Source organism: Pristiophorus japonicus, chromosome 11 (genome assembly GCF_044704955.1).
Source record: "Pristiophorus japonicus isolate sPriJap1 chromosome 11, sPriJap1.hap1, whole genome shotgun sequence".
Taxonomy (NCBI): domain Eukaryota; kingdom Metazoa; phylum Chordata; class Chondrichthyes; family Pristiophoridae; genus Pristiophorus; species Pristiophorus japonicus.
Genome location: NC_091987.1, coordinates 52844928 through 52917016, shown reverse-complemented (window position 1 = coordinate 52917016; position 72089 = coordinate 52844928). Strand labels below are relative to the sequence as shown.

General features: G+C 46.0%; 1 protein-coding gene across 1 annotated transcript; it reads left to right on the top strand.

Annotated features, from left to right (window-relative positions):
- The first annotated feature begins 17231 nt into the window (after positions 1-17231).
- On the top strand, positions 17232-55945 carry LOC139275526 (nectin 1a-like). The gene is made up of 6 exons (XM_070892696.1): positions 17232-17337; positions 21316-21636; positions 39804-40073; positions 44225-44275; positions 47740-47835; positions 55779-55945. Exons 1-6 carry the CDS (start codon positions 17232-17234, stop codon positions 55847-55849), a joined length of 915 nt encoding a protein of 304 aa, XP_070748797.1. The 3' UTR covers positions 55850-55945.
- Positions 55946-72089: the final 16144 nt, after the last annotated feature.

Here is a 72089-nt window from a genome sequence, read left to right as displayed (position 1 = left end):
CTAATGTAACGCCTCTGTTTAAAAAAGGGGGCAGGCAAAAGGCAGGTAACTATAGGCCGGTTAGTTTAACATCTGTAGTGGGGAAAATGCTTGAAACGATCATTACGGAAAAAATAGCGGGACATCTAGATAGGAATAGTGCAATCAAGCAGACGCAGCATGGATTCATGAAAGGGAAATCATGTTTAACTAACTTACTGGAATTCTTTGAGGATATAACGAGCATGGTGGATAGAGGTGTACCGATGGATGTGGTGTATTTAGATTTCCAAAAGGCAATCGATAAGGTGCCACACAAAAGGTTACTGCAGAAGATACAGGTACGCGGAGTCAGTGGAAATGTATTAGCATGGATAGAGAATTGGCTGGCGAACAGAAAGCAGAGAGTCGGGATAAATGGGTCCTTTCCGGTTGGAAATCAGTGGTGTGCCACAGGGATCAGTGCTGGGACCACAACTGTTTACAATATACATAGATGACCTAGAAGAGGGGACAGAGTGTAGTGCAACAAAATTTGCAGATGATACTTAGATTAGTGGGAAAGCGGGTTGTGTCCAGGACTCAGAGAGGCTGCAAGGAGATTTGGATAGGTTAAGCGAATGGGCTAAGGTTTAGCAGATGGAATCCAATGTCGGAAAGTGTGAGGTCATCCACCTTGGGAAAAAAAACAGTAAAAGGGAATATTATTTGAATGGGGAGAAATTACAACATGCTGCGGTGCAGAGGGACCTGGGGGTCCTTGTGCATGAATCCCAAAAGGTTAGTTTGCAGGTGCAGCAGGTAATCAGGAAGGCGAATGGAATGTTGGCCTTCATTGCGAGAGGGATGGAGTACAAAAGCAGGGAGGTCTTGCTGCAACTGTATAAGGTATTGGTAAGGCCGCACCTGGAGTACTGCGTGCAGTTTTGGTCACCTTACTTAAGGAAGGATATACTAGCTTTGGAAGGGGTACAGAGACGATTCACTAGGGTGATTCCAGAAATGAGGGGGTTACCTTATGATGATAGATTGAGTAGACTGGGTCTTTGCTCCTTGGAGTTCAGAAGGATGAGGGGTAATCTTATAGAAACATTTAAAATCATGAAAGGGATAGACAGGATAGAGGCAGAGAGGTTGTTTCCACTGGTAGGGGAGACTCGAACTAGGGGGCACAGCCTCAAAATACGGAGGAGCCAATTTAAAACCAAGTTGAGAAAGAATTTCTTCTCCCAGAGGGTTGTGAATCTGTGGAATTCTCTGCCCAAGGAAGCAGTTGAGGCTAGCTCATTGAATGTTTTCAAGTCACAGATAGATAGATTTTTAACCAATAAGGGAATTAAGGGTTACGGGAAGAGGGCGGGTAAGTAGAGCTGAGTCCACGACCAGATCAGCAATGATCTTATTGAATGGCGGAGCAGGCTCGAGGGGCTAGATGGCCTACTCCTGTTCAAAATTCTTATGTTCTTATGTTCTTATTAAAAACTAGATAATGGTTACTGTTATGCTCATAATAAAGTAATGTAACTGAGTACTGTAGACATGAGTAAGTGTGACCTTAGCTCCTTTGTTCAACCTCTGGAGTGTTGGTACAGCATGGGAGGCCTGCTTATATACAGTGCTCCCAAGGGATGCTGGGATCCCTTGGGACTCCAACAGTTATGCCCTCTGGTGGCGGTATGATACAGGTTACCGAGGGTTGCATACATAACATCACTCCCTCCCAAAGTCAATAGTACACTTACATAGAAACATAGAAAATAGGTGCAGGAGTAGGCCATTCGGCCCTTCGAGTCTGCACCGCCATTCAATGAATTCATGGCTGAACATGCAACTTCAGTACCCCATTCCTGCTTTCTCGCCATACCCCTTGATCCCCCGAGTAGTAAGGACCACATCTAACTCCTTTTTGAATATATTTAGTGAATTAGCCTCAACTACTTTCTGTGGTAGAGAATTCCACAGGTTCACCACGGTCTGGGTGAAGAAGTTTCCCCTCATCTCGGTCCTAAATGGCTTATCCCTTATCCTTATACTGTGATCCCTGGTTCTGGACTTCCCCAACATTGGGAACATTCTTCCTGCATCTAACCTGTCATAACCCATCAGAATTTTAAACGTTTCTATGAGATCCCCTCTCATTCTTTTGAACTCCAGTGAATACAAGCCCAGGTGATCCAGTCTTTCTTGATATGTCAGTCCCGCCATCCCGGGAATCAGTCTGGTGAACCTTCGCTGCACTCCCTCAATCGCAAGAATGTCCTTCCTCAAGTTAGGAGACCAAAACTGTACACAATACTCCAGGTGTGGCCTCACCAAGGCCCTGTACAACTGTATTAACACCTCCCTACCCCTGTATTCAAATCCCCTCGCTATGAAGGCCAACATGCCATTTGCTTTCTTAACCGTCTGCTGTACCTGCATGCCAACCTTCAATGACTGATGTACCATGACACCCAGGTCTCGTTGCACCTTCCCTTTTCCTAATCTGTCACCATTCAGATAATAGTCTGTCACTCTGTTTTTACAACCAAAGTGGATAATCTCACATTTATCCACATTATACTTCATCTGCCATGCATTTGCCCACTCACCTAACCTATCCAAGTCACTCTGCAGCCTCATAGCATCCTCCTCGCAGCTCACACTGCCACCCAACTTAGTGTCTTCCACAAATTTGGAGATACTACATTTAATCCCCTCGTCTAAATCATTAGTGTACAATGTAAACAGCTGGGGCCCCAGCACAGAACCTTGCGGTACTCCACTAGTCACTGCCTGCCATTCTGAAAAGTATTCATTTACTTCTACTCTTTGTTTCCTGTCTGCCAACCAGTTCTCAATCCACATCAGCACACTACCCCTAATCCCATGTGCTTTAACTTTGCACATTAATCTCTTGTGTGGGACCTTGTCGAAAGCCTTCTGAAAGTCCAAATACACCACATCAACTGGTTCTCCCTTGTCCACTCTACTGGAAACATCCTCAAAAAATTCCAGAAGATTTGCCAAGCATGATTTCCCTTTCACAAATCCATGCTGACTTGGACCTATCATGTCACCTCTTTCCAAATGCGCTGCTATGACATCCTTAATAATTGATTCCAGCATTTTACCCACCACCAATGTCAGGCTGACCGGTCTATAATTCCCTGTTTTCTCTCTCCCTCCTTTTTTAAAAAGTGGGGTTACATTGGTTACCCTCCACTCCATAGGAACTGATCCAGAGTCTATGGAATGTTGGAAAATGACTGTCAATGCATCCGCTATTTCCAAGGCCACCTCCTTAAGTACTCTGGGATGCAGACCATCAGGCCCTGGGGATTTATCGGCTTTCAATCCCATCAATTTCCCCATCACAATTTCCCGACTAATAAGGATTTCCCTCAGTTCCTCCTTCTTACTAGACCCTCTGAACCCTTTTATATCCAGAAGGTTGTTTGTGTCCTCCTTAGTGAATACCGAACCAAAGTACTTGTTCAATTGGTCTGCCATTTCTTTGTTCCCCATTATGACTTGCCCTGATTCTGACTGCAGGGGGCCTATATTTGTCTTTACTAACCTTTTTCTCTTTACATATCTATAGAAGCTTTTGCAGTCCGTTTTAATGTTCCCTGCAAGCTTCCTCTCGTACTTCTATTTTCCCTGCCCTAATCAAACCCTTTGTCCTCCTCTGCTGAGTTCTAAATTTCTCCCAGTCCCCGGTTTCATTGCTATTTCTGGCCAATTTGTATTAAAATTCTGACGGGTTTAGACAGGTTAGATGCACGAAGAATGTTCCCCATGTTGGGGAAGTCCAGAACCAGGGGTCACAGTCTAAGGATAAGGGGTAAGCCATTTACTACTTTTGAGGTCCTACTTTTTAATTTAGCTCCTAGCTCCTTAAATTCATCTCGTAGGACCTCATCCCGTTTTTTACCTATACTTATTTACAGGGTGAGACGATCTGGGGCTTTTCACTCCTTTGTCGAGCGTCTTGGTACAAATACAGGTGTGGGTGAGTTGGTTGGTTCTTCGCTGGGCTGCTAGGCAGCTGGCCTTGCTGGGCTGCTGGGGATGGTGAGTTCAGCTTCATGGTCAACCGTGATGTTGGTTGCCACTTTTGTGTGTGTTGAAGGGTCGAAGTTGGTGGTGTCCTCTTTGGATTGCTCGTGGCTGTTTGTGAATTGCAGTTTGGTTTGGTCCAAATGCTTTCTGCAAGTTAGTCCATTGGCAAGTTTGACCTGAAACACCCTACTCTCTTCTTTGGCTATGATGGTGCCAGCAAGCCATTTGGAACCATGTCCATAGTTGAGTACAAATACAGGGTCATTGACTTCAATGTCACGTAACTAGTTTGCGCGATCATGGTACATACTTTGTTGATGCCGCCTGCCCTCGACATGACCATGGAGATCAGGGTGGACAAGAGAGAGCCTTGTTTTGAGTGCCCTTTTCATGAGCATCTCGGCTGGGGGAACCCTGGTGAGCGAGTGGGGTCTGGTGCGGTAGTTGAGCAGGACTCGGGACAGGTGGGTCTGCAGCTAGCCTTCCGACACACGTTTCAAGCTTTGCTTGATGGTTTGGACTGCCCGTTCTGCCTGGCCATTCGATGCAGGCTTGAACGGGGCAGATGTGATGTGCTTGATCCCATTGCGGGTCATGAATTCCTTGAATTCAGCGCTAGTGAAGCATGGCCCATTGTTGCTGACAAGGACATCAGGCAGGCCGTGCATGGCAAACATGGCTCATAGGCTTTTGATGGTGGCAGTGGACGTGCTTACAGACATTATTACACAGTCAATCCATTTTGAATAAGCATCCACAACAACCAAAAACATTTGGCCTAGAAACGAGCCCGCAAAGTTAACGTGGATCCTATACCACGGTTTGGAGGGCCATGACACAAACTTAGTGGTGCCTCTCTGGGTGCATTGCTCAGTTGAGAGCAAGTGTTGCATTGGCCACGTATGACTCCAAATCTGAGTCGATGCCGGGCCACCAGACATGGGATATGGCTATAGCTTTCATCATTACTATGCTTGGATCGGACTGGCCTACTCGTTGAACTCCACCGGTGCGATGATGCCTTCTCACTGCAGCCTGTCCAGCTCAATTTCCACTTTCTCTCGCTTCATATATGGCACTGTCCGTGCCTTGTGGTGGATGGGTCATGTACCGGGAACCAAATGGATCTGCACCTTTGCCCCCGAGAAACTTCCGATGGGCTCAAACAACGATGGGAACGTATTCAGAACCTGGGTACATGAGGCGTCGTCACAGACAAAAGCGCTCGGATGTCGTCCCGGTTCCAACGGATTTTTTCCAGCCAGCTTCTCCTGAACAGTTTGGGGCTATCTCTTGGTACAATCCATAGTGGGAGTTTGCGCATTGCTCCATCATAGGAGACTTTTACTGCTGCGCTGCCAATGACAGGGATCAGCTCTTTCATGTAAGTTCTTAGCTTGGTATGAATGGGGCTAAGCTTGGGCCTTGTTGCACCGCAGCCTGTCGAAGGCCTTTTTGCTCATGATAGACTGACTCGCACCCGTGTCCATTTCCATTGATACTGGAATTCTGTCCAATTCGACTTTTAGCAGGATCGGTGGACATTTTGTGGTGAAGGTGTGTACCCAGTACACTTCTGCCTCCTCGGTTCGGGTTTCTAGTTCAGCCTGATCCGCCATGCATCGATCCTGCTCTGCAACGTGGTGGTTTGCAGGATTTGCAGCTCGTCTACACATTCGCTGGAGGTGTCCCATTGTTCCACAGCCTTTTCACACATAGTGTTTGAAGCGGCATTGATGGGCTCGATGATCATCTCTGCAGTGCCAACAAGGTGTTAACTGCCTCGCATTAACTTTTGATGGCGGATGGTGTACATTCTGCCATATGCATTCCTGCCTGAAATCGACGTTAATTTGTGTACAGTTCTGGCCGAAACCTCTTTATGCTATGAAATTTGTTTGGTGTTATCGCTGGTGGACATAAATGCCTGGGCTAGCGTTATGGCTTTGCTCAGGTTCGGTGTTTCAACAGTCAATAGTTTGTGAAGGATAACCTCATGGCCAATGACAAGCATAAAGAAGTCTCTTAGCATTTGCTCAAGGAATCCATCGAATTCGCAATGTCCTGCAAGGCACCTTAGTTTGGCGACGTAGCTTGCCATTTCCTGGCCTTCAGACCGTTGACACATATAAAGTCGATACCTTGCCATCAGAACGCTTTCCTTCAGATTTAGGTGCTCCCGGACCGGTGTACACAGTTCTTCATACGATTGATGGTTTACCGGAGCTAGAAGATTCTTCATGAGGCCATAGGTTGTTGCCCCGCAGACAGTGAGGAGGATCACCCTTTGTTTGACAGCATTCTCGTCCCCTTCCAGCTCATTGGCCACGAAGTATTGGTCGAGTTGCTCCATGAAGGCCTCCCAATCGTCCCCTTCTGAGAATTTCTCCAGGATACCAACAGTTCTCTGCATTTTCGCGTATTTGTTCGTTATCTCATCGCCAGATGTTATGCTCGTAATAAAGTAATGTAACTGAATACTGTAGACATGAGTAAGTGTGACCTTAGCTCCTTTATTCAAACTCCAGAGTGTTGGTACAGCATGGGATCCCTTGGGACTCCAACAGGTATGCCCTCTGGTAGCGGTATGATACAGGTTACCTAGGGTTGCATACATAACATCTATGACACCATATCAGCAATTGAGGTCTCGTGGAATGTGTATCTGCTTGCCACAAATGCAATGCACCTGTATAAATAAAATAAGGCCTATATTTTTCACATTTATAGCTTTGGATACCGCAGTTATAAAATTTTAATGTTAATTTTGTATTTACATTGCCAGAAATGGAATCTGCTTTTGATAGACCAGCACAAAATGTGCTCATTATTGCAGTTTAGTGCCATACTAAAAAGCATAATTTAGAAATGATGAAGGGTGGAGAAGAATAATGTTGTGTAAGTAGATGTTTAAATCATTGTTAATGTGCAACCTGTGTAATCTGGCATTCAGACAAAAAACTGGAAAAGATTCTAAAACCGAAAATGATCTAATCTGAAACGCAACGTTGTATTTCTCTGAATCTGACTTGTTTTTATTGAACCAACACAACCAAATTTAATCTGCGTATGATATTTTGGCCTTTAATGACACACACACAGATAATGGGGCAAAAATTCCGGCCTCACTGAGAAGGACATCCGCGCGAGAGAGATTGGGCTATTTGCGCAACTCATGCCCAGCAAATGTCCTTCAAACTTTTACCCCTGGTAAAAGCAGGCGCATAGCTTACTTTTACCAGTGTAACACTTTTAAAACATATAAAAATTAAATTTAAACACTCATTTTTATATTAAACAATAAAATTTGTTTTTATAACTTAATTTTAAAATGAATTTGTGTACTTTAAAACTCTTATGACTGTAAAAGTAGGCTATGTGCCTGCTTTTATCAAGCACAAGAGTTTTTAGGACATTTGCTGGGCAAGATATGCGTAAATCCCGCAATCTTGCCCTTGCAAATGTCCTCCCTCACTCCCGATATGCGCGAGATCTGTCAAGCCAGAAACTTGACAGATCGGAAAAGCCGGTTTTCAGCGCATGCGCATTGTGTACTGAAATCTGGCTTTTCTGATGCCTTCCCGGGTCCGTAGAAACTCCATATGGACTCGGGGAGGCCGGGATTTCCAGGCCACTAAAAAAAATTCCCCAAAATATATACTTTTTCTAAAACATTTAATTACATTTAATTTCAATTAATTTTAAATATTTGAGATGTTTTATTTATTATGCTGTGTTTTGGTGTTTTCGAGGTTTTCTCATTAATAGTAATGTGAACTCGTACAAACAGAGTTCCCATTTTTATCAATGAGAATAATGAATAGTGATTGGTGGTCCAGGCCCATGTGACTCCAGCATGTACGTACGGATGTGAAAGATATCTCCCCATGCGCGAATCTAGGCCTCCAATCAGAATTCTACATTCCACTGGGACCACCAGATACTTCCATAGATTTTTTTCAGGTCGGCGGCATTCGTACGAAGGAAGCTTCCGACCGCAATTTTCCCCCCAATGGATTATTGTCGTACTGACTGACACCTTGCCTACACTTTTAAAAAAAGCTAAATCTTGGCAAAAGAACACAATTTGCAGTGGAGGTAGTTCAATTTAATTTCTTACAATTGATATGGAGATTATTGTGAGAAAAAAGGATGTAATCGCACTCCAGTGTGGTGCAACATTTCAAACCTCATGCTAACATTGCATCTGGGACTATTTTTCTGCTTTCAAGAGCAAAGAAAAAGTATAGCACACAACTGCTGCAGCTCACACTGTCTTCGAAGTATTATCACCAATTATACCTCACACGCTGAAAACCGGCTTTTCCGATCTGTCAAGCTGGAGCTCACATGCATCTTGGGAGTGAGAACATTTGCAAGGACAAGATTGCGGGATTTACCCATATCTTGCCCAGAAAATGTCCTCAAAACTCTTGCGCCTGATAAAATATAATTAAACTAAATTAAAAAAACACATTTTATTGTTAAAAAACCCTGCCCACTAAGGTAAGTTTATTTTTAACCCTAATTACAAAACTTTTTTAAAAATCGGAAAATATATTTTTTTTTCCAAGGCTTTAATTTTAATTTCAATTAATTTTTAATTATGTGAGGTGTGTTTGTTTTTTTTTTCTCATTAATAGCAATGAGAAGATACTCGTAGATACGGAGTTCTTATTGCTATTAATACGAAAGTTGTGGGATACTTGATTGGTGAGCAGTCACACGTGACTGCACCTTCTGCGTGGGAACCTGGAGAATGGGAGCGCGCTTCGCAGCGCGGGAAGAGAAGGCCTCCCCACCAGAATCCCACACTCCTCCTGGACTACCAGGTACTTTCGTAGAAATGTTTCAGGTCGTAGGTAAGTCTCCGACCAGAATTTCTGGGCTACTATTTATCCAACAGGTGGATTCAACATAACATTCTCCCATATTTTCTCCCACATTATTTATTTGAGTCTATTTGTTGGATAAAAAGTGTACCTTACAGGGTGCTGATATATTCTCTTCTGTAGCATAAATAAATGTCACATTTTGAACCAATATTATTGAAACATTCTAATAATGTCCAATACAACCCTCTTTTACATTTAGTTACTTTGGACTCAAATTTGGCCAGGAATTGCTCTGCTTTTTTTGGAGCAACTTGATTTTTCTGGTGTATCTTAAAAATTCCCATTTTGCACATTCAATTTACACCAGTGTAAGTGAATTAGTTACGATTTTTTTAGTTTTTCTCAAAAGGGGACGTTAGCAGCCACCTACGCCAGTTTTGGCCACTTAGGCCACTTTGACCAGCTAATAATTACTCCAAATCTACTTAGGCCAGCGTATGTGGCCACTTCAGAAAACCCTTGCAGAGAGTTAAGAAATCAGCACAGGTAGTGCGATGTATGTAGCACACAAATCACTGACTCCACATGGTCTGGTATTGGTCTAACTGCTGTGACCTTAGTCCTTTATTGAACAGCTCCAGATTGCTCCACAGGTGTGGTGGGCAGCCTTTTATACTGCCTCGTGCAGGTACTTTCAGGTCTCCCACCACAGCGCCCTCTGTGGTGCACCATTGTACTTATCATACATTTAATGTACCAGAGCAATACACAACATCACTGTCCCCCCCACCCCCAGTTCAAAAAGCCATTGCTAGAATCCCCTAAATCGGAAAACGCATTAGCCCATTGGTAATGTTGGTCACGGATCCACGTCCCTGAATTTAAGCATAGTGACAGTGACCGTTTAGCATTGAAATATTAACTCTTGTCATAATTTTCAATTCATGTCCATTATTTTAAACACAGTGACCACCCAGCATTATAATATTATTTCTTGTCATAAATCCATCATCCTACATTCACATGGCACACTTAGGCTTGCTCTAGCCTTACAAAAGTCCAAAAGTCTTTATGTGGGTACAGCAGTGGTGTGAAGTCCTTTTAAGACGCCATCTTGTGGCTCCCACCAGGCTTCCGTTGGGCGCTGCCATCTTAGGTGTTCAGCTGGCCTAGAAAGAAGAAGAAGAAACACGGAAGGAGGGAAAGGGAAACACAGAAGGTGGGGAGAGGGAATTGGGGAAAGGTTTCAGTCATTTATCCACAATCCTCTTCCTCTGGCGCTGATGCTGGACTTACTCGATGCTGGCGCTCTCAAACTCGGCGCGTCATTTCGTTACTGCTCCCGCCGTGGCCGCCTCTCCTGCTGCCGCCATGGTCGCCTCTCCTGCTGCCTCCGTGGTCGCCTCTCCTGCGGCCTCCGTGGTCACCTCTCCTGCGGCCTCCGTGGTCACCTCTCCTGCTGCCTCCGTGGTCACCTCTCCTGCGGCCTCCGTGGTCACCTCTCCTGCGGCCTCCGTGGTCACCTCTCCTGCGGCCTCCGTGGTCACCTCTCCTGCGGCCTCCGTGGTCACCTCTCCTGCGGCCTCCGTGGTCACCTCTCCTGCTGCCTCCGTGGCTGCCCCTCCTGCTGCCTCCGTGGTCACCTCTCCTGCTGCCTCCGTGGCCACCTCTCCTGCTGCCTCCGTGGCTGCCCCTCCTGCGGCCTCCGTGGTCACCTCTCCTGCTGCCTCCGTGGCTGCCCCTCCTGCTGCCTCCGTGGCCACCTCTCCTGCTGCCTCCGTGGCTGCCCCTCCTGCGGCCTCCGTGGTCACCTCTCCTGCTGCCGCCGTGGCTGCCCCTCCTGCGGCCTCCGTGGTCACCTCTCCTGCTGCCTCCGTGGCTGCCCCTCCTGCGGCCTCCATGGCTGCCCCTCCTGCGGCCTCCATGGCTGCCCCTCCTGCTGCCTCCGTGGCTGCCCCTCCTGCGGCCTCCGTGGTCACCTCTCCTGCTGCCTCCGTGGCTGCCCCTCCTGCGGCCTCCATGGCTGCCCCTCCTGCGGCCTCCATGGCTGCCCCTCCTGCTGCCTCCGTGGCTGCCCCTCCTGCGGCCTCCGTGGTCACCTCTCCTGCTGCCTCCGTGGCCGCCTCTCTTGCTGCCTCCGTGGCCACCTCTCCTGCGGCCTCCGTGGTCACCTCTCCTGCGGCCTCCGTGGTCACCTCTCCTGCTGCCTCCGTGGTCACCTCTCCTGCGGCCTCCGTGGTCACCTCTCCTGCGGCCTCCGTGGTCACCTCTCCTGCGGCCTCCGTGGTCACCTCTCCTGCGGCCTCCGTGGTCACCTCTCCTGCGGCCTCCGTGGTCACCTCTCCTGCTGCCTCCGTGGCTGCCCCTCCTGCTGCCTCCGTGGTCACCTCTCCTGCTGCCTCCGTGGCCACCTCTCCTGCTGCCTCCGTGGCTGCCCCTCCTGCGGCCTCCGTGGTCACCCCTCCTGCTGCCTCCGTGGCTGCCCCTCCTGCGGCCTCCGTGGTCACCTCTCCTGCTGCCGCCGTGGCTGCCCCTCCTGCGGCCTCCGTGGTCACCTCTCCTGCTGCCTCCGTGGCTGCCCCTCCTGCTGCCTCCGTGGCCACCTCTCCTGCTGCCTCCGTGGCTGCCCCTCCTGCGGCCTCCGTGGTCACCTCTCCTGCTGCCGCCGTGGCTGCCCCTCCTGCGGCCTCCGTGGTCACCTCTCCTGCTGCCTCCGTGGCTGCCCCTCCTGCGGCCTCCATGGCTGCCCCTCCTGCGGCCTCCATGGCTGCCCCTCCTGCTGCCTCCGTGGCTGCCCCTCCTGCGGCCTCCGTGGTCACCTCTCCTGCTGCCTCCGTGGCTGCCCCTCCTGCGGCCTCCATGGCTGCCCCTCCTGCGGCCTCCATGGCTGCCCCTCCTGCTGCCTCCGTGGCTGCCCCTCCTGCGGCCTCCGTGGTCACCTCTCCTGCTGCCTCCGTGGCCGCCTCTCTTGCTGCCTCCGTGGCTGCCCCTCCTGCGGCCTCCATGGCTGCCCCTCCTGCGGCCTCCATGGCTGCCCCTCCTGCGGCCTCCATGGCTGCCCCTCCTGCGGCCTCCGTGGCCACCTCTCCTGCGGCCTCCGTGGTCACCTCTCCTGCTGCCTCCGTGGCTGCCCCTCCTGCTGCCGCCGTGGTTGCCTCTCCTGCTGCCTCCGTGGCCGCCTCTCTTGCTGCATCCGTGGCTGCCCCTCCTGTTGCCGCCGTGGCTGCCCCTCCTGCTGCCTCCGTGGCCGCCACCATCACAGCCGCTGCTGCCGCCCGCTTGTTCCACTGCGTGGGTCCCCCGACCACCGATGGACCGCAGCGCCCCGCCGGCCCGCACCCCAGCAATGGGTCCGCACCTGTAGCCTTGAGTGGAGGCTGAGGCTGCAGGGTTGCTTGGGGCCAGGAGTTCTGGGCTGCTGCTGCAGCTCCAGCTGGTTGCCGCTGCCCTTTGGAAACCCGGGGAGCAGCAGTCTGTGGGGGAGTGAAGAAGTCTTCCCAGCTCCCACGGACTTTTCCCATCCATCTTCTGCCGAGGAGCGTCGGCCCATCGCCTGCAATGACCCATAAAGGTATGACCCCCGTGAGATACCTGTACATCCGCTCTGCCGAGAACAGGTATCAGTTCCTTGGTGTAAGTACGCAGCTTTGCCGTGACCTGGACCAGCTTAGGTCGTGCAGCCATGTTACCCCACAGTTTATCAAAAGTTCTCTGACTCATTAACGAGTCCACTGCCATACTCACTGGGACTCCGTCAATTTTTACTTCCATTATCACTGGGGGCGAATCGTCGGTGCACGTATACAGTCCCAACACCTCATCTTCTTCTGCCTGCTCCTCACTGAACAGTGGATCATCCCCCATCTCCTCAGACACATGGTGAGTCCGATTTCTTTTACACATACGCTGAAGGTGGCCTTTCAGGTGGCAGGTATTGCACGTGTACTCCACAAACCTGCACCAGTGAGCCCCATGGCTTCCTCCGCAGCGCCAGCATGGTGCTGCTTGATTGGCCCCCTCAGCGGACTCTGAGTTCCAGGTGAGGTGAGTGGGCAAATGCATGGCAGATGAAGTATAATGTGGATAAATGTGAGGTTATCCACTTTGGTGGTAAAAACAGAGAGACAGACTATTATCTGAATGGTGACAGATTAGGAAAAGGGGAGGTGCAACGAGACCTGGGTGTCATGGTACATCAGTCATTGAAGGTTGGCATGCAGGTACAGCAGGCAGTTAAGAAAGCAAATGGCATGTTGGCCTTCATAGCGAGGGGATTTGAGTACAGGGGCAGGGAGGTGTTGCTACAGTTGTACAGGGCCTTGGTGAGGCCACACTGGAGTATTGTGTACAGTTTTGGTCTCCTAACTTGAGGAAGGACATTCTTGCTATTGAGGGAGTGCAGCGAAGATTCACCAGACTGATTCCCAGGATGGCGGGACTGACATATCAAGAAAGACTGGATCAACTGGGCTTGTATTCACTGGAGTTCAGAAGAATGAGAGGAGATCTCATAGAAACGTTTAAAATTCTGACGAGTTTAGACAAGTTAGATGCAGGAAGAATGTTCCCAATGTTGGGGAAGTCCAGAACCAAGGGTCACAGTCTAAGGATAAGGGGTAAGCCATTTAGGACTGAGAACCGAGAAACTTCTTCAGTGGTGAGAGTGGTGAACCTGTGGAATTCTCCAGCACAGAAAGTTGTTGAGGCCAATTCACTAAATATATTCAAAAAGGAGTTAGATATAGTCCTTACTACTCGGGGGATCAAGGGGTATGGCGAGAAAGCAGGAATGGGGTACTGAAGTTGCATGTTCAGCCATGAACTCATTGAATGGCGGTGCAGGCTCGAAGGGCCGAATGGCCTACTCCTGCACCTATCTTCTATGTTTCTATGTTTCTATGTTTCTATGTTTCTGTGACCCCGAGGTCCGTGCTCTCTGCCCCGGGCAGAGCCACATTCTGCAGTTTTGTCCATGGTGGCCGCTATCCTGTGGACAGTGCCTGCCGGGTTCGAGACTGTGTGGATCATTTGCTTGGTGCTGCACGTCAAGGTCATATATGCCCGGCTGATGGTGATGGCCTTTGTCAGAGTGACTGTGGATTCCGTGGCTGGCAGCTTGTGAAGGAGGCCCTCATGGCTAATCCCCATGACGAAAACGTCCCGCAAAGCCTCGTCAAGGTGTGCCCCAAAATCACATGGCGCCGCGAGTCTCCTGAGGTCCGCAGCATATTTGGTGACATCCTGGCCCTCAGGTCTGTAGTGATGGTAACATTTGTGTCTGGCCGTGAGGATGTTCTCCTTCGGTTTCAACTGGTCACGAATGAGTTCAGTCAGCTCCTCATGTGACTTGTCCCTGGTGCTCCCGGGTGCCAGCAAATCCCTGACGAGACAGTAAACCTCATCGCCACAACTGGAGAGCAATATCGCCTTACGCTTCTCTCTCAGTGCGTTCGTGTCCTCCGTCAGATCGTTTGCTGTGAAGTAGTACTCGAGCCTTTCCGTAAAGGTCTCCCAATCATTGCCCATGGTAAAACCCTTTAGCGAGCCCAGAGTGGCCATGGTTGCATGGGATTCGTCCGCTTCCTTGTCGCCAATGTGACGTATGTAGCACACAAATCACTGACTCCACACGGTCTGGTGTTGGTCTAACTGCTGTGACCTTAGTCCTTTATTGAACAGCTCCAGAGTGCTCCACAGGTGTGGTGGGCAGCCTTTTATACTGCCTCATGCAGGTACTTTCAGGTCTCCCACCACAGCGACCTCTGTGGTGCACCATTGTACTTATCATACATTTAATGTACCAGAGCAATACACAACAGGTAGGTACATCAGAGGCCATTCAGCCTGGGATAGGAGTGGGAAGGGAAGCAGAGAGGACCTGCAGCTAAAGCACCAAGACTTACAAAGCACTAAACAAAGCACAAAAAGTAATAAGCATTCTATAACAAATAAAAAATAGAAGTCCTACCTTCATCTGAAAACTGGGCCCGGGAAGGCAGCAGGCCAGCTGGTGTGGGAGGTCACTCGGCCTGGGATAGGGGCGGGACGACAACACACCAGGAGACCACTCGGCCTGGGATAGGTGCGGGACGACAATGCACCAGGAGACCACTCGGCCAGGGATAGGGGCGGGAACTGCCGACATCGGAACACACACAGGTTGCAAGAAGAAAACTCACCGGACAGGCTGCAACAGACTGCACCAAGTAAACGGCAAAACACAAGCAGCTACTTCAACAGCGGGCCGGCAGTGCAGGAGGCCAGTCGGCCTGGGATGGCGCAAGACGACCGGGAGACCACTCGGCCAGGGATAGGGGCTGGAACTATCAACATCGGAGCGCACACAGGATGCAGAAAGCAAACTCACCGACAGGCTGCAACAGGCTGCAGCAAGCAAACAGCAAAACACAAGCAGCTACGATTCCTTTTAAAAATGGACGATTGCCAAATTTCGGCGCTACTGCGCACGCGTGGACATCGTGACCCGACTCCAATGCGCATGTGCAGACGTCCCGGCCTGTTTTCAGGGCAGGATGATGGCTCCGCCTCCGACTCAACTGGCCACGATGCGCGACGACCGGGAAGAGGCCGGACAAAGTGGGAGGAATTTTTTTGGCGCACTTTGGAATGGAGAAAAGCTGCGCTTCTCCAGTAAGTGCGCCAAAAAAGGGGTGGGCCAAAATTGAGCCCATTGTTACTATTTTAACAAGTTATCAATTAAATTGAGATATCCCACTTCCTTTGTTATCTAAACTGAAAGCTTCAGGGGCTAGACTTTTGCAGATCATCGCCCATTTAATGTCCATTTAGAACCCATATACGAACTGAGATTCAGGCTATCGCCCATATTTGATGTAAAATGGAAACTAGAGGCCGATTATTGCCCATTTATCGCCGGCGCAACTTTCGACATACAGGAATGAGCTGCATTGCCTGGCCTAGTTTTTTTTTTAAATGACATCATTCTCGTGCAAGGCCTAGAATACTGTTTAGAATGGAAACTAGCACCCGATTATCGCCCACATGATCGCCGAGTGCTACTTTTGGCATTTCGCCCATAATTTTCCCAAAGGATCGCTCGCCCAAAAAGACGCTTGAGAAAAGCTGCAATCGCCTGACCTTGACTCGGCAGTATGGACGCCATTTTGTAACTCGGAGGATCTTTAATAAAAGGCTGCTTGAAGTGGTTGGGAGGAGAAGTAATTTGTGAGTGATTTTAAAGGCATTTTTGAATCTTGCCAATCATCTAATCACATTGTATTTGTTGAGGACAATTTAAGAAAACAGATTAGGGCATTTATAGTGATTTATAGAGATGCAGCCTCTAATTTCTCAACCAGTATTGATAATTATTCACATGCTGCAGAATAGAGATGGGAGAAGGTTTATTGAAGAGCATTATATGCCCAATCAAAGAGGTGGCAGACTGCTGAAGAGGAGGAGACGATACACCCAATGCATTTACAGAGATAAGCGATCATACCTGGACTTGTCCGATGACACGTGTGTTAGAAGGCTATGATTCCAAATTGAGGTCATCAGTGAGATATGCCCCCTAATTAAGAAAGATCTGCAGCCTTCCAGCACCATCAGGACCACACTGCCTGTTGAGGTTAAGGTTACGGCGGCACTTTCCTTCTACGCATCGGGCTCCTTTCAGGCCTCAGCTGATGACATTTGTGGTATCTCTCAGCATGCCACACATTTCTGCATTCGACAAGTGACTGAAGTCCTTTATGCATGCAGGGTGGACTTAATAAACTTCGCTATGACCAAGGAGACACAGAGTGAGAGGGCTTTGGGGTTCTCGAGAATAGCAAACTTCCCCAAGGTGCAGGGAGCAATAGACTGAACGCACATCACCCTGAGAGCAGCTTTACAGGACGCAGAGGTGTTTCAGAACTGAAAGGGATTCCACTCTCTGGATGTGCAGCTCGTTGTCGACCACAAGCAAATAATCATGACAGTAAATGTAAATTTTCCAGGGAGCATCCATGATGCACATATCTTGCATGAGAGCACTGTCTCTGACCTGTTTAAGACTCAACCACAAGGTCACAGTTGGGTGCTGGGGGATAAAGGATATGGCCTTGCCAGCTGGCTCATGACCCCGCCCCCCTGCGTAAGCCCCCGACAGAAGCTGAAAACCGCTACAATGAAAGCCATATAGCTACACACAATATCATCGAAAAGACAATTGGAGTTCTGAAGCAGTGCTCTGGATGCCTGGACCACTCACGAGGCAACCTCCAATGCCACCCTGAGCAGGTCGCTGAGTTCATTGTGGTGTGCTACATGTTGCATAACCTAAATATCAGGAGAGGACAACAATTGTCAGATGGAACTGCTGGTCCACCTCAGGAGAGAGGGGAGATGGAAGAGGAGGACGAGGAGGAGGACGAGGACCTCGGGGAGGACAATCAGTTTGGCGGTGAACCCATGCCCCCTCCCCCTGCCACACCATTGGAAAAGCCCCATGGTAATTACGCAGCTGCAAAACTGTTGCATCAGCAGTTCATAAATGAACGCTTTGCGTGAAGTTACATTGGTGACCGCTCCAGTTGCATTATGGTTCATCCTTGCCTGGTATGGCCTGGCCTGACCATTGCTTGCAACCTTTGTATTGATGTTTTACCGTATGTTATTAGAAGACACTTCACAACAATTGTAAAGTTCAATAAAAAATGTTAATAATTTAACAAGTGATGTAAAATATTTTTTAACAAAATATAACACACCGCCCCCAACCCCTAACAGTCAACAAAGTTTTTTCAATAACAATAACAATAATTTTTAAATAACGATAACACCCTCCCACCACCCCCAACATTCAACATTTAACACATTTTTTAACATAATAATATAACAATAATATATGCCCCACCCCCACCACCTGCGGCCACGCTTCCCTCCTCTAACTTGAACCCCCCTCGTTGTAACCCCCAGTTTCCCATGTAACGGGACCAAGACATCTTGCAGCAGAGCACCTTGAGGGCTGCTGCTGGTGGGGGCAGTGACATTGGCAGAATGACTTCAGTGGATCAAGGAGAAGGCATTTGTGAAGAAATGTCTTCCGAGTCAGAAGGAAATTCTTCCTCCTGCCTCGCATCTGTCGTGCTGGATGGTGGTACGGCACCTTGGGGTGCAGTTCCATATCCCAAAACTATCGCGTGCCGCAACCATCTGCCCCATGCCCTCCGATATTCCGGCAGATAGTGTGGCAATGTTGCCGGTCAACCCACCAATTGCCTGGAGGAGCTCTCGACCTATAGCGACACTCGCCATCGACAGTGACACCATGCCCTCGTTGACATCTGCCCGTCGCAGCACGTGCCTACCTTGCCGACTCAACCTCCGCGGGGTCGGCGTGGGCATTGGATGACTCGGAGTGCCCTCCTGCAAGTCGCTTGGCCCTGCTTCTTCATCTGTTGAGGATGACGTGGCTGCAGGTACTGCTGATGACCCTTCAGGCTCATCATCCTCCTCCTCAGTCGTATCTTGTTCCTGTTCTTCCTCCATGGTGAGCACGACCTGCAGCGGTAGGGGTGATGCTCCAGGGGCCTCCCTGGGGATCTGGAAAACTTAATTGAGGTTAGTAGAAGAGAAGAGGAAATATGAGAATGCTTGCGCTGCACAGACATATGTACGAGGAGCAACACTACTGCAATAAATGTGAATGAGAGACGTTACATATGATTAACATGAGAGTACAGAAGAGTAGAGAAGCTGCATGCATAACATTACATTATTCATAATAATCAAATGGCATTAAATTACTTTAAATTACCACTGGTTTTTCCTGCAGCGGCCCAGCCCGGAAATCATTGTGGTCCCGGCCTGCAAGACCATCAGCAGGCCAAGGCCATTAGAGAGGGCAGTGTGCGGTGGCATGCTACTGCAGGGAGCCATGCGTGCTGCTGCAGGAGGGCGACGGCTGCGAAGCCAGGTCGCTGATTGCATTGTGGGCAGACTCAGCAGGAGGGGCGAAGGTGCGGCAAGAGTTTGTAGAGGGAAGTGACCGGGGCCCAGGAGAGGCGTGAGTTTGGGACCCAGAAGAGGCGAGGGCCCAGGGGCAGCACGGGCCAGCCCATACTGCGAAATGTGTGCGTGCTAGGTCTGTGCAGCAGAGCTGGTCTCCAGTCGTCTTGGGTAATCCTTGCCACTGGACCAAGACCTCACTCTATCAAACCCGTGTGGTGGCTGGTGTGCAACGGCCACCATACGTTAAAAGAATCCACCCTTCAAGATGTAGTTCAGGATCTGGAGCATTAGATCATTCATTGAAACACCTGTGAACTCATCCCTTTTTGGTATCGAAGCAAGTCATCCTTGCTTCGAGGGGTGCCTATGATGATGGATTGTATCCAATGGATGCTTGGTTAGAACATCTACGTTCAGAGAAAATATTTAATAAGATCTTGTTTAGGAACTAATGCTTGACACCAAACATCTCGCATACAATCTCCAGGAAAGGCCCCATCCATGGGCCGTGCCATTCGGCGCCTGAGGGGAGGGAGGCGGTTTATTGGAATCAATAGAGGTCCTCGAGGGGCGGGAATCAGGACCGCTGTTGAGTTGGTGAGCTCGACAATGACAGGACAATGAGGGGAGGGGGCACTGTGTCCCTGGGCTGTGCTCGGAATCCTCCATGTGGCCGGATCTCATGTCCCAAAGTGTCTCAGGGCATACAGTGAGACAGGGCAGCTTTCCCCCAGTCCAGGCTGGGTCACTGTGTGACTGACAGTAGCCAGAGAGACTCATAGTCTGGGCAAAGCTGACCGGACCCCTCAGTGCTCAGTCGTGCCCCATCCACCAAACCTAACCAAAAAGGAGACGGTGCCCAAGTTAAAGAGTTGCTCACAGCACATAAGCAGCAATATAATTTAATAATTCTCCTTCGACACTAAAGTGGTAGAAATGCCGAGTGTTTGCAGTCTGTCTGTTTCCAGCCGTTCCTTTGGCTCCAATTTTCGATCAAAGCGTTTAAATAATATTAATACTGTCAATTAAGTTTAAGGCATCTCAGCAACATGAGAGTAAAAGGGCACAGGTTCCGACCCCAGTCTAAATCTTAACAGGAAGCTACCCAAGATTACCCAACTTAATTACAATCCGGCAGATTTACATTCTAATTAATGAGCCAGTGCATCATTGCAATTATAAATTTAATAATTTAATACTTACTCTTTCGGATGGAACAAGACTGTTCCAGCGCTTGCGGCACTGGTCTGCCCCTCGTCTATCATGGGCCACCGATGACACTATCACGGCGATATTCACCCATATTCGCTGGTATATTCGGGGGGGAGGTTTCCCACACTCACCTCCGGTTAATTGGCCCCACCGAAACTCTACCTCGTGGACTAAGGCCTCATTCGCCACTTTGGAGAAGGCTTTCACCCTCCTTTTCCCTGCAATCTCCCCAACACTCTCTCCCGACTCCTCATGCTCCATCTCCATCTTATCTGATTAACAATTCCTTCAAATGTGACTCCACTCAAACCTTCCTTCTCTCTCTCCCTTCCTTTGCCTTCTGAGCAAGCGCAGATGACTCTTGACCTCCCGAATCGCAGGAAAAATTCATTGCCTGAAAAAAAACACACATGCACAGAATGGCCATTGCGGTGGATGCCAACCTTGCATGACTGAATACATCGCTATCTCCCATTTGACATCGCTAAGGCTATTTCCCAAATTAAAAAGGTGAAACTAGCGTTTTTTTAAATGGCTGATATTCCAGTGATCATGAAAAATAAAAAAAGCACTAATGCCGGAAATATCGCCCATTTTTGGGCGATAGCGATCATAGTGGAAAGTCTAGCCCGATCATATCTCTGCAATGAGAACATGAATTTTTGACTGCCAGACTGCTAGTGAAAGCAGATGTGATTATAAATATTTGCTAAAGCCATGGGTTCCTGATATCTGGAAGATTGCATTTACAATAATGGATGATAATGAGTTTAAGAGGGTACTGATGATGAATTCGTACTGTAAGTGGTTTATAATGCTTTCTAAAAGCTCACATACAAATGATATGTATCTTTGTTTGAAACTATTCCTGCTCACTTACTTGTATCAATGTGGCTTTCCTCCTGCTATTTACTATTTGTTATATGCTTAAGAGTCCCATAACAACATAAGAGTATTCTTTAAGCCTGTTCCTTTGAACAAACTGCCTACAATTTGTATTATCTTGATGTAGGTTATTGTACGTTTCATAGTCACTAAATAAACCTCAGCTGTGATATTAACTATGTTGGTGAATATTTTATCGAAAATAAACAATCATATTTTAAATAATAATAAATGAAAACGATTGGTATAAAAATCTCAACTTTAGCACTTGTTGATTTTTTTGGCGTAATCTAAAATAAAAAATCACTTGCCTCTGAATATTTTGACATTTGCAAGTATTGCACTATTTTCATGCATAACTTCTGCTTTGTCTTTGCAGAAAATGGAGTATATGCTGCACATATGACCACCATCATGGGCGACAAGATCAATTTAAACTGCACAACTAATCAGTCCCCTAAAGAAATTACACTGGTCAAATGGAGTCGATCAATATTGGCAGCATCCCAAGACATCGCAGCCTACAATGCTGATCATGGGTTGTTTAAATTCCTCAAAGATGACAGACTAACAGTTTCATCTTGCAATGGAACTTGTCTTCAGATACAGCCTGTAAACCTGACTGATGAAGGAAATTATACATGTGAAATTACAGCTTTCAGGGGAATTTTTCAAGTCCACTTTTCTTTGTCCGTATTAGGTAAGATTACTATCAAATTCTCCAGGCAACTAGTGCAATCCTCTTGCTGGCAAACATTAAACTATCACTTTATAATCGCTAGAGTGCTGTATGTCAATTTAAATAAAAATTAAACTTACTTATGCATATGAAGCACATTACCCATGATGTGATTTGAGATTGAGACTAAGGAGAAATTGGCCTCCTTGCATGTCTGGCTTGCGCCTCCTGTTAGAGCCTCCAGGGGGCGATAGTGAGGCGCTACCAGCTCTGCAAATGGGCGCGGCGAGAGCACCAATGCTGGCGAACTTGCCGTGGAGGTTTGCGGCGGCGGTAACCCGTAGCACCATGATCTTCTGCGTCCCGGAGATCGTGATGTCATCTGGTGCACAGCAACCTGGTAGTGCACCGGATGCAAACTTCGGTTCTGCCCCCCTGCAGCTACAGGAGGCGTTGTAAAGGAGGGTGGCCACTCAGGGAGCAGTATTTAAAAGTGATGCTGCTCGGGTATGTAAAAAATGTATTTTCAGTTTTTTTCCATTTTGTTCTGTTCGAGTGCTTTGGGCTGAATTTGGCAGACCCGCCCGCAGTCATCGTCGAAGAGCCTGCAGCGATGGCCCTTCCCTTTAAGGATATTGTGCAGTGCTGCACCACTACCGCCGCACTTGATTTAGTGCTCCACTTATTTTCTGGAGTGCTAAACGGCAAGTTTGCACCGGCTTCACTTGCGTAGTGCCCTGCGCTACTGCAAAAGTTAGCGCCACTAATGGGGCACTACGCACTTGCTAGCCCAATTGGTGCCATTTGTTTGCTTTATACAGCATATTTGGTACTTATGCCAAGACATAATTTTTAGTGTGCCAGTGCCAATATACAGCAGTTCTAATAATGCAATGGCGGGTGCCTGAAATGATGATGTGCATTTTTTTAAGCGGGAGAAATTCAACTGCTTAGCGCCTCTGGTTAGCCCCTGGCCGGGGGGTGGGGGGAGCACTGAGGCGAATCCCACACTGCACATCACATTCGTCGGCTCCATACTGCCAGCGATAACTACTTATAGGTATGCGCCCCAGTTCTTCCGTTCCAAAGGTCAGTTTTGCGTACCAGAGAGTGCCGAATGTATCTGCAGCTAGATAAACGCTGCTTACTCCCCGGACTGTAGCAGGTCATCAAAGGCCTTTGCATTTCATCCCACAGCATATTGCCATTCTGCACTCCCCGAATCATTGGGGGCTGGTGTGCAGACTCCAGTGACTCTCTCCCCTTTAATGGCTGGAAGGCACCTTCACCAATACTCACTCCCGATTACAAAACACTTCATTTTCATTACCGTTTGGAGCCTTATGCCACTCACCTACGCCATTAGCACCTGATTTAGCGCTACCCTGCTTTCTTTCAGCCCAGAGACTCAATTTCGCGGGCGTGCATATTGATTAGCACTTTGCGCTGAACTTACTTTTCAAAAGTTAACACCCCAACTGGGGCAATACGGAATTTCTAGCCCCATGTGTTTGCCGCCTGTGTACAGACATTTCCGCTGACAGTATTGTGATCTTCCGCATAATGTGGTGAGAACATAAGAACATAAGATATAGGAATAGGAGTAGGCCATATGGCTGATCTTTTATATCAACTCCACTTTCGTGCACTATCCCCACATCCTTTGATTCCCTTAGTGCCCAAAAATCTAGTGATCTCAGTCTTGAATATATTCAATGACTCAACACCCACGGCCCTTTGAGGTAGAGAATTTCAAAGATTCACAACCTTTGAGTGAATAAATTTCTCCTCAGCTCAATCCTAAATGGCCAACCCATTATCCTGAGACTACTACCCCTACTTTTGGAGTCTCTAGCCAGGGTAAACAGCCTCTCAGCATCCATCTTGTCAAGCCCGAAAAGTATATTAGACATTTCAATGAGATCATTTCTCATTGTTCTAAACTGCAGAGAATTTAGGCTCATTCTACTCAATCTACTTTCATCCCAGGAATAAATCTAGTGAGCCTTCATTGCACGCCCACTAAGGTAAGTACATCCTTCCTTAGGTAAGGAGAACAAAACTGTACACAATACTCCAGGTGTGGCCTCACCAAAGCCCTATATAACTGCAGCAAGACTTCCTTACTATTATACTCCAAACCCCTTGCAATAAACAACAACAACAACAGCTTGTATTTATATAGTGCCTTTAACAAAGTGAAACATCCCAAGGGGTTTCACAGGAATATTAAGAGCTAAAAATTTGACACCGAGTCGCATAAGTAGAAATCAGCACAGGTGACCAAAAGCTTGGTCAAAGAGATAAGGTTTAAGGAGTGTCTTGAAGGAGGAATGAGAGGTAGAGAGGCGGAGAGGTTTAGGCAGAGAGTTCCAGAGTTGGGGCCTAGGCAATAGAAGACACGGCCACCAATAGCTGAGCGATTATATTTACGGATGTTCAGGAGGGCAGAATTAGAAGAGCATTGACATCTCAGGGGTTTGTGGGGCTGGAGGAGATTACAGAGATAGAGAGGGGTGAGGCCATGGAGGGATTTGAAAATAAGGATGAGAATTTTGAAATTGCTTAACTGGAAGCCAATGTAGGTTAGCGAGCACAGGGGTAATGGGTGAGCTGGACGTGGTGCGAGTTAGGACAAAGGCAGCTGAGTTTTGGATCACCTCTAGTTTGCATAGGGTAGAATGTGGAAGGCCAGCTAGGAGTGTGTTGGAATATTCAAGTCTAGAAGTGACAAAGGCATTGATGAGGGCTTCAGCAGCAGATGAGCTGAGGCAAGGGCGGAGACAGGCGATGTTGCCAAGGTGGAAATAGGCGGTCTTAGTTATGCTGTGGATATTTGGTCGAAAGCTCATTTCAGGGTTAAATATGATATCAAGGTTGTGAACAATCTGGTTCAGCCTCAGACAGGAGTTGGGGAGAGAGCTGGAGTCACTGTCTAGGGAATGGAGTTTGTGGTGGGGACCAAAAGCAATGGCTTTGTACTTCCCAATATTCAATTGGAGAAAATGTTTACTTTTCTAAAACTGGTTGTCAGACAAGCAGTCTGACAATTTAGAGACCGTGGAGGGGTCAAAAGAAATGGTTGTGAGGTAGAGCTGGGTGTCATCAGCACACATATAGAAACTGACGTTGTGTTTCTGGATGAATTCGCCAAGGGGCAACTTGTAGATGAGAAGTTGGAGCGGGCAAGGATATATCCTTGGGGGACACCAGAGGTGGGAGCAGGAAGAGAGGTCATTGCAGGTGATTCTCTGGCTACTATTAGATAGATAAGAATGGAACTAGGCAAGTGCAGTCCCACCCAGCTGGACAACAGTGGCGAGGCGTTGGAGAAGGATAGAGTGGTCAACTGTGTCAAAGGATGCAGATATGTCAAGAAGGACGAGGAAGGATAGCTTGCCTTTGACACAGTCATAAAGGATATCACTTGTGACTTTGATGAGAGCCGTTTTGGTACTGTGGTAGGCGCGGAAACAGGATTGGGGAGATTCAAACATGGAATTGCGGGAAAGATGGGCACGGATTTGGGAGGCGACAACACGTTCAAGGTTGGAGATGGGGTAGTAGTTTGCAAGGACGGAGGGATCGAGTGTTGTTTTTTTTGAGGACAGGGGTGATGACAGCAGTTTTGAGGGATTGTGGGACAGTACCTGAGGAGAGTGAACCGTTAACAATGTCAGCTAACATGGGAGCCAGAAAAGGAAGTTGATTGGTTAGCAGTTTAGTGGGAATAAGGTCAAGGGAGCAGGAAGTGGGTCTCATGGACAGGATGAGCTCGGAAAGGTCATGAGGGAAGATCGGAGAGAAATTGGAGAGGCCAGGGCTAGGTCAGGGGGCTTCCTTAGAGGAAGTTTGGCCCGCTGGGCTAGGAAAGGAAGGGAAGAGGCAGAGTCAGCCGAACGGATGGTCTCAATTTTAGAGACTCCCTAACAGCACTATGGGAGCATCTTCATTTACGGGTATGGCCTTGGTGGCGATGGGGTCTGGGGACTGCGCCTTAGCACAGTCTGCTCTTTCAGGCTCATAGTAGTTGGGGCAGGGTATCGATACCGGTGCCGTTGCCCTGCTGAGGTTGCTTGCTCTGCAGCTCGTGTGTGTGTTGGCTATTAGTGGCCACACTCCATGGTGCATGACTCTGATCCCCGGGACGCAGGCTACAGCATTGGGTGGCTCGCTGGACCTGTGTGCTCTCGATGGATGTCTGCCCGCTGCATTGGCTGTGTGCAGTTGAAATCCTACATTGTTCAACTTTTCATTACTTATGATGGACATTCTGTGGGTCCGATCGCGAGCACGCCTTTTCCTTGCTGGTTGCATGTGCACAATTCAGATCATCAATTACACATTCGACATGATCACGCGACTTTTCCTCGTTGGTTGCATGTGCACAATTCAGATCATCAATTACACATTCGACATGATCGCGCGACTTTTCCTTGCTCATTGCATGTACACAACTCTGATCATCACTTACACATTTTACATGATCAATTACACATTTTGTCTCTGACTTACAGTTACTATTACATTGTTTGAGTGAGTGGAACTGTCGCTTTAATTGTAGTGGGTTGCAGGCCTCTTTTAAGACAGCCTTGCTTGCTTTACCCCAATCCTCTTCTCCGTTTGGTGCCACATGTTGCTCCATCAGCGCTGCACCTCGTGGTCTGGCCGCCGCCATCTTTTTCTTCAGCACCTCACCTTGTGGTTTGGGCACTATCTTTCCTCCATCCACGATGTCGACTGCGGTGATCCTCTTCTCCCTAGGTTTTGCCACCGAAGCTGGGAAGTCGCCTTTGGATCCGATTTTCTTCCTCCGGAGTCCTGCCACTGGAGCCTGGAAGGTGCGTTCGGGTCGTCTCAGCTGGATCATCTCCACGCAGTCGTGCTGAGCAGTCTGTGCCTCAGGGGCCGTGCTGGTCTGCTCTCTGATGCCGGGTCCACCCTCAGGTGAGGGCTTGCTTTGCCTCTGAGTGCGGAGGACGTCGATCGCTGGAGGGGTGAAGTCTTCCCACTTCTAATGCATCTTCTCCATCCACCTTCTGCCGAGTAGCATTGGTCCATCACCTGCAACAATCCACAGAGGTAACCTGTGCACTGCGCCATCATGGAGTACCTTTACATTCACACTACCGACGACTGGGATAATTTCATCGGTGTAGGTGCGCAGCTTTGCCTGAACCGGGACCAACTTGGGTCGTTCAGTTTGATTGTCCCATAGCCTCTCAAAGGCTTCTTGATTCATCACTGACTGGCTCTCTGGCTATCGTTTCATAATCCGCGCTGGATTCATGGCCATCTGCAGACTCTTCATCGAAACAGTGAGTCATATTTCTCTTATACATTCACTGGAGGTGGCCCTTTGTGCTGCAAACTTTGCATACATAGTCTTTAAAGCGGCACTGGTGAGCCCTGTGATTCCCTCCACAATGCTAGCATGGAGCTACTCGAGTAGCCCTCCTTGGCGGACTCTGAGTTAAGGGACTCATGCGGCTGTTCTCTCTTCCCTAAGAGAGTTCGCGCTCTACAGTCCAGCCTCTAAATGGTGCCACTCTGTGCACAGTACCTGCCGGGTTTGAGTCCTGAGGGTGAATCATCTGCCTAGAGCCGCAGGTCGAGGTCATGAATGCCTGGCTCACAGAGATGGCCTTCTGCAGTGTGACTGTGGTATCAGCCAACAGTAGCTTATGAAGAAGGCCCTCATGGCCAATTCCAATGACAAAAATGTCCCGCAGCGCTTCGTTGAGGTGGTTGTTGAACTCGCACAGTGCTGCCAGCCTCCTGAGACCTGCGGCGTACTTCGCGATTTCCTGGCCTTCAGGCTGTCAGTGGGTATAGAACTAGTGTCTGGCTGTAAGGATGCTCTCCTTGGGCTTGAGTTGCTCATGGATCAGGGTTACGAGCTCCGTATACGTCTTGGTCGTTGCCTTCGCTGGTGCCAGCAAATCCCTGACAAGGCCATAGACGGTGGGCCCACAACTGGTTAGCAAGATAGGTCGGCGCTTATCAGCCAGAGTGGCTGGGTCGTCTCCTGTCAGGTCGTTTGCTGTGAAGAAATGTTCGAGCCTCTCCACAAAGGCGTCCCAATCATCACCATGAGCGAACTGCTGCAAGGTACCAAGGGTAGCCGTTTTCACGTGAAATTTCGTAATCTCGGCGCCAATTATTGTGTCCTTAGATGCTCTAGTAATGACTCCACGAGACAATGAGCTGTAATTGAACTGTAGTGACCTGAGTCCTTTATCTGTTAACTCCAGAGTGAGCATCACAGCTGCCTTTTATTCTAGGCCAGGCACACCAGATTACCTACAAGTCTCCCACTGCTGTGCCCTCTGGTGGCACACCTTGATACAGTACCAACATTAGCCATGTAGGATACATGACATGGGGGTGGGGGGGGAGAGTTTTGAACCTGGAGCAGTGGGGGTGGTGAGTTTTTAACCTAGAGCAGCGGGGAGGGGGGGGGTGGTGTGAGGGGGAGGAGTTTTGAACCTGGAGCAGCGGCGGGGGGTTTGCAACTGGAGCAGCGGGGGAGGGGGGGATTTGAACCTGGAGCAATGGGAGGGGGGCGCGCGGGGAGGTTTGAACCTGGAGCAGTGGGGTGGGGGGCGGGGTTGAACCTGAAACAGCGGGAGGGGTTTGAACCTGGAGCAGCGGGAGGTGGAGGGGAGTTGAACCTGGAGCAGCGGGAGGTGGAGGGGGGTTGAACCTGGAGCAGCGGGAGGTGGAGGGGAGTTGAACCTGGAGCAGTGGGAGGTGGAGGGGAGTTGAACCTGGAGCAGTGGGAGGTGGAGGGGGGTTGAACCTGGAGCAGCGGGAGGTGGAGGGGGGTTGAATCTGGAGCAGCGGGAGGTGGAGGGGGGCTGAACCAGGAGCAGTGGGAGGTGGAGGGGGATTGAATCTGGAGCAGCGGGGAAGTGGAGGGGGGTTGAACCTGGAGCAGCGGGAAGTGGAGGTGGGTTGAATCTGGAGCAGCGGGGAAGTGGAGGGGGGTTGAACCTGGAGCAGCGGGAAGTGGAGGGGGGTTGAACCTGGAGCAGCGGGAAGTGGAGGTGGGTTGAACCTGGAGCAGCGGGAGGTGGAGGGGGTTTGAACCTGGAGCAGCGGGAGGTGGAGGGGGGTTGAACCTGGAGCAGCGGGAGGTGGAGGGGGTTTGAACCTGGAGCAGCGGGAAGTGGAGGGGGGTTGAACCTGGAGCAGCGGGAGGTGGAGGGGGTTTGAACCTGGAGCAGCGGGAAGTGGAGGGGGGTTGAACCTGGAGCAGCGGGAGGTGGAGGGGGGTTGAACCTGGAGCAGCGGGAGGTGGAGGGGGATTGAACCTGGAACAGCGGGAGGTGGAGGGGGGTTGAACCTGGAGCAGCGGGAGGTGGAGGGGGATTGAACCTGGAACAGCGGGAGGTGGAGGGGGGTTGAACCTGGAACAGTGGGAGGTGGAGGGGGGTTGAACCTGGAACAGTGGGAGGTGGAGGGGGGTTGAACCTGGAGCAGCGGGAAGTGGAGGGGGGTTGAGCCGGAACAGCGGGAGGTGGAGAGGGGTTGAACCTGGAGCAGCGGGAGGTGGAGGGGGGTTGAGCTGGAACAGCGGGAGGTGGAGGGGGGTTGAATCTGGAGCAGCGGGAGGTGGAGGGGGGTTGAGCCGGAACAGCGGGAGGTGGAGAGGGGTTGAACCTGGAGCAGCGGGAGGTGGAGGGGGGTTGAACCTGGAGCAGCGGGAGGTGGAGGGGGTTTGAACCTGGAGCAGCGGGAAGTGGAGGGTGGTTGAACCTGGAGCAGCGGGAGGTGGAGGGGGGTTGAACCGGAACAGCGTGAGCAGGGGGGTTTGAACCTGGAGCAGCGAGAGGTGGAGGGAGGGGGCGCGGTTGAACCTGCAGCAGCGGGAGCGGGGGTGGGGTTGAACCTGGAGCAGCGGGAGCAGGGGAGCGGTGGTTGAATTGGAGCAGTGGAAGCGGGGTTGGAGGGAGGGGGTTTGAACCTGGAGCAGCAGGAGCGGGGGGGTGGGTGGTTGAACCTGGAGCAGCGGGAGCAGGGGGAGCGGGTGGAGCGGGGGTTGGGGGGTGGTTGAACCTGGAGCAGTGGCGGGGGCGTGAGGGACGTTGAACCTGGACCTGTCAAGGGGACAAAATGAGAAATAAATAGTAATAAAATTATGACATCACAAGGATGGAGGACAGTGATTGGTTCTTCCATATTAATTGAATCACTGGACAGAGAATGAATTTTAAAGAACGCTAAAAATTGATTTAACTTTCTTCAATTGCTGATTTTATAATTTTAACTTAATTTATAATTATGGTATATATCATTTAATTTAGTTTAATTATAAGTAATCTTTATTGTACTGATGTTACTATTGTATACTCCTTATTGTATTATTTACAATGTAATTTGAATTTCTTTTTTTTTAGTTTTTTCGCCTGTGTCTATCTGCATGCGCATTTTGTCTGCCTCTTCAGACCCGAGCCTTTAACCTATTTTTACACTTCCTTCTCCCGCTTTTTCTCTCTTTCCCTCAATGGTCAATATCTAACATGTTGTAAAATTGTTGTGAAGTGCCTTGTGACATTTTACTACATTAAAGGCACTATATAAATAAATGTTATTATTATACTCCCAGAGTAACAGTTTCCTTCCCATTCATTAACCCTAATCCAGCTCTTGCACGATATAATGGAATCTTTGATTAACACTGTCACCACTCCTCCCTTTTTTTCCTTCTCTGTCCCACATGAATATTTTTGTAACCAGGAATGTTCAGATTACAGTCCTGTCCTGGTCTAAACCATATTTATGTTAATGCTATATATCATATCCCCCATAGCAATTTGTGCCTCTAGCTCAACAATTTTATTCACAGTACTTTGTGCAATTGCTGACATGCAGCTCAAATCTCCTTCTATCTGTTTGGTAATCTTATTTTACTCCCTGAATTCTTTTAATCTCTTTTGCTCTTTTACTCTTGGACTGCAGCAAGGAAAATCTGGCGTGGGCAATCACTTTTACCTGCACAACTTGTCGGATTGTCCTCCCTTTAATTTTAATGGAAGGAAAATTCGGTGTGTTGTGTTGCACTGTGTGATCCTGCCCGCTAGATTTTCCCTTCTTTTCTTCACCTAAAGCTTAATGCCCAGGCAATAAAAATGAAAATAGCTTAAATAAAGTGGGTACAACGCATGGGAAATATGCACATAATAAAAGCAAATGTTGGCAATAAACACAGAAAATGCAGACACTGCCTGCAAGCTTGCCAAGATCTGATAAGATAAAGTCTTGGCCCACATCCTTAACAGAACTGCGATGTTCGCATTTCAGGTGTAGACAGTTTTTTAAAGTGCAGCGAATGTGTTTGTTTTTAATGTTGTACAGCATGATTCCAACCTAAAGTTTTTCATCTCCAAGCACTTTCACTCCAGAACATAGAATTGTAAGAAAATATCAAGAACAGTACACTTTGCTAAGCCACAGATTATCCCCAAATTATTTTATCTCCAGAGAGATGAAAATACTCCACAAATTTCTCCCTGATCCTTGAAGTTAATCAAGTAGGAAATCAATCCAACAGTATAGCCTATTACTGATAGTGTGAAGGAGCAAAATAAATGTCAGTAAAAGTGATGATATTAACCAATATTCTTCAGCAATCTTGCCATTTAATATAATGCTCAAACTTTTCTTGCCACCCTACCCAACTCTTTACAGGCACTCAGACTGCGTGAGTATTAACTGTTGTTTTTCCTGGCCCCTATTTGTCTGGCAAGACAAACCATTGGATAGTGTCTTCAGATAGCATACAAGAGGCATTTGCAGTATGCCTTGTACATCATTTTGCTTGCTAGTCTGATCGTACTATTATGAGAGCAGTGATATTTCTCTCCTCATGGTATCTTTGTTATTATAATGAGATTAAAAGTTCAATAAACCTGAAAAAAATGCAGGAACGAATGGATGTTAAAGTTAATCAGAGTTCTTTCAACAGTATGATTTTTAAAAGAGATATCACTGATAAGACTCAACCACTTTGAAACATTTAGAAACAAATTGGCGGTTATTAATTCTAAAGCCAGTAAAATACAGAAAAAGCTGTGCTGCCATCTTCAATATTGCTTCATTAGAATCCCAATTAACACCTAAAATGGACTGTATCCTTCTGGTACTTATCAGAATTGTCAGGGGAAAATAAATGTCATTTCATATCTAAATTTAACAGCTATGCAATTTGCAGATAAGAATGTCTCCATTTTATAGATAACACAAGTTGATTACTAATAAACCAAGGGATACATAACCTTTACAAAGAAACTGTGGCAGAGTATACACATCAAAGGACATCAGGATTTAAGGATTATATTTTAGAAAACTCTCCTTAATCAACTCTGATTGACATAACTATATCTTTATTCGCTGCGGTTTGAAGAAAGTAGCTTCTATGAAACCATATGTAAATTCAATTCTGTAGATCAAAAATCTAGAGTGAGGAAGTGAAAATGTTAAATATTTTTAAACAAAAAGTACTTATGCTTAATACAAATGAAATCATAGGAACAGGATTAGGCCATCCAGCCCCTCAGACCTGTTCGACCATTCAATTCAATCATGGCTGATCTGCACCTCAGTGGGTAGCACTCTCGCCTCTGAGTCAGAAGGTTGTAGGTCCAAGTCCCGCTCCAGGAACTTAAGCACAAAAGGTCTAGGATGACACTCCAGTGCAATGCTGAGGGAGTGCTGCACTGCCAGAGGTGCCATCTTTCGGATGAGACATTAAACCGAGGCCCCATCTGCTCTCAGGTGGACATAAAAGATCCCATGACACTTATTTCGAAGAAGAGCAGGAGAGTTATCCCTGGTGCCCTGGCCAATATTTATCCCTCAATCAACATAACAAAAAAAAATGGATTATCCGGTCATTATCACATTGCTGTTTGTGGGAGCTTGCTGTGAGCAAATTGGCTGCTGTGCTTCTTACATTACAAAAGTGACTACACTCCAAAATTATTTCATTGGCTGTAAAGCGCTTTGAGATGTCCGGTGGCCATGAAAGGCGCTATATAAATCCAAGTCTTTCTTTTTTTGTTCCAGCGAACATTTGGTCAAGTTGTTAGTCCTCGGAAACTTATGGATAGAGAGTCAGAACAATTGCTGCCACTGAAGTCAGATTTCCATATAGATATATAAGAGCTGGTGAAATTGCACTACATTTCGGGGTGGATTTTCTAAGTCCTTAAATGCATGAGGTGCCTTTAACAACACAAAGTCACATTGCAAAACCATACCAATTTTACAGTATACTTGCCGTGTGTAAGCTTAAAAATCTAATCTTCCATATCAATCCAAAAAGTCCACATGGAAAGCCAGGGATGAAACTTCACCTAACACCACCCCTGCTTATGGAACCTTTACATAGAAACATAGAAACATAGAAACATAGAAACATAGAAACATAGAAAATTCAGCCCTTCTAGCCTGCACCGCCATTCAATGAGTTCATGGCTGAACATGAAACTTCAGTACCCCATTCCTGCTTTCTCGCCACAACCCTTGATCCCCCGAGTAGTAAGGACTTCATCTAACTCCCTTTTGAATATATTTAGTGAATTGGCCTCAACTACTTTCTGTGGTAGAGAATTCCACAGGTTCACCACTCTCTGGGTGAAGAAGTTTCTCCTCATCTCGGTCCTAAATGGCTTACCCTTTATCCTCAGACTGTGACCCCTGGTTCTGGACTTCCCCAACATTGGGAACATTCTTCCTGCATCTAACCTGTCTAAACCCGTCAGAATTTTAAACGTTTCCATGAGGTCCCCTCTCATTCTTCTGAACTTCAGTGAATACAAGCCCAGTTGATCCAGTCTTTCTTGATAGGTCAGTCCCGCCATCCCGGGAATCAGTCTGGTGAATCTTCGCTGCACTCCCTCAATAGCAAGAATGTCCTTCCTCAAGTTAGGAGACCAAAACTGTACACAATACTCCAGGTGTGGCCTCACCAAGGCCAAGTACAACTGTAGCAACTCCTCCCTGCCCCTGTATTCAAATCCCCTCGCTATGAAGGCCAACATGCCATTTGCTTTCTTAACCGCCTGCTGTACCTGCATGCTAACCTTCAATGACTGATGTACCATGACACCCAGGTCTCGTTGCACCTTCCCTTTTCCTAATCTGTCACCATTCAGATAATAGTCTGTCTCTCTGTTTTTACCACCAAAGTGGATAACCTCACATTTATCCACATTATACTTCATCTGCCATGCATTTGCCCACTCACCTAACCTATCCAAGTCACTCTGCAGCCTCATAGCATCCTCCTCGCAGCTCACACTGCCACCCAACTTAGTGTCATCCGCAAATTTGGAGATACTGCATTTAATCCCCTCGTCTAAATCATTAATGTACAATGTAAACAGCTGGGGCCCCAGCACAGAACCTTGCGGCACCCCACTAGTCACTGCCTGCCATTCTGAAAAGTACCCGTTTACTCCTACTCTTTGCTTCCTGTCTGACAACCAGTTCTCAATCCACATCAGCACACTACCCCCAAATAGTGTTATCGCTTGGAACCCTGGCATTATATCGCAGAAGTTTAAATGTAGAGGAAACCATCATTAGCTGAACTAGTGTTGCTGGATCTGATGAATTAAGCCATGGGACTTCTCTTGCTGTTAATTTCCAGTACAGCAAACCTGCAGCGTCAATTACATGAGCCATCCATGTTTCTTTTGTGCTACAAGTCTGTTTCACATTACAGCACAAACTTCAATACAATTCCCACAAATGCGACATGCCCTATCTGGTGACAACAGTGAATTCAATGCAGGCGCAGAAAATGCAGATCTTGAATGTCTTGTTTGCTTTTCTGTGTCTCTGACACTACCTTCTTTAAGGGAAATGAGCATAGGATGGGTGTTATCTGAAACACTTCCTGAAGCATCTGAGGTATTTTTCTTTTTTCTTTCTCCTAGCTCAATTAGAACAGTATAACAAACCAATCTAAGGAACAATAAAAAAGAACATTTACAATAATCCAAAAGGTGCCAATAGGCCATCCAATGATTTTTACAAAACAAAATCTATGTTGGTTTTGAATTGATACATATAGATATAAGGCTAGATTTACTCCCTTCGAAATGTATGTAGTCATATGAGCACTGGACTTACCACAACCATCAAAATGGACAAAATTATACAATAAGTGCCAACCATCACTAGCTAAGAAATATTAGTTGGAAATATTAACTTTCACAATTTACTGTTTCTTTCTTTCTGCTAGTTTTTAATGTATTCAGCTTAAGCAGGATATCCAAATGCCATCAACAGTTTGAAGGAGCAAGCCAGTTTAAGTGAGCCAAGGAGTCACCCATCAGGATGACATGTCTGCCAATGCGAGAGACTTGTTTGCCAGTAAGAGCAAGTTGCATGCCATTGTGGGTATGCAGCCTGCCATTATGAGTAGGCTGCCTGTCAGCACAAATTTGTTCTCTACCATTACAAGCAAATAGTTTGCCACTGAGAGTGAGTCACTGCTACAGCAAATGAGTGTCAGCCAGTGGCTCAGTGGGTAGCATCCTCACCTCTGAGTCAGAAGTTTGTGGATTCAAGTCCCACTCCAGGAGTTGAGTGCAAAAATCTAGGTTGACACTTCAGTGCACTGTCGGAGGTGGCGTCTTTCAGATGAGATGTTAAACCGAGGCCCCATCTGCCCTCTCAGGTGAATGTAAAAGATCCCATGGAACTAATTCAAAGAAGAGCAGGGGAGTTATCCTTGGTGTACTCGCCAATATTTATCCCTCAACCAACATCGCGAAAACAGATAATCTGGTCATTATCACATTGTTGTTTGTGGAAGCTTGCTGTGCACAAATTGGCTGACACCTTTCCTACATGACTGCTTCAAAAAGTACTTCATTGGCTGTAAAGCACTTTGGGATGTCTGGTGGGCATGAAAGGCGCTATATAAAAACAAGTTTTTCTTTACTTTATGAGGGTTTGCTGGCACATGTGAGTGCCTGCTACTAACATACAACATTGGAGTAGGAGGACCACTGGACTAATGACTGTGTTCCAGTTGATACTAATTTCATTTTCCACACACATCAAGTTTAATCTTTCTTAAAAGTTTGTTTTTCCTATGATGTAATCAGCACTTGCTGTTCAAACTAAAATATCTACCTCGCAAATAAAAACCAGAAAGCAAGAAATAAAATATTAGTTCATAAAATGAATTACATTTCTTGGTTCCAATTCAACCATTATAGGGGTACTGATGTTGAACCTTACAGCTGATTTTTTGGTCAGCAAACTAGGTCTCGCCAGCAGAATTCGAGTGTGTGGAACTAGGGTGTTGGGTGTCATCTTGCCCAGTCCCTACTCAAAATCTCCCTTTACCCCACATGTTATTTTTCTATTGGGCTATATGCCTGCATAATTTCCTCTCACACATTCACACAAATGAAGGGCTTTAAGAGTCCTAAAATATTTCCTGATCTTTGGCCACCCAGCATTACTTCCAATCATTCTTATATGTACTCCATGCATACAACAGTTGGTAATGTAACATAAGAACATAAGAAATAGGAGCAGGAGTAGGCCATCTGATCCCTAGAGCCTGCTCCACCATTTAATAAGATCATGGTTGATCTGATCATGGACTCAGCTCCACTTCCCTGCCCGCTCCCCATAACCCTTTATTCCCTTATTGCTCAAAAGTCTGTCTATCTCCGCCTTAAATGTATTCAATGACCCAGCCTCCACTGCTCTCTGGGGCAGAGAATTCCATAGGTATACAACCCTCTGAGAGAAGAAATTCCTCCTCATCTCAGTTTTAAATGGGTGACCCATTATTCTAAGACTACATCCCCTAGTTTTAGTTTCCCCTATGAGTGCAAATATCCTCTCTGCATCAACCTTGTCGAGCTCCCTCATTATCTTATATGTTTCGAGAAGATCATCACTCATTCTTCTGAACTCCAATGTGTATAGTCCCAACCTACTCAACCTATCTTCATAAGCCAACCCCTCATCTCCGGAATCAACCAAGTGAACCTTCTCTGAACAGCCTCCAATGCAAGTATATCCTTCCTTAAATACGGAGACCAAAACTGTATGCAGTACTCTAGGTGTGGCCTCACCAATATCCTGTACAGTTATAGCAGGACTTCTCTGCTTTTATCCTCTATCCCCCTTGCAATAAAGGCCAACATTCCATTTGCCTTTCTGATTTCGTGCTATACCTGCACACTAATTTGTTGTGTTTCATGCACAAGCCCCCCAGGTTCCTCTGTACTGCAACAGTTTGCAATTTTTCTTCATTGAAATTATAATATGCTTTTCTATTTTTTCTGCTAAAGTGGATAACCTCACATTTTCCCACATTACACTCCATTTGCCAAATTTTTGCCCACTCAATTAGCCTCTCTATATCCCTTTGCAGATTTTTTGTGTGATCCTCACAATTTTCTTTCCCACCCACCTTTGTATCATCAGCAAATTTGGCTACATTACACTTGGTCCCTTCATCCAAATCATTAATATAGATTGTAAATAGTTGAGGACCCAGCACCGATCCCTGCGGCACCCCACTAGTCACCGTTTGCCAACCGGAAAATGACCCATTTATCCCGACTCTCTGTTTTCTGTTAGTTAGCCAATCCTCTATCCGTGCTAATATATTACCCCAAACCTGTGAACTTTTATCTTATGCAGTAACCTTTTCTGTGGCACCTTATCGAATGCTTTCTGGAAATCCAAATACACCACATCCACCCTACTCATTACATCCTCAAAGAACTCCAGCAAACTTGTCAAACATGATTTCCCTTTCATAAAACCATGCTGACTCTGCTTGATTGAATTATGCTTTTCCAAATGTCCCGTTACTGCTTCCTTAATAATGGACTCCAGCATTTTCCCAACGACAGATGTTAGGCTAATTGGTCTATAGTTTCCTGCTTTTTGTCTGCCTCCTTTTTTAACATCAGCCAGGGGTCAAACAGAAAGCCCTGTTATTGTAATTAATTCACTGAGTTGACATTAGCCCTTTTGTGTTCTTCTAGTTAGAAGAATAAATACTCTTAATGCCTCTTGTAACTTAAACTATAAACTACAAATCAGGTTTAAAGTGTGGAAAATCAATGCAGCAGATTTCACTTGATTACTGAAATCTTGGCTCATACCTCCTTGGGTACAAAAATAATAAACGCACCACTAAATTAGTCATGTTAACTCTAGATCCGAATCTATGTGACGTTTCCTTTACTGATATGAATTCTCTAGCTTTTATCATAATGGGCACCGAAAAACTGGGCTGTCATATTTAACCTCAGAATTAGCAGCTCTTTGCTACCGAGCTGTCGGTCAAGTTGACTGCAAAGAATGAGTGCTCTGTCCTCTCAGAAACCTGCCTCAAGTCCTCCACCCGCTTCTTTACATTGAAGGATAAATTGGAACAAATGGAATCAAAAAGGTTTTTTTTTGCAAACAAGTAAATAGGGTTAATCAGATTAAGCTGATTAAAAATGCAAAGGCTTAATCATCATTTGAAATGTGACACATTTCGCTACTTGTCACATCTAGCTCTTGCCAAACTGCAGCTCTGAGGGTAGATCTTGCCTTTGTATGTTGGTGTAAAGCAGGTGATAGCGATGGAAATAAAAACTGGGAGAGATGTAAAACAGGCTATCAACATCTTCCGCTGGTTGTGGGGCGAGGGGGGAGTGGAAACGATGGTTTAGGACAAAGGGACATAATCTTAAAATCAGAGCCAGCTATTCCGAAGCAAAGTTAGAAAATACTTCTTCACGCAAAGGGTGGAACTTTCTCCCACAAAAAGCAGTAGATCTTAGCTTAGTTAATAATTTTAAAACTGAGATCGATACATTTTTGCTAGACAAGGGTATAAAAGGATATGGCGTCAAGGCAGGTGGATGGAGCTAAGATAAAGATCAGCCATTGAATGGCGGAACAGGCTCGAGAGGCTGAATGGTCTACCCCTGTTCATGTGTTCCTATGTGTCCTTACAGGAAGAGAGGGTGCACTCCATATCAGGTCAATGCAAATTCTACTTTGGTGGATTTCTCAGTAGTTTGGTTTGGAGACACTTATTTGTTCCATTTGTTCTGGCTGAGCTGACCTTTGCACGGGCAATAGTATCTTGGTCGATTGGCGCACCTTCCTTGATCTCAGACACTTGTACAGTTAAGTGACATTCTTATCTCTGCCTGTATATGGCTGCTGTACCCATTCAATTTTACTTCTATGACCTCTTACTTGCTGTTCTGAATACACCTTGTGTTTGTAAAGGTTACTTCCGGAGAAGACTAGAGAAAACAAAAATAATCTTCTGCTAGCTAAGAAAGAGAAACTACATTTAGTGAAGTCAAAGAGAAGCTAAGAGAGACTACCGAGAGGTGCACCAAGCACCCATTGTATTCATTTAAGATGCTTTTTAAAATCTAGCTCTTTGATCAAGCTTTTGGTCATCTGCCCTAATTTCTCCTTGCGTGGTTTGGTGTCAAATTTTATTTTATAACACTCCTGTGAAGCACCTTGGAATATTTTACTATGTTAAAGGTGCTATATAAATACAAGTTGTTGTTGTTGTTGAAATCCCCTTTCCCTTCAATTGACCAATTCGGGTGACACATGTGACAGAAAGGTCCCTCTTTTTCACATCAATTATTTTGAACAGTCAGTAAGTTTTCTCGGAAATCTCAACTGAGTGAAGCATGGATACCTAGACAGGCTGGCTCCATTTTATAACTCCGCCTACTATTCAGTCTCTCCATTAACAAAAGGTCCCATACAGGACAAGATAGGTGGGGGATGTTCATTTCACCCCAAAGAATTATTTCCAAGGCCAGGGTTTTCCAAATAGCTACTAACATTAAGAAGGAATGCCTTGTTTATCTACACCAGCCTACATTTTCTTGGAACCTTAGGAACATTTATGGTTTTAATTAGCTTTGCTTTCCAGCTATTTTCTAGCATTCAGTTCAAGTCCTGAGTTTGACTCCATTTTGAATGGATATCTTTAAGCTAAAGTCCACTGTGGGAACACATCAGGCAATTTACAGGGCATCTTCCCTACAACCCAAATTAAGGAAGCAAACTGAAACCCCTACTTGCCTACTCTGAAACAAATGTTCATTCACCATGCTCTCCGCATCATTCGTATTATTTCTAAATATTTTTTTTCTCTTTTACAGTTCCACCTATTATTTCATTGAGTGTCAATTCCTTACCAAATGGCCTGAAGAAGGTTCAATGCATTGCTTCAAAGGGTAAACCAGCTGCAACTATTACCTGGAAAGAGAGTACTTTGGGAAACTCCACGCTTATTTTGGTTGATAATATTGATGGTACCGTCACTGTGGAAAGCCAATACCATACAGCCATCACCTTTAGCAAAGAAAATCAAACCTGTATTGTAAACCACCCGGCATTTAATGCAACTCAGAACCATACTATTTCCCTTGGTAGGTTTGTATTCTAATCATTTTAATCTCGGCCTTCTGCTTGTGAAAAAATATAATGGTTTGCTATCCAATGTGTATTCCTGCTATGTAGATAACAGATTTTCCACAGATAATCTAATTAGCAGGATATAAATTTAAGAGGCTACAAAGCATTCTGCAGCTATTTGGAAAAATGAGCCCTCTACTTAGGGTCTCACTAATGCAAATGTTTTATGAGAGATATAATAGTAAACCATTTATGGTTTAAACATATTGGCAGTGAATTTCCACAGGGGTTTTCCCACTCGCTCGCTGTAACTTCGACTTCGTGCTACCTTTTAGAGAAGAAGCTCATGTGCAGACTATGTGAAATTCTCACAGAGTGTTATTGTTACAGGTGTAAGTCACTGTCAACCTGAATTTTTACCAGAACCTTGCAGTCAATCACGGAGGGATCTATGTAACACTGGCTGTGGACTTGTAAGAGGCTGCATTCTCTAGGTGACCAATGCCCTTTCTCGTGGAGCACCTGACTTCATGAGCTGTGGCATGTTCCATGCGGAGTAGAGAGACAGGGTCATGCACTTTTGCAGCCTTGCTAGCTGCCCTAGGGTGCAGGGGGATAATGATGGCACCCATTTGGCTTCAAAGATTCCAACTTGGAACCCAGTGATATACATAAACAGGAAGGGGTGCTGTTTGCTGAATGTGCAGATTGTCTGATAGCCAACAAATGATACTGCACGTCAACGCACAACATGCAGGAAGTTGCCAGAATGCTTTTATCCTGCAACATTCAGCCATCATACAGCTAGTCAGGGAGGAGAAGTGAATTGTAAAATTAATTTTATCCACATAGTGCACTTTAGTAATTTCCATGTAATGCATTTATCTAAAGTGGCTATTAAGGGATTCAATGGATATGGGGATAGTGCAGGAAAGTGGAGTTGAGGTAGAAGATCAGCCATGATCTCATTGAATGGCAGAGTAGGCTCCAGGGGCCGAATGGCCTACTCCTGCTCCTAATTCTTACATTCTTATGTTCTTGTGTTCTAAAGCATTATATTCAGATGTAGTGGTCTGATGTACTTTTTCCATGTATTACCAAGAAGTGAAATTTTGTCTGATTACTATGTGTAGTGACATCATGAATCCCTTCATGAAGATATCCTCTGTTCAGTAGCTCTAGTTTAATTGTAAACATCTTAAAAAGTGTGAGCTTCTTGTGATGAATTAGTAAATATACATGACAAACTAGGACGAACTGTACACTGCCAAGATCAGCTGTGGCTCAGTGGTAGCACTCTCCCCTCTGAGTCAGAAGGTTGTGGGTTCAAGTTCAACTCCAAAGACATAAGCTTCGATCTTACTAACCTCAGCGGGTCCATGGCAGGTGATGTCAGTGGCAGGTCCCGACCCCACTGCTGTCCCCATCCCGGCCTCTGGAATGAATTTCCCTTGCTGGGGCTTGTTAAGGTCGCCCAGCGCGTTTGCCTGCCAATTGGAAGAAGTGAGTCTGGTGACGTCATTTGATGATGCGTCGTTAGCCGATTTCCTTAAAGGGACCATGGCCAAATTTAATTTGGCATTTGTGCTATAATCACTGATAAGCATTGCACAGAGAAGCAGGACTGCACCCAGACTCTACCATGACTCCCTCCATATGCATAGCATGCAGGGAGGTCCTCTTCCCTTTCCATGGGAGAAGAGACCTCCCCAGGAGATCAACACAGCCAGGTTGCACATTGCAGAGGAGGATACAAGCAGGGATGTCGTCAGGAAGACCTGGGTACAGTGCCATAAATGTTTCAATGATCTCAGTAGATCACAAAACATTAGTACAAAGCCACACTCAACCTCATCACATCCCCATAACTCTGCCTTCCCTACCCTACTCCTACACATCCTTACTCACACCAACTTACCTTGAACCTCCACCTATCTCTCTTTATCTACATTATCACATCCCATCTCACTAGCCAACCCTCACACTTACCCTCATTCTAGCACTATCATAACAACTAACAACACACAAGGGTAGGCACTTGGGTATTTTATGCAATGTAAAGTTTCTATTAATGCGATGTCAAACGTTGAAACCTTTATGTTCAACACTTTATGTTCTTGGACAGATTTATGTGTATCTTCGGAAGTGGCTTAGTGAGTTACAGTGAATGGCGAGACATAACGGTACCCCCTCCCACCCCCCCCCCACCCAACCCCACCCCCGCGATGGTGATGTGTGTGAAAGGAATGGCTTGGGCATTGTAGGGATGTTTATGTTGTTGGTGTGGCGTAGTGTCATTCTGGTGCATCAGGGTGTACAGCATCAAATGAGGTAAAGCTGGCCATGGTGAGGCCATCCCTGGTGTCCCAGCCAGCAATGTGGTCGGGTGCTGATGCCCTCTGTCCTGTGCAGCATCAGTTGATTGTGGAGAAGGTTTGATGTTGATGATGGTGCTGCTGATGTGTCTGGTGATGCTGATGTTGGGGCTGATTGTGGTGGAATTTTGAGGAGCACGGTGAGAGAATATAAAGGGCACCAATGCAGATGAAGTGGAGATGACATAAGTGATATGTCAATGGTGAAAGAGATAATAAGGTCAAACTGGTTAGAGACTTGTGTAAAGACTTACAGCATGGTGAATCTGTTGTGGAAATGCAGTGAGGAAGAGTTTGTGGCTGAGGGAAGATATTTCTGTAAGGTGGGAGTTTTTACTGTACCTTTGAAGCTGTTACCTCAACAGCTGATTCAATGGCAACTGACAGACATGGTCCATGACCAGAATGGACCCCATGGGCGAGCTGTCAAATGCAGAAGGTGAGCTTAAATTAATTCTTAAGTGGCTCTAGATAAGCCATTAATTACCTGACTTGGGTCCCCCACCACTGCGTGTCAGGTCTTCTCAGTGCTGATAGAACCTGCATTGGGGAAAGGAGCATGGCGGCGGGTTCACAGCGGGCTCCCGACCTGCTGGGAAAAAAAAAACTTTTCTATTCAACCCGCCACTGATCACGCCCACTGACGCTCCCCCCACGCCCGCCAAAATCCAGCCCGAAAGCACAATGTCTAGGCTGACACTTCAGTGCAGTACTGAGGGAGTGCTTCACTGATGGAGCCTTGGAGGGGGTACAGAGACGATTCACTAGGCTGATTCCGGAGTTGAGGGGGTTATCTTATGATGATAGATTGAGTAGACTGGGTCTTTACTCGTTGGAGTTCAGAAGGATGAGGGGTGATCTTATAGAAACATTTAAAATAATGAAAGGGATAGACAAGATAGAGGCAGAGAGATTGTTTCCACTGGTCGGGGAGACTAGAACTAGGGGGCACAGCCTCAAAATATGGGGGAGCCAATTTAAAACCGAGTTGAGAAGGAATTTCTTCTCCCAGAGGGTTGTGAATCTGTGGAATTCTCTGCCCAAGGAAGCAGTTGAGGCTAGCTCATTGAATGTATTCAAATCACAGATAGATAGATTTTTAACCAATAAGGGAATTAAGGGTTACGGGGAGCGGGCGGGTAAGTGGAGCTGAGTCCACGGCCAGATCAGCCATGGTCTTTTTGAATGGCGGAGCAGGCTCGAGGGGCTAGATGGCCTACTCCTGTTCCTAATTCTTATGTTCTTATGTTCTTATGGTGATGTGTACATTAAACCAAGGCCCCATCTGCCCTCTCATGTTGATGTAAAAGATCCCGTGGCACTATTTCGAAGAAGAGCAGGGAGTTCTTCGTTGTGTCCTAGCCAACATTTATCCCTCAACCAACACCACTAAGAAACAGATTATCTGGTCATTATCACATTGCTGTTTGTGGGAGCTTGCTGTGCGCAATTTGGCGACTGTGTTTCCTACATTAAACAATGAATACACTTCAAAAGTACTTCATATCTCTAAAGCATTTTGGGATGTCCTGAGGTTGTGAAAAAGCACTGTATAAATGCAATTTTTTTTTATTGTTCTAAAGCTGAGGAAATTATTTGTGCTAAATATTAGTTTTACATTTGGCACCTCATAAATCAATCAGTAATTTCTTTATGTGGTTTTTCTGTTTTCCATATTTCCAGTTCTCTTCTCCATCATTTTCAGAATATGGCTTCAATCATGTACTTTTTAAAATACTTAATAATTACTTTCATAATTGTATTTTTATATTTTATACATTCTTGAACAGCCTTGGATACAAAAGAAATAACCAGGATGATGTCACTGCAAATAAACTTCAGTAAGTTAAATTACCAAGAATATATCTTCTAATAATAGCACACAGATTTTCACTTCCCATAAGATTTCTATATATATTACATTAACTCCTAACTGTTGGGGGTCCAAAATGAGATCCTATTCAATATGATTTTAATCATAAATATTATTGGACTAAATCTGAAGCAGTGGTGATAGCCAACATGCAGAGGATGACTGAATTTACCCCATCGTTTTGATCTTATTGATAGTGCTCTTGTCAGGAATTAAGCAAAAATAGTGTTAATGGCCAGAGTTATTGATCGACCTTTAATCAAGTTTACCAACCAAATCAGTTCTCATTGTGCATCCACAGGATTTAATGGTCCCATGGGTGATTTATGTAAATCATGTCAGGAGACAGTTAATTGCTGCCACTTGTGATTTTCCATTTATTAGTTCAGGAATGATATTAAGAATAACTTGAAGCAAGTCTTAACAAATCTACTATGTCTGCACTCCCCTTCATTTGCCAAAATGAAGCATGATTTCAGATATAACATTTTGATTCCTGCCAGTGGACAACCTATATATTTGGAGATGGGGAACAGCTCACACACAGATCCTAACTGGACATAAGGTCTTGTGCTCGCTCAACCAGATATAGATCCCAATATTTAACTGGTCATAGGCAGTCCCTCGGAATCGAGGAAGACATGCTTCCACTCCTGACGTGAGTTCTTTGGTGACTGAACAGTCCAATATGAGAGCCACAGTCTCTGTCACAGGTGGGACAGATAGTCGTTGAGGGAAGGGGTGGATGGGACTGGTTTGCCACATGCTCTATCCACTGTCTGCGCTTGATTTCTGGATGCTCTCGGCGTTGAGACTCGAGGTGCTCAGCGCCCTCTCGGATAAACTTCCTCCACTTAGGACGGTCTTGGGCCAGGGACTCCCAGGTGTCAATGGGGATGTTGCACTTTATCAGGGAGGCTTTGAGGGTGTCCTTGTAGCGTTTCTGCTGCCCACCTTTGGCTCGTTTACCATGAAGGAGCTCCGAGCAGAGCACTTGCTTTGGGAGTCTCGTGTCTGGCATGCAGACTATGTGGCCTTCCCAATGGAGCTGATCGAGTGTGGTCAGTGCTTCAATGTTGGGAATGTTGGCCTGGTCGAGGACGCTAATGTTGTTGCGTCTGCCCTACCAGGGGATTTGTAGGATCTTGCGGAGACATCGTTGGTGGTATTTCTCCAGCAACTTGAGGTGTCTACTGTACATGGTCTATGTTTCTGAGCCATACAGGAGGGCAGGTATTACTACAGCCCTGTAAACCATGAGCTTGGTGGCAGTTTGGAGGGCCTGGTCTTCAAGCACTCTTTTCCTCAGCCGACCGAAGGCTGCACTGGCACACTGGAGGCGGTGTTGGATCTCGTCGTCGATGCCTGCTCTTGTTGATAGGAGGCTCCCGAGATAGGGGAAGTGATCCACGGTGTCCAGGGCCACACTGTGGATCTTGATGATTGGGGGGCAGTGCTGTGCAGTGAGGACAGGCTGGTGGAGGATCTTTGTCTTACGGATGTTTAGCGTAAGGCCCATGCTTTCGTACGCCTCAGTAAATACGTCGACTATGTCCTGGAGTGCGGCCTCTGTATGTGTGCAGACGCAGGCACGTCCGCGTACTCTAGCAGTTATCAGTTAAGGACTGAGGCAGGCATTTTCACTGTGTACTTGCCAGCTTTCGATTTTACTATCCATTAAAATGAATGGGGTGCTGAGGGAATCGTCAGATGTAAAATCCCAGCCTAATTGTCAGTCATATGTTTATGTTCCAGCTCTCATAAGGTTGTCATGTAAATGATCAGAAATATCTTCATCATAGGCAATCCCTCGAAATTGAGGAAGACTTGCTTCCACTCCAAAAATTAGTTCTTAGGTGACTGAACAGTCCAATACGGGAATTACCGTCTCTGTCACAGGTGGGACAGACAGTCGTTGAAGGAAAGGGTGGTTGGGACTGGTTTGCCGCACGCTCTTTCCGCTGCCTGCACTTGGCTTCTGCATGCTCTCGGCGACGAGATTCGAGGTGTTCAGCGCCCTCCCGGATGCACTTCCTCCACTTAGGGCAGTCTTTGGCCAGGGACTCCCAGATGTTAGTGGGGATGTTGCACTTTATCACGGAAGCCTTGAGGGTGTTCTTGAAATGTTTCCTCTGCCCACTTGGGGCCCGCCTGCCGTGTAGGAGTTCCGAGTAGAAAGCTTGCTTTGTGAGTCTTGTGTCAGGCATGCGAACAATGTGGCCCACCCAGCGGAGCTGGTTGAGTGTGGTCAGTGCATCAATGCTGGGGATGTCAAAGACGCTAACGCTGGTGCGTCTGTCCTCCCAGGGGATTTGCAGGATCTTGTGGAGACATCGTTGTTGATATTTCTCCAGCGATTTGTGGTGTCTGCTGTATATGGTCCACGTCTCTGAGCCATACAGAAGGGCGGATATCACTACAGCCCTGTACACCATGAGCTTGGTGGCAGATTTGAGGTCCTGATCTTCGAACACTCTTTTCCTCAGGTGGCCGAAGGCTGCACTGGCACACTGGAGGCGGTGTTGAATCTCGTCGTCGATGTCCGCCCTTGCTGATAATAGGCTTATCACCAGCAGTTATCAGTTAAGAACTGAGGCAGGCGTTTTCAATTTTACTGTCCATTAAAATGAATGGGGTGCTGAGGGAATCGTCAGATGTAAAATCCCAGCCTAATTGTCAGTCATATGTTTATGTTCCAGCTCTCATAATGTTTTCATGTAAATGATCAGAAATAGCTCTGCTAATATTGCATTACATTTAAAATTAAATGGAATTTTCCGCTTGTCAAGGGATGGTAATAAACGTAATGGGAGTGAAATTGGCCCTTTTTATAGCCCTGGTAAAGCCTTCAGGGGGCATTAACAGGACACAATGGATTTATCCAACGCGCCCTGCGATTAGTGCCACGGGCCAGCGCACGCCCGGCAATTATGTCATCGTCGTGCACACCAACTTTACCGGCCTGCGCTGACCCCAATGCGTTCCAAGGAGGCCACGAGGCTGATTTCAACATCCACTGCCAGGCACCCCTTAAAGGGGAGGTCTTTAGGCCCCGGGGCGCCATTTTATTTTGTCAGCCGACTCTTGCGTCGGCCTGACAGTGTCTAATCAACTGGGCTGCCATTGTGCAGCCCGGCTCACCGTTTGGGTGCTGGGCCGTTGGCCTGATCGATCATGTCCCTGGTGGCCCTGTGGCTGGTCAGTATAGAGCCTGCAGAATGTGCAGCGGCCCTCCCTGAGTCCTTTGAGAGGAGCACGTGCCCATTTCCGCGTTAGGGGCAGGACTTCCGGGCAGGGCCCCGAAAGGTTATCGCCCCCAATCATGGCGAGGGACAATTTAGCTCCCAATGAACACTTTAAATGAATATCAATTTGTAAACAATACTGTAACTATCTTGGGAAAGTTATATCTATGTTTTCTTTTTTTGTTAGCTTTAATAACATGTGCTTCAGCGCTGGCTGTTGCAGGGACAGTTATTCTGGTGATATGGATTATTAAGAAAAAAATGAAAAACAGAGCATCGTCAGGTAAGGGCAAAAAAAATTCTTACATTTAGTAAATCACTAAGTGTTCAAACACAGCGACGAACATATTCATCATGTTGTTAAATGGAATCAAGCTGTGATATTTTTAACAACATTGCAATGTGCAATCAAATGAACTAATCTTGTAGGCTCAGAGCCCTCATGACTGTGCAGTCATTTTCAGGTGCATAGATAAGTAACCACTTAAAAACACTACGCGTTTCTCTGTAAATTGTGGGGACAACAAACAAACAGCTGTGAACTGCAGAAAAAGTGACAACATAGATGAAGTATTTTTAGTCAGAGAATAGTTGTCACCGGCTGTTATTGCAACTAAATAAATATTTGGAAACAAACTGACCTAAACAACAGAACAAAATAGCTGTTACTGCCCTTTACTTTTTAAAGTACGAAACAAGACACGGGGTCTCAAGCACATTCACAGGTGAAGGCACATCAAAAGCAAAACAAGAGCAAAGATGAGCACAGCAAAGCTTCAAGCTGGCAGCACTGAAATGAAATAATTTTAAACGTGCAGATTCTGCTAAAATACCCCACCTGCTTTCAATAACCAATAAATAGACTGTTTCCATATAATTTCAGACAAGCTTCTATCATTGGGCTCTGACTGCATCTCCCAGCCCAGTGACAGAAGCTTGGGTGGAAATTGTGTGGAAACAAATTACTTGTTGGTTAGTTAAGCTGCTGCATGAAAAGCCCCAGAACCATCATCATATCATAGGCAGTCCCTCGGAATCGAGGAAGATTTGCTTCCACTCTTAAAATGAGTCCTTAGGTGGTTTAACAGTCCAATACGAGGACCACAGTCCCTGTCACAGGTGGGACAGATAGTCGTTGAGGGAAAGGGTGGGTGGGACAGGTTTGCCGCACGCTCTTTCCGCTGCCTGCGCCTGATTTCTGCATGCTCTTGGCAATGAGACTCGAAGTGCTCAGCGCCTTCCCGGATGCACTTTCTCCACTTAGGGCGGTCTTGGGCCAGGGACTCCCAGGTGTCAGTGGGGATGTCACACTTTATCAGGGAGGCTTTGAGGGTGTCCTTGTAATGTTTCCTCTGCCCACCTTTGGCTCATTTGCTGTGAAGGAGTTCCGAGTAGAACGCTTGCTTTGGGAGTCTCGTGTCTGGCATGCGGACGATGTGGCCTGCCCAGCAGAGCTGATCAAGTGTGGTTAGTGCTTCAATGCTGGGGATGTTGACCTGGATTCGCTCTCCCTTGTAGGCTTAAATCCAATTGTGCACTGATATATCTGCTGGACGCACACCCACAATGTGGTACTTAGACCCTACAAGAAATTGGGGTGGTGGGGGGGGCGAAGATCATCCTATCGTGTTCCACCCACACTGCATTCCAGGAAAGTCCTGAGAGGAAACTCTACCCTAGGGTCTGCTAGCAGGCAAGCAAAACATTTAATTCTTTCTGAGCAAGAGTAGTAGAATTGAGGTGTAGAATCTGTGGCCTGTGGTGTTTAGCACGTGTTGTGTGCAGACTGTAGCATGCCTGCTATGTGACATCTGTGGTGTGTAGCATGTGCATTGTAGAGCATCTCTGGTGTGTAGCATGTGCCATATGTAGCATGCGTAATGTGTGTACTGTATAGCGTGTGTAGTGTATAACATGTGCATTCTGTAGTGTTACTGCATAGCATGTGTGGTGTGCAGTGTGTAAGTTGTGTGATAAGTAGCATGTGGGGTGTGTAGCAAGTGTGGTGTTTAGTGTATGGTGTGCAGTTTGTGTGATGGTTATCAGTTGTGGTGTACAGCAAGTGCAGTGTGTGCAGAGTATAACGTGTGGTATATAGTACGTGCACTGCATAGTGTATGGCATGTGCAGTACATAGTATGTACAGTGCACAGCTCCTGCGTTAGGTAGCATGTATTGTATATATAGTATGTGCAGTATGTCACATGTGCCATGTTTAACTTGTGTAGTGTATAACATGTGAGTGTTAGCAGGCTATTCCTCCATAGTTCACATCACTGATGTTCACAAACGGATCTTGTCCTCAGCTAGATTTTAAGTTTCCAGCAGTGATCACTGATAGCAATCAGGAGTAGTAAACCTTGTTTTTGATTTTCCTAGTCCATGGCTACTAAATCCAAGGATAATGGGCCCAAATTTCCCCAGCTGCTTAGAGTGGCGTAGTTAGGGGTGGCACGCCGACCTTTTGGGCAAAAAAAGCGCCAAAAATGTACCTGCTAATTTGGCCGCTCCCTCGTCGTCCGGTTCCAGTGGTGTGGCACTGCAGAGCCTGTGGGGGGGGGCGGAGTTTTGGCCGCACTTGCTCAGCGCAGCCGGCGGGGGGGGGGGGCTTGGGCCCAGTGTCTTGTGGCGTGCCGGCAGGGGGACACATGTCTGTTTGAGTGTACGCGCATGCGCAGTGGAGCAGGAAGCTTGGCAATCGGCCAATTAAAGGGAGCGCGTCCTAAGTATTATTGGCAATAGACCACATATAAAGGTAAGGTCTAAATAGTGATTTTTGTGTGTCTGAGGGAGTGGAAAGAAGTGCTGGATAGGTGGAAGAAAGGTGAGAACTCTGATTTTTGAACATTACCTGAGTGTAAATCCAATACATGAATAACGCAAGAGCGTGCAACAAGAACAAAGAATTTCCTCCATGAGGAAGTGGAGAAACTAGTCACTGTCATTGAGGAGAAATGGCTGGAGCTGGATATCAGTAAGAGTGGTCCCACAAAAGTTTCACCCAAGGAAATGAGAAGAAGATGGAACCTAGTTGCAGAAGAATACTTTGCAGGGGTGAATACCGCAAGATCTGGAAGCCAGTGCAAGAAGAAATAGCAGGACGTTGGTCAAGCAGTGAGTGTAAGTAATATCTTCACCTTTTAAATTGAATTGCAATTGAAAATGTGACCATCTGTATGTGTCCCACCCATCAGAAGTGCACCACGTGTGGAAATTAATATTTTCATCTTTGCAGAAGAAATTGGCCCACAACAAAAGGGAAAGATTTAGAACAGGAGGAAGTCCGCCAAATCTGCACCAACTATCACCCCTGGAACAGAGGGTTGCTGCCTTGCTGAGTCACACCGGCAGAAAAAGAATCAGCTCTGCACAAGCTGGACCCACATGCAAGGGTGAGGGTGAGTCATTAAAGTGCATCGTCGCCCTTCAAATCAAACTGCTGACTGACCTGCTACACATCAGACTACTCGTGCCACCCGTCCTGCCCCCTCTTGTGCTGCTAAACATTTGACTGTTGTGTTGTATTTTGCAGAAGAAGAAGACACTCCTCAACATCCTGAAGATCCACCAGAAGATCCAGATGCATGTGCTCCAGACCAAGGCGGGTGGGGGGAGGAGGTGTCCATGGAAATGTTTTCACGGGAGAATGCTGACCGCGATATGGATCAGTGGATAGTACAGGGCATCACACTGCCAGAAACCTCCATGAACTCCTCGGCGACATTCCATGGTTTCACACCCTCCAAGGTTGCGGGTCCCAGTGGCGGTGGTGAAATGCATGTTGGGGACACCCAGTGCCCCACTGTCCCAGCCTGCGCCTCACACTGGAGGGGTGCCACTACGCAGACGCACGCCGAGGGGAAGGAGAAGCCGACGAGTCTCTCCTGAGGTGCAGCCCTGTCATTGGGTGAGGAGACCAAATCCCTTCCAAGATCACTCGTGGCGGCCGTCAGTGGGGTGTGTGATGAGATAGCGACACTGTCGAGTGAAATTTCAGTACTGAGATGGGAACTGAGGGCGGGCATTTCAGACAGTGTGCAAACAATGGCAGATGCCATGAGGGAGCTAGGTGCTGCAATAAGGGCACAAAGGCCGGATACTCAAATGCCACTCCCACTTCAATCCACGCACCAGCCACCAGTGAGACCCAAGCCAGGCCCCCAACATCCCCCCCCCACCACCATCACTGACCCTATGAGGAAGTGTACTTTCCCCGAGATGTGGGTGAGAGATGGGTGCAGCCTTTCTTTGCTGTTGTTGTTGTTGTTGAAGTGCATTGTAAACTTTCCAATAAAAAATATTTTGCATTAAGACTGAATCATGTTCAGAATTTCCAACATTCCATAGTCTCTGGATCAGTTCCTATGGAGTGGAGGGTGGCCAATGTAACCTCACTTTTTAAAAAAGGAGGGAGAGAGAAAACAAGGAGTTATAGACCGGTCAGCCTGACATCGGTAGTGGGTAAAATGATGGAATCAATTACTAAGGATGCCATAGCAGCGCATTTGGAAAGAGGTGACATGATAGGTCCAAGTCAGCATGGATTTGTGAAAGGGAAATCATGCTTGACAAATCTTCTGGAATTTTTTGAGGATGTTTTCAGTAGAGTGGACAAGGGAGAACCAGTTGATGTGGTGTATTTGGACTTTCAGAAGGCCTTCGACAAGGTCCCACACAAGAGATTAATGTGCAAAGTTAAAGCACATGGGATTGGAGGTAGTGTGCTGACGTGGATTGAGAACTGGTTGGCAGACAGGAAGCAAAGAGTAGGAGTAAATTGATACTTTTCAGAATGGCAGGCAGTGACTAGTGGGGTTCCGCAGGGTTCTGTGCTGGGGCCCCAGCTGTTTACATTGTACATTAATGATTTAGACGAGGGGATTAAATGTAGTATCTCCAAATTTGCGGATGACACTAAATTGGGTGGCAGTGTGAGCTGCGAGGAGGATGCTATGAGGCTGCAGAGTGACTTGGCTAGGTTAGGTGAATGGGCAAATGCATGGCAGATGAAGTATAATGTGGATAAATGTGAGGTTATCCACTTTGGTTGCAAAAACAGAGAGACAGACTATTATCTGAATGGTGACAGATTAGTAAAAGGGGAGGTGCAACGAGACCTGGGTGTCATGGTACATCAGTCATTGAAGGTTGGCATGCAGGTACAGCAGGCGGTTAAGAAAGCAAATGGCATGTTGGCCTTCATAGCGAGGGAATTTGAGTACAGGGGCAGGGAGGTGTTACTACAGTTGTACAGGGCCTTGGTGAGGCCACACCTGGAGTATTGTGTACAGTTTTGGTCTCCTAACTTGAGGAAGGACATTCTTGCGATTGAGGGAGTGTAGCGAAGGTTCACCAGACTGATTCCCAGGATGGCGAGACTGACATATCAAGAAAGACTGGATCAACTGGGCTTGTATTCACTGGAGTTCAGAAGAATGAGAGGGGATCTCATAGAAACATTTAAAATTCTGACGGGTTGAGACAGGTTAGATGTAGGAAGAATTTTCTCAATGTTGGGGAAGTCCAGAACCAGGGGTCACAGTCTAAGGATAAGGGGTAAGCCCTTTAGGACCGAGATGAGGAGAAACTTTTTCACCCAGAGAGTGGTGAACCTGTGGAATTCTCTACCACAGGAAGTTGTTGAGGCCTTCACTAAATATATTCAAAAAGGAGTTAGATGTAGTCCTTACTACTAGGGGGATCAAGGGGTATGGTGAGAAAGCAGGAATGGGGTACTGAAGTTGCATGTTCAGTCATGAACTCATTGAATGGCGGTGCAGGCTCGAAGGGCCGAATGGCCTACTCCTGCACCTATTTTCTATGTCTATGTTTCTATGTTCCATTATCACCACACAACATTTAGGCATAACTGTAAAAAAAAGACATCCCTCACCATACAGTCATGCGTGCCTGCCATCCCTAGCCCTAGCCAAAGGGCTAGCCGGTGTGTTCTGCAGTCGGTAAGGCAGTACTGCTCTATTTTCAGTAGCTGATTTATCTTTTCTTTATTTTTGATGATGTTGTGAATATGTTGTGCTGAAGATGTTGTGATGTTGTGCAGATGCTGTGAAGTTGTTTAGTGCTTTAGAATCCTCTAACTCACCTCCCCACTACCCCCCGCCCCCCCACCCATCTCTGGTTACCTGATGATTTCTTAAATGTAGGTAAGGTTTTTCTGTGCCTACAAAAGTGGCCACATACACTAACCTAAGTTAGTTTGGCATAACTTTTAACTGACCAAATTTTCTTCTCGGGCCAAAGGAGACGTAAGTGGCAGGTAACGCCCCCTTTTGGAGGAAAAAAACTAAACAAAAAAAATAACCTAACTAACTGACTTACACTGGAGAAGTTAAATGGGGAAATTTGCGATTTTTAAGTTACTCCAAAAAAAAAACTACTTGCTCCAAAAAAAGCAGGGCAACTCCTCGGGAAATTTGAGCCCAATGTCTCCACCACTGGACTAGCTCAGCAAGGATCAGTTTCATATTTCTGAAAACTTTCTAATCTACAATGCCATGCTTTTGTCATTTATCTGAAGAGAGAACTATTTTTGAATCTTTAAATGTGCTGTGTAGATTTTTTGAGCAGACATGAACAAAAACACTTTGAAGTTCTGTGGAATTTGTCAGAAGTACAATACTAGAAGTGCAAGCAGGAAAGGTTGTATTATAAAATCAAATTTGATATAAAGACTCCATCCTGTAAAAAGCAGACAGCTTTTCCAGAATCTGCTAGCAACAGCATCCTGGGGAAATTTCCAAAATTCAGCTCAGACATTCAAGACCACTATAGCTGGTACAGCTAGAGTCTTAAGGATAGATGCCTGTTCTTTGTGTAGCTGCAACATCCTTATGGATAAGCTTATCTGTATTACTGCCGTAAGGCCACCATAACCATAGATTAGTAAGGCCAAATCATTTTTACCCGCTGATACCATAGAAGTCAATACATCTTTGGAATGCTGAGCTGATTTAGGTTTGTGTAAATCAAGAGTAAAGGTCATAAAATGCAAAGCATGATGTAATGGCCTTTCAGCTGTAGGTTAAACGCAGCAGTGTCACAGAAAGTTAGGGAAGATCCAGGGCTAATCAATCTGCATCTGAGCTCAACAACTGTAGCATGAGGTCTCCTGCAGCGCTCATATCATCGAGTGTGTTGTTTATGAGTATCCTGATAAACCTCCTGGTTCCACATCTAAGTAGTTTTCAACCAGCTTACCTTTTTAGCAGTGACATCCTGTGGTCCCTTTAAGGGCCACTGGTTAGGTCATATGTAGCGCACCACTGGCTGGAGTCAGGGCAGCCCAATTGTGGGAAAGGGGCCCCAAGCAGGCATGAGGCACTCTATTTGCATATGCAAAGAGCCTAACATCAGTTTCAGGTGCGAGGCCCGGACACCTCCCTTTTGGCCTTTGCTAATATGGCAGGTGGTGGAACTTCAACGCGGAATGTGCCCACACGCACGCCATCCGCCACATTGGATGCTTTGGTGCATGTTTTATCCCTGTAAAATGGGTTCAGTACCAACCAAGTTCTAGGCCACCATGTCTACAACTCTCATTCTGTGGCACCGAGACAACAGCTCCGAGCTTGTCTCTAGCAGTATTATCTAATACACTGGACATAGTTCATTGGTGATGCCCAATGACAAAGCCTTGCATTTATATAGTGCCTTTCACAACCACCGGATGCCTCAAAGCTCTTTACAGCCAATTAAGTACTTTTTTGGAGTGTACTCACTGTAGTAATATGGGAAACACAGCAGTCAATTTGCACACAGCAAGCTCCAACACAGCAATGACAGATAATCTGTTTTTGTTATCGTGATTGAGGAATAAATATTAGCCAGGACACCGGGGATAATTCCCCAGCTCTTCTTCGAAATAGTGTCATGGGATCTTTTATGTCCAGCTGAGAGAGCAGACGGGGACTCAGTTTAACGTCTCATCTGAAAAACGGCACCTCTGACAGTGCAGCACTCCCTCAGCATTGCACTGGAGTGTTAGCCTAGAGTTATGTGCTGAAGTCCCTGGAATGGGACGTGAACCCAAACCGTCTGACTCAGAGCCACTGGCTGACACTGCAGTAGTGAAGTGTTGACAAAATGTTGCTTAGCCTTTCCAATGGTCAATCTAAATAATTAGTTTTGGATCTTACATTTGTTGGTTATAGCTGACATATAATTATTTAAAGGACTTTTAAACATACTTGTTTCTTTCCTTAACAGGAAGAAGAGAATGCACCCAAGTTTCTGAAGACCAAATTTATCAGAATGTGCACTACATGAAAAAATCCTAGTGTTCTATATAAGTCGGATAACCGAGGAAGTTTAAATTTAATAAAATCAAATCAAACATGTAAAGAGTGACAGAAGCAACTTAAATAACAGAAAATCTAAGAATACTTAGAATCTTAGAAATTTACAGCATGGACAGAGGCCATTTCGGCCCATCGTATCCCTGCCGGCCAACAAGAGACTATCCAGCCTAAACCCACTTTCCAGCTCTAGATCCGTAACCCTGCAGGTCACGGCATTTCAAGTGCATATCTAAGTACTTTTTAAATGTGGTGAGGGTTTCTGCCTCTACCACCCTTTCAGGCAGTGAATTCCAGACCCCCACAACTCTCTGCGTGAAGAAATTTCTCCTCAAATTCCCTCTAAACCTTTTACTAATCACTTTAAATTTATGCCCCCTGGTTGTTGACTCCTTTGCTAAGGGAAATAGGTCTTTTCTATCCACTAAATCTAGCCCCCTCATAATTTTAGATACCTCAATGAGGTCTCCCCTCAGCCTCCTCTGTTCCAAGGAAAACAAACCCAGCCTATCCAATCGGTCCTCATAGCTAAGATTCTCCACTCCCGGCAACATCCTCGTAAATCTCCTCTGTACCCTCTCCAATGCAATCAGGTCCTTCCTGTAATGCGGTGACTAGAACTGCATGCAGTACTCCAGCTATGGCCTAACCAGTGTTTTATACAGTTTAAACATAACTTTCCTGCGCTTATATTTTATGCCTCAGCTAATAAAGGCAAGCATCCTATATGCCTTCTTAACCACCATATCTACCTGGCATGCTACCTTCAGGGATTTGTGTATATGCACTCCCAGGTGTCTTTGTTCCTCTACACTTACCATTTAATGTGTACTCCCTTTCCTTGTTAGCTCTCCCCAAATGCATTACCTCACACTTCTCAAGATTAAATTCCATTTGCCACTGCTCTGCCCACCTGACCAGTTGATTGATATCTTCCTGCAGTCCTCAGCTTTCTTCTTCATTATCAACCACACAGCCTATTTTTGTATCATCTGCCAACTTCTTAATCATACTCCCTATATTCAAGTCTAGATCATTGATGTATACCACAAAAAGCAAGGGACCTAGTACTGAGCCTTGTGGAACCCCACTGCAAACATCCTTCCAGTCATGAAAACACACATCAACCATTACCCTTTGCTTCCTGCCTCTGAGCCAATTTTGGATCCAACTTGCCACTGAGTCCCATGGGCTTTTACCTTCATGACCAGTCTGCCATGTGGGACCTTATCAAAACCTTTGCTAAAATCCATATACATCATATGCACTATTCTCATTGACCCTCCTGGTTACCTCCTCAAAAAATTAAATCAAGTTAGTCAGACGCAACCTTCCCTTAACAAATCCGTGCTGACTGTCCCTGATTAATCGTGTCTTTCTAAGTGTAGATTTATCCTGTCCTTCAGGACTTTTTCCAATAATTTTCTCACTACTGAGGTTCGGCTGACTGACCTGTAATTATTCGGTCTATCCATTTCTCCCTTCTTAAACAAAGGTACCACATTAGCATCCTCCAGTCCTCTAACACCACACCTGAAGCCAGAGAGGATTGGAAATTATGGTCAAAGCCTCTGCTATTTTCTCTTTTGCTTTGCTTAACAGCCTGGGATACATTTCATCCGGGCCTGGGGACTTATCCACTTTCAAAGCTGCTAAACCGCTTAATACCTCCTCTCTCACTATGTATTAAGTTATAATCCATATAGTTAGGATTTTTAAGACCCAGAGGGCTGGATTCTCCTCTATATTATGGGGCAATAATTGTAGTAAAATGGGTTCATACAGAATATCACCAAAAATCTACTGCCAAAAATCTGGACCTGAATTGTTCTCTTTGTAAAAAGAAAATCACCAGATGCCTTTAAGGCTCGTTGGAAGTCTGATCTACCACCAATAAGTGGGGTCATGAGAGTGTGGCTAACCACCCAACCATTTGCCCCAATTTCTGCCCCAAGCCCAATGCAAATTATTACCACCACTATATAAATGGTGGTAGGAGCTGCAGGCAGGTACCCCTGTGGTAGATGCCATATTGAGGAGGCCATTTTGTTTGCTGCTGTTTGATGGAGGTTCCGGCAGGACTTTTGCTGCCAGCTTTATTCAGCTTTGTTCAAAGAATTGCTTTGCATTGAGTACATGGATATAATGAGGCCCTTGCCATCACAAGAAGTACATAGAGAAAAATTATCAAGTTCTGATTTTGGATGCATGGATAAATCTGGTAAAGCTCTGCAATAAGGTCCAGTGAGAATTTCATGAAACATTGTAATTTGCAGTACTCTGCTTAATATCACAATGAAGAAAGACTTGCTGCGACCAGAAGCTAAAGGCAATGATGATGAAGACGGATGGAAGGACCTCCCTCCCCACAGCAAGTGAAGGAGCAAAGAAAGGAGAGGACAGCCAGCAGCCTCCAGAAAGGAGGGAGCAATTAGTAGTTCACTGGTTTCACGCAAAAAAGATTGATTCACAAATAAACATCATTTTACAGCTCTAATGTGAAAATGGATACAGTGGAAGTGGGAGGGTATAGGAGAGTCCAAAAACAGCTGCAAGGCCGGGGACACGGAGGTACTGCCAAATCAAATCACAGGACCTCATTATCATTTCTTTGTTGTGTTTCTCACCCAGCAGCTGGCCTAATGGACAGCCTGGCTGGTGGCCGAGAGGGGAAACCAGCGCCAGGAGACCACAGCCAGAGATTCAGAGGGACAGTCACTGGCACTTGGGAAGGGGTAATGTCACAGATCGCAGTGCAGGGGAAGAGAGGCCATTGAGGCTGGTGGTGGGGAGGTTGGCAAATGCAGCAGGGAGAAAGACAAAGGCTATGATCGGTACGGGAAGGCCAAAGGCTTCCTTGAGTGGCTGGGGGAGCGTTCCTGCTCCTCCTGGCCCACAAGGAGTGCTGGAAAAGGCACTTCCCTTGTGGAGTTGGCATCTCCAGCCTCCCTTTCAGTGCTAGGTTTCCAAAACCCAGGGAAACCTGCACAATAACAGTCAATTTTAAATCGGCCTGTTCCAGCTCTCTACAACGCCTCCATAATGAAGGTGGGAGTCACCTGTGCAACCATATTTAAGTCTTTTACAACATCCCCCAACCCCTGACCATCTCCTGCCCATCGTGGGGGGAATAATATTGAGCCAAAAGTAGCATTTTCTTATTATTTATTATAGTCTCACCTGCATTTTTCTTTACTAGACCCACTTTCCCCCTTATTCTTTCTCTCAATATATTGATAAAATATTTACTCTTAGATTTGATACCTCTGGCAAGTTTTTGTTCATACTCCCTTTTGTACCTCCTATTCATTCCTTTGTATTCATTTATTGTATTGTTATCATTAAAAATGGCTAAGGGAATCAAGGGATATGGGGATAGTGTGGGAAGGTGGAGTTGAGGTCGAAGATCAGCCATGATCTTATTGAATAGTGGAGCCAGCTTGAAGGGCCAGATGGCCTACTTCTGCTCTTATTTCTTATGTTCTAGGGGCTAGACTTTCCACTAAGTGGCCAAGGCCCCCAAAAATGGGCCTTGTTCCAGCGATGTGGGACGTCTCAGCCTTGCTGATTGCTGGTACAAGGCCCATTTTTTTTGTGATTTTCTACTCAGTCTTAGCCCGGCGTGGAATGGGCAATGTAATTTTTCGGCGATCTCACAATCGCCCACCGAAAACGGAAGTCAAAGAAAAAAAAAGCTTCCCTAGCAACGCTATTCTGCGCATGTGTGGGATATATTTTTTCCGTCTGACTATCTTTCCCGCGTTTAGGGAGGTCAGGGGTCATCCACACATGTGTAGAAGGCAGAAGGTAGAGGGAGTGGCCGGAGAGAGAGAGAGAGAGAGAGAGTAGTGGAGAGACAGCAGTGCAGCATTTTTGAGAGAATAGAGTTTACAGTGTAGGAGAGTTTATTGATATTTTTGTTTGACTTTCTTGTTGATTGTTGATTGTTTAGTTTTTATTTTTCATTGTTGGTGTTATAAATAGTTCAAGTTTAAAGTTTATAGTTGCAAGTTTAAAGTTTAGTGTTTATTTGATGAATATGTCAGAAATGACTGATGCTGAGAGGAAAAGGGCTAAGCCTTTCAGCGATGAGGCCAATGAGGCCCTAGTGAATGCAATGGAATCGCGCTGGGACGATTTGACATGGGGTGGACACAGCAAGCCGCCACCCCGTGTATATCGTAAAATCTGGGCTGAGATTGCTGCGGTGGTGTCCTCGGCGTCGGTCGAATGTAGGGGATCAGACCAGTGCCGTAAACGCTGGAATAGTTTGGTGGCTGCAGCGAGAGTAAGTTGCATTTTATGTTTTACTGGTTATATTTTATATTTTATATTTTAATGATGCATGCAAATTTTTTTATTTAATGAATCTCCTGCATTGCAAGTAATTCTTTAATTTTCTAGTTAAACCATGTTAACAGTAAATTGCAAATAACAATTTAAAAAATAATTGTTTTTAGCGCAATGAGTGACCTGCATTGAATTCAACCTGGACATTCGATTGTATTAACTAACAACCCTTGACCTAAATTGTTTGCCATTCGTAAATGTGCTACGTGAACCAGCAACATGTAACATTTTAAACTATGTAAACTGTTGATACGTCAAGATACTACCAAGTCCAGTAGCTTATGCCATGCCATGCCATGCTCTTTTGTCATTTGCAGAAGGAGATGTCTATCAATAAAGCGGAACAAAGGTGGACGGAGGGGCGGCATTGCACAGATGCAGCCCCCGACCTCCATCGAGGAGCGTGCACTCGTGCTGGTTGGCCTCGAAAGCCGTGCTGTCACCACCCGAGGTCTGGCTGAACCCAGCCATGCGTCTCATGAGTAATGTGTAATTTGTTGCACTGTATTCTAAACAGTACTAAAAACTTAAGTATGTCCTGCAATTAAAATGCAAAATGCAAAATGCTATTCTTGTAATGTGCATATGATGTACTTATGATGTACTAAGGATGTACTAAGGTATAATATCAGTGTATATGGCATATGAAGCAGGGATTGCAGCAGTTACAGCTTTCTGGATAGTTGATATTTAATGTCTCTTGGTAATGTTCATCTTTATGTTTTAATGAGAGAAGTAAAAATGTCATCATCTGTGTTTTTAAGGTAAACCTGATACACTGGTACTGCTGGAGTTAGCGCTAGGAACGTCACCAAGCCATTCCGATATATAAGAAGAAGAGGAAGAAGAACCGGAGCCAGAGACACACGATGTCGAGGAACAGGAACAGGAGGTTGAGCACGATTAGGAGGATGAGGAGCTCCAGCACGATGAGCCTTGGATGTGGGGGTGGGGGGGATGAGCCTGCAGTACATCATAACTCTGATGCATCCTTAGTACATCATAAGTACATCATAAGCACATTACATTGAGAGAGATGAGGCACCGGGACCAAGCCAAGGCGCAACATTTTTCACACACCAACCCCAGGGAGGTCGGGTCAGCGAGGTGAGCAATCGCCTACCTCGGATGGGCAGACGGAGTGCTTGATCTCCCTGTGCAGGGAGATGGTTGCGATAGATCGTGACCTTACCGAGGGGTTCGATGGCTTCTCCACGAACTGGAGCCAGTTCTGCACAAATTTTTCCAACTGGTCTTCCGTGCAAACGGAGTTAGCACGGGAGACCTTGGAGGCGATTCGGGACCAGACCGCGGCAACCAATGCCCTTCGGCATGCGTTGCTGGCTGGACACAGCGCTGCACCCCAAGGTGTCGTGTCGGCTCAGAGTGTGACCCCGAGCACTCAGGCGAGTACGGAGGACACAGTTCCTCCTGACTCAGAAGAGAAGCCTCAGGCTTCAGCTTCCTCTCCGTCACCTCCACCACGGCAGGAAGTCTTGTCGCTGCATGCTGCACACCAGCTTCATCTCGGTCTGCGGAGACCAAAACGGGCGGGTGGTGTAAAAACACGGGATGGGAAAGGACCTGGAGGGAAACGTGGCCACAGATAGGGAGGGGGGGGTTTGTTTTTAAAATTCATTGTTAATGTTTTTACAAGTATGTTCATTTGTTCATGGTTGTTTGGGGTGGGGGGGAGTCGGAGAGGGTGCTGATAAAAATATTTCTGAAATTCGTTGTGTTAAATAACATTTATTATTGAGTTTAACAATTGTTATGCCTTCTCTCTTATTAAAGTTAAGCATAACATTTTAACAATTATTCTGCATTAGTTGAGCGTTGTATTATTGTTACAAAAGTTTATTTTAGTTAAACATTAATGTACATGCCAGGCCACTGCAGGCAAGGCAGAAACGTAACTCTACGCAAATGCAACTTTTGCTTAACTATAAGTGTAATCCCCAATGAAAGGTCATGAAAAGCGTTCGGAAATGAACTGCTGATGCAACAGCTTAGCAGCTGTGTAACTGCCGCTGGGTACTGGTCTTCGGGGTTGGGGGGGGTGGGGGGTGGTACCAGGGCTAGATCGCCAGGCTGATTGCCCTCATCAGCCTCTTCTTCTGCCTCTTCCTCCTCTTGCTCTCCACTGGCTGGCTCTTCCGTCTCCTCTCCTTCTGGAGGTGGACCTGCAGCCCGATCTGGCATTACTTGTCCTCTCCTTATAGTTTGGTTATGCAGCATGCAAAACACCACAATAAACTCAGCGACCTGGTCAGGGTGGTACTGTCGGCTGCCACCAGAAGGGTCCAGGCATCTGAAGCGCTGCTTTCGGACTCCAAATGTCTTTTTGACGATGTTGTGTGTCACAATGTGGCTTTCATTGTAATGCTTCTCTGCTTCAGTGACGGGATTATGTAGAGGGGTCATCAGCCAACTGTCAAGGCCATATCCTTTATCCCCCAGCATCCAACCGTGACCTTCTGGCTGATTGACAAACAGGTCAATTATAGCACTTTCACGTAGGATGTGTGCATCATGGATACTTCCAGGAAATGTAACATTTACTGACATGATTATTTGCTTTGGGTCGACAACAAGCTGCACATTTAGGGAGTGGAACCCCTTTCTGTTACGAAACACCTCCGCTTCCTTTAAGGGGGCTTTCAGGGCAATGTGCGTGCAGTCTATTGCTCCCTGTGCCTTGGGGATGTGTGCTATTCTGTAGAAACCCAAAGCCCTCCCGGTCTGTGCCTCCCTGGTCATAGGGAAGCTTATAAAGTCCATCCTGTGAGTGTAAAGGGCTTCAGTCACCTGTCGAATGCACCAGTGTGTTGTGTGCTGAGAGATATGACAGATATCGCCAGCTGAAGCCTAAAAAGATCCCGAAGCGTAAAAGGCTAGGACAGCAGTAACCTTAACCTCAATGGACAGTGCTGTACTGATGGTGCTGGAAAATTGAAGATCCCCATTGGTGAGCTGGCAGATCTCATTGATAACCTCCTACCGGAAGCGTAACCTCCTTAGACATATGTTTTCTGTCAAATTGAGATAAGATTGCATTTCTTTGTACCTTTGTTGGCTGTACATTCGCCTCCTCTGTCTCCTCTGTCTCTGTCTCCGCAATTCTCTGCCACTTCTTCGATTGATCCTTTCAGAAACCAGCTTGTGAGCAGTTACGAGTAATGGCACAGAAAGCATAGGCCCCATCACTATCAATAATTATTTTCAATTGCTTTAATGAACTTTAGAATGTGAATCTATTAAACCACTCTATGTATTCCATAAAAAATGCCTAATCCACTGTAATACTATTAAGAATATTTAAAAATCTGAGCAGATCTATCTATGCAGGACCCATAAATCACTCACAACCATCTAACATGTCTTGTTGGCTGTCTCCCCCATTCCTCCGATCTTCAAAATGGCGCGCGTAGTGCCCATTCCTCTCCGTAAGGCCCGGGAAAAGCAACTATTTCTCAGTGATGTTTTCAGCCTTACATCAGCCCGGTCTTGTGCCGGCGATGTGCCGAAAGTTGGGATGGGCCTTGTGTGGGCGATCAGTTCGGCGAAGTGAGCCGAAACTTGGGGGCCTATTTTAACGGCGATATTTCTGGCCTAGTTTCTACTTTTTCCTGAAAATGGGCGATAGAGGTCCATTTTGGGCGATAGATGGGCCTTAGATGGGCGATGTGAAGTGGAAAGTCTAGCCCTAGGTCTCCAAGAAAAGGACGCTCCATTCCTGACACATACACTGGAGCATCTCAGTAGGCATCATGTAAAGGTAGTTAGCCAGTAAGATAACAGAAGGTTTTTAAGAAACTTCTCACACCTACTCCTTTCAATAAGGTTTCACTTAGAGGGTAATGCAGTCAAATGAGCACAGCACACATGTAACAGCAGCACAAAGGGACAGTACAGCAGCACGCCATGAAAAATAACCACTATGCATTCACTACTACATAAATAAAAACATAACACAATTCATTTTAAATTTTGCTTTATTTGGTAATCTCTCTATAAAATACTAACAGAAGCAATATGGAATAATTTTAAAAAATTGGAACAGAACATTAAATTAGAAATAAAAATGTCTGATTTCACTGAGTTGTTGCTGATAGCTCCTGTGCAAATCTCAATGGAATATCTTACCAATCATAGACACTGTTTGCTACTGTGGCTGCTCTGTTTGTATTGGCTTCTCTGCCATTGTCTTCCTCCTGCACGATGCTATTTCTTATCAACAACAAGCAATATGCCTCTTTCTATTGCTATGTTGTATACTTGTTCTACAGTATGCAGCACACTACTACCATTCCAGCAAATATTTCTGGAATATTGTGGAGTGCAATCAACAGATATTTTTATTCAGCAGCTCAAATGTCTGCCTCATTACTATGTTGCGCTATTTATTTTTTGTTCATTTTTTGCTGAGAGGTATGGAGTTTGTATACTGGTATCATGAGTCATATTTCAATATAATAAACCATATTGCAAAGGGATCCATGTTAGGGAATCCATGATTCTTTAAAGATATTGGTATCTTGGCACTTTCTAGAAATGCGAATTGCCATGCATTATTTTTGCTTGTGGTTGCATACCATTGTAATGGTGATGGAATGGTTCTTTTTCTATTGCATGAGATACGCACATAGGATTACATAGGATAGGACTACACAGTATATACAGCACAGAAAAAGGCCATTCGGCCCAACCAGTCCATGCCGGCATTTATGCTCCACTCAAACCTCCTCCCGTCTTTCCTCACCTAAATCGATCAGCATTACCCTCTATTCCCTTCTCCCTCATATGCTTGTCTAGCCTCCCCTTGAATGTTTCTATACTATTCGCTTCAACCACTCCCTGTGGTAGTGAGTTCCACATTCTCACTACTCTTTGGGTAAAGAACTTTTTTCTGAATTCCCTATTGGATTTCTTGGTGACTATCTTATATTGATGGCCTCTAGTTATGCTCTCCCCCACAAGTGGAAACATTCTCTCTGTTTTTACTCTATCAAAACCTTTCATAATTTTAAATTCTTTAATACATCACTCGTCAGCCCTCTACTTTCAAGATAAAAGAGACCCAGCTTGTTCATCCTTTCCTGTTTTATATAGCCTTGCATTTCTGGTATCAACCTTGTAAATCTTCTCTGCACCCTCTCTAGTGCCTCTATATCCTTTTTATAATATGGTGACCAGAACTGTACGCAGTTTAGCATAACTTTCCTATTTGTCACTTCTATACCTCTATAAATAAACCCTAGTGTTGGTTTGCTCTTTTTATGGCCTTGCTAATCTCTGTCGCAATTTTTACTGATTTGTGTGATTGTACTCCGAGATCCCTTTGCTCCTCTACCCCACCTAGACTCGCATCCTCCAAATAATAAGTGACCTCTCTATTCTTCCTACCAAAATGTAATACTTTACATTTATCTATGTTGAACTTCATTTGCTAATGATTTGCCCATTCTGCAAGTTTATTAATATCCTCCTGTAATTTGTTGCAGTCCTCCTCAGTATTGACAGTCCACACGCCCGCTCCCCCCCCCCCCCCACACACACACACACACACACACAATTTGGTGCCATCCGCAAGTTTAGAAATGGTGTTTTAGATTCCAAGGTCTAAATCGTTATTATAAATTGTAAACAATGGTGGTCCCAGCACTGATCCTTGTGGAACACCACTACCCACCTTCTGGCACTCTCACTAACTACCTTTTACCCCAACTCTCTGCTTTTCATCTTGAAGCCAGCGAGCTATCCATTCTGCTACTTGTCCCCTGACTCCGCATTCTCTGGCCTTATTCATCAATCTATTATGGGATGCCTCATCAAAGGCCTTTTGAAAATCTAGATACATTTCATCTACTGCATTACCATTGTCTACTCTCTGTTACCGTTTTGAAAAATTCAATGAAGTTGGTCAAGCAAGCCTTTCCCTTTTGAAATCCATGCTGACTATTCATTATTATATTTGGAGGCGGTAACCTTCCGAGGCAAGGACATTTATCGCCCGGCCTGGAAGTTCAGCCCCCAGCACGAAATTCAGCCCTTCTGCCCCTCAACGGAGGCAAATCGCTATCGAAGGCACTCCGCATCCCCGGTGGTGCTATCAACCCCTTCCCCTGCGTGATAACCTTGTGCTTTCCTCTGGGGTGTGACTGTGTTCTGGATAAAACTGTCCAGAAATTCCTCCCCCTTCCTATGTGTCAGAGTGTCTCTAACTCGCATTCCTGCTCAATGACTCCAGGCCGGAGAGATTCAAGATAGAGACATTTCCTGCAGACATGTTTGCTTGGAACAGTCTCACTGTCCACGAACTTCCACATACTGTAGTCTAGACACACAACCTGCTCTGCCATACTTTAGTCTAGCCTTATTTTATTTATTTAATTCATTAAAGTCTTTATTCAATGATTATTTATAGTTATATTAATTAATTTAACTAGTTAAGCTATAAGTTTAATACAGTACTTTATAGTTTCCTGCACCTAGTTTAAACCAATCCTAGGTTAGTAAGAAAAGAAAAAAATCTTCACCAACCAATCACCTTCCTGCTGTCCTTGTTTTTTTAAATCATCGATGGTTCTGCCACTGCTGATACCTCCTCCAATTAGGTCCTTCCCCCCTCTTCTCCGAATTCCTAAATAAACTGCTTTGTCCATTCCGATTAAGATACTCTGTGCAGATCACTCTGTGCTTCTGCACACCTGTTTACTTTTATACATATGCATTAATAGCCATAATGAAATTATCAACAGCACCCTAGGTCCCTGGAATGTGGCAACTTTTGTGAAACTTTTGCTGGTATCGGGGTGATACCACATCCCAGTGTCAAATTTTAAATGGTCACATGTATGTTAAAACACTATCTGTGACCTTAGTATGTAATGGCGAGGTTTCTTGCCATTGCCTGGAAAGGCCCAGTGTCATTACAAATTTGTGTCATTATTATTTTATTGCTATAGTGCTGATTTAGGTCTGGTTCCACGAGGGTAAACAATTGTTCTATTGTGTCCCTGATGAGGTGGAACCTCCTCACAGTGCTCCTCAGTGAGGATGAACAGCTCTGTCATTGGAGGTAGACATGCTGACTGGGGTAGTAACAAGTTCTGGTCATTCTCCATGCTTAGACCTCCCTTTTCAACGATTATTGAATCATGGAGCAGGCTCAAGAGACCATATGGCCTACTCCTGCTCCTATTTCTTATGTTCTTATGTTCCATCATGTGTGTCTTTGACACAGTGGTAGCATTCCCTCTGGGCCAGAGGTGCAGGGTTCATAAAATCTTTCTGCCGCATAGGACTAACCACCCTATCAACTGGTATAAAGATGGTTATGGCCATGGAAGGAGAGTTCACGCAGCCAGTCTGTTGAGTGAAGTAAAAGAGGAAGTAGCAGAGGCCTTGACCATCATTTTCCAGTCCTCTTTGGATCTGGGCATGGTGCTAGAGGATTGGAGGACTGCTAATCCTCCAATCCTCTAGCACCCTTGTTTAAGAAGGGAGAAAGGGATAGGCCGAGTAACTACAGGCCTGTCAGCCTAACCTCAGAGGTGGGAAAATTATTGGAAAAAATCCTGAAAGACAGGATAAATCTACATTTGGAAAGGCAAGGATTAATTAGGGATAGTCAGCATGGATTTGTTAAGGAAAGATCGTGTTTGACTAACCTGATTGATTTTTTTGAGGAGGTAACCAAGAGGATCGATGAGGGTAGTGCGTACGATGTAGTATATATGGACTTCAGCAAAGCTTTTGATAAAGTCTCATATGGTAGACTGATCATGAAGGTTAAAGCCCATGGGATCCAGGGCAAAGTGGCAAGTTGGATCCAAAATTGGCTTGGAGGTAGGAAGCAAAGGGTAATCATTGATGGATGTTTTTGTGATTGGAAGGATGTTTCCAGCGAGGTTTTGCAGGGCTCAGTACTGGGTCCCTTGCTTTTTGTGGTATATATCAACGATTTAGATTTGAATATAAGGAGTATGATTAAGAAGTTTGCAGACAATACTAAAATTGGCTGTGTGGTTGATAATGAAGAGGAAAGTCATGGGCTGCAGGAGGATATCAATCTACTGGTCAGGTGGGCAGAGCAGTGGCAAATGGAATTTAATAAAGAGAAGTGTGAGGTGATGCACTTTGGGAGGGCTAATAAGGAAAGGATATACACATTAAGCAGTAGGCCACTTAATAGTGTAGATGAACAAAGGGACCTTGGAGTGCTTGTCCACAGATCCCTGAAAGTAGCAGGCCAGGTGGATAAGGTGGTTAAGAAGGCATACAGAATGCTTGCCTTTATTGGCCGAGGCATAGAATATAAGAGCAGGGAGGTTATGCTTAAATTGTATGATACTTTGGTTAGGCCACAACTGGAGTACTGCATGCAGTTCTGGTCACTATATAATAGGAAGGATGTGATTGCACTAGAGAGGGTGCAGAGGAGATTTACTAGGATGCTGCCTGGAATGGAGAATCTTAGTTATGAGGACAGATTGGATAGGCTGGGTTTGTTCTCATTGGAACAGAGGAGATTGAGGTATACAAAATATTGAGGGGCCTGGACACAGTGGATAGTAAGGGCCTATTTCCATTGTGGGCCACCCCGACCTGTGTGAGAACACCACCGCAGGTCACGGCTATAAATAGAACTGGAGGGCCAGGCCCTGGAAAATCATGGGCCGCCCCGACCTGTGTGAAAACACCACCACAGGTCAGGGCTAAAAATAGAGCTGGAGCGCCGGGCCCTGGAACATCGTGGGTGAACGTGCGGCGAATGAGGTTACGGGGCCCAGAAGAGCCGAGGGCCCAGAGGCAGCACGGGCCTGCCTACATTGCGATATGTGTGCACACTTCGTCCATGCAGCAGAGCAGCTCTTCAGTCGCCCTGGTTCAACCTTTGCCACTGGATAAAGGCCTAGCTCGGTCGAGCCCGTGTGGTGGCTGATGTGCAACGGTCACCACACGTTAAAAAAATCCATCCCCTCAATTGGAGTTCATGACTGGAACATCTGGTCCTTCATTAAAACATCCATGAACTCTTGTGGAAGCAAGTCATCCTCATTTGAGGGACCGCCTATGATGATGATTTCCATTGGTGGAGGGGTCTATTATGAGGGGGCATAGTTTTATGGTGGTTGGTGGAAGGTTTAGAGGGGATTTGAGGGGGGGCTTCTTTATGCAGAGGGTTGTGCGGATCTAGAACTTGCTGCCTGGAAGAATGGATGCAGAAACCCTCACCACTTTTAATAGATGGTTGGATGGGCACTTAAAGTGCAGTAACCTGCTGAACCTAGAGCTGGTAATTGGGATTAGACTGGATGACCTATTGTTGAACGGCGCAGATATAATGGTAAGTACTATAGAGAATCTAATAAGGCCAGGGTGATCTCCTGGACTAGTGTCGATTGCCTGGATGGGTTGGAGAGGAATTTTCCCAGGTTTTTTCTTCCTAAATTGGCCTGGGTTTTTATCTGGTTTTTGCCTCTACCAGGAGATCACATGGCTTCGGTTGGGGTGGAGTGTAGAATGTTTCAGTATAAGAGGTGTCGCAATTGTGTGAGGCAGACCGGTTGGGTTGGGTGCTCTTTGTCTTTCCGTCATTGTTTATATGTAACCTTTAGGGCTGCTGACCAAGGGCCGTGCGGCTCTTTGTCAGCCGGTGTGGACACGATGAGCCAAAATGGCCTCCTTCTGCACTGTAAATTTTTATGTTTCTATGTTTCTATATGCACTTGAAGTGCCATAATCAACAAGGCTACCGATCAAGAGCTGGAAAGTGCGATTAGGCTGGATAGCTCTTTTTCAGCCGGCATGGTCACGATGGGCCAAATAGCCTCCTTCGGTGCTAAAAGTTTCTATGATTCTAAGAGGGTGAATTCAATGTCAACTCAGAGACAGTAAGAGAAATAAAGAGAGGTAAAGAAAGATTGGATTAAGAGAGAGAGAATAAAAACGAGACAGAAAGAAAATGTAAAAAAAAATATATTTTTTAAATATCCAGAAACAATTAAAACCTGAAGGAATGAAACTCCACATTTATAATAGTTAATTTTCAGTGCCAGAGAGGTTTATTTGACAGTAATTAACACTTACCACGTTGTTAAAAGGGTATTTAGACTTGAAATGACTTGACTTGACTTAACTTTTCGTGGCGAGTTTACTTCGTACCTGCCATGCAAGTACAGGAGCCTCACGCTGTTCAATGCAGTTGATGGAGAGCCAGACAGCGAGATGCTGTTTTTGCGAAGCTAATGGCAGAGCAGCGCATCTCCGACAGCAACTTCTCGATTTTCACGGTTAATTGTGTAAATGCCCTCGCCTGAAGTTGTTGTGGCATTTGCACTTAAATAATGCCTCGACTTTATTTTGACAGCAAATTTGGGGTTATGATGACTAATAATGCACGGTGTAATTTTAACCCCAAAATGAACAGATTTTCAAAAAAGCTGTTACGATTGACAACATCGCCTTTGTATCTCACCACTGAAAAACCTCTCACAGACTTCCGATTCGTTGTATCATATTGATTTCAACCACTCTTTATTTAGGATACATTCATCTCCCAAGTTTCACATCAGTGCAAAGCCAAAATTACTTTGCATTAACATTAAGCTGGGAATGTTATGTAGGTGCTAAAACCTAAACTGATTCATCGGCAAAACAGATTGAGATTTCCTCCTCCAAAGATTCTCAATTAGCTTCTTTCCAATGTCATCTTAAGCTCTGATTCCCAATTCAAACTGTATTTACACTATAACTGCGATGTTGGTGCAAAGCCAAACTGCTTCATGCTGATACTACAGCTGGACTGTGAATTCATCCTTAAATGCTCATTCACCATTGTATTTACAATGTGTTTATATTCACAATCTTGCATGGGTCATTTGAAGATGATTATATGATTTGAAAGGCTGTTGTCTGCATATCATTCTCGTGCATTTCAACAGGATGGGAATTAAAATCCCAATACCTGTTGGCACTGTGGATAGAGTAAAGATACACTATGGTAATCACTGCTGGGTTTTACTTTCTTTCTTTGCATTTTACAGTGCAGTGATGCATGGAATTGCAAATGAATTGAGTGAGTTCTTCCACCCAGCTGACGTTGTGTTAGTGACCCATCCTAATTTCCGCAGTCAGTTCATTTAACTATATTGAGGCAGGCTTCTGCTGCTATAGTGCTCCTCTCTGTAGGAGTGAGCGGAGAGGGAAATAGTGTGTTGCTGCAGGATTTTAAGTTCTGTAGCAGTTTAAAGGGGCAGGCATCTGAAGACAGCTGGAATGTTATGATGGTAGCCAGGGCCCTTTCAGAAAGAAGAATAATAAATTTCTCAGGGTGAACTGTAGACACTTCCGCAACAATTCAGAAGAAGGAGGCAGAGCTTTTTGGTTCTCCAGGACGCAGGCCATCCCAAGGAAGAGTGACAGCCAAGTGTTGGGCTGCGGCTTTGGCTGGTAATGCCCCCACCACCACCACACATATTGTAGCACAATGAAGGGGAATGTACAATGACTTCACGAGAATCAGTAAGGTATGAGGACTCACCTGAAGCTCCCCAGAAGACTCTGATACAGTGTTACCTATTTCCCGAGCATCCCTCTATGCATGTCACAGTGCATGCCACATATCCTCGTAAGACTTTTTCCTGCGGGTTTCAGACACTAAGGGGGGGGTTCAAAATTCGGTTGTTACCACCAGCTGATACTGCCTGAGTGAGGCAGTAACGGGCATGAATGGCTGGCCGCCGGCGTTATGCGTGGGTGCCGCCTGATGGAAATTTGGTTGTCTTTTATCAAGGGCGTAAATATTTGCTGCCCCGCCGACTACCGCCATGGAAACCATGACGTCAGTACATGTGCAACGCCTCCT

Bases quoted from the DNA above. Each gene is read 5' to 3' on its own strand.
- LOC139275526 (XM_070892696.1), top strand. From the start codon at position 17,232: ATGGAAGAGGAGGACGAGGAGGAGGACGAGGACCTCGGGGAGGACAAT. The intron at 21,637-39,803 runs GTAAGATTACTA...TCTCTTTTACAG, and splicing joins CTTTTCTTTGTCCGTATTAG to TTCCACCTATTATTTCATTG. The intron at 44,276-47,739 runs GTAAGTTAAATT...TTTTTTTGTTAG, and splicing joins GTCACTGCAAATAAACTTCA to CTTTAATAACATGTGCTTCA.